Raw genomic sequence first — 58,132 nt, 5'->3', positions numbered from 1 at the left:
CATGCCCATCTCTCCCCACCTTTTCCTCTTAACTCCCTCTCCCCTCCCACCATGCTCCAAATTTGCTTGGGAGATCTTGTTCCCTTCCCCTTCTCCAGGAGACCATATGTGTCTCTCTTAGGGTCGTCCTTGTTTCCTAGCTTTTCTGGTGGTGTAGACTGGAGCCTGGTGGTCTTTTGCTCTTATATGAGTGACTCTCACTCAGGATGGTTTCTTCTAGTTCCATCAATTTGCCTGCAAATTTCAAGATTCCATTCTATTTTTTTTCCTGCTGAGTAGTACTCCATTGTGTAAATGTACAACACTCAACTTTATATGGAAAAACAAAAGACCAAGGATAGCCAAAACAACCCTGTACAATAAAGGAACTTCTGGAAGCATCACCATCCCTGACTTCAAACTCTATTTTAGAGCTATATTTCAGAAAACAGCTTGGTATTGGCACGAAATAGACAGACCAATGGAACTGAATTAAAAACATTGATATTAACCCACATACCTATGAACACCTGATTTTAAAAAAAGAAGCTAAAACTAAACAGAATGGAATAAAGAAAATATCTTCTTCAAGAAATGGTGCTGGCATACCTGGATGCTGACTTGTAGAAGACTACAGATAGATCCATATCTATTGCCATGCATAAAACTTAAGTCCAAATAGATCAAAGACCTTAACCTAGAGCCAGCCACATTAAACTTCTTAGAAGAGAAAGTGGGAGGTACCCTTGAACAAATTGGTACAGGAGACCATTTCCTGAACATAACACCAGTAGCACAGACACTGATATAGTCCATAAATGGGACCTCGTGAAACTGAGAAGCTTCTATAAGGCAAAGAACACAGTCGACAAGACAAAACAGCAGCCCATAGAATGGGAAAAGATCTTCACCAACCCACATCTGACAGAGGGCTAATTTCCAAAATATACAAAGTACTCAAGAAACTAGTCACTGAAACACCAAATAATCCAATTAAAAAGTGGGGGACAGAACTAAATAGAAAATGCTCAATAAAAGAACCTAAATTGGTTGAAAGACACTTAAGAAAGTGCTCAACATCCTTAGCTATCAGGGAAACACCAATGACAACTTATGCTGGAGAGGATGTGTAGAGGAGTTTGCTGGTAATGCAAACTCGTACAGCCACTGTAGAAATCAGTATGGCAGGTCCTCGGGAAAATGGGAAACAGTCTACCACAAGATCCAGTAATTCCACTCTTAGGCATATACCCAAATGACCCACATCCATGCAACAAAGACATGTGTTCAAGTATGTTTGTAGCAGCATTATTTGTAATAGCCAGAACCTGGAAGCAACCTAAATGCCCCTAACCTGGTAACTTTTTAAAAATTTGTGTTGCTGGAACATTAAAATTTCACATTCTTCATGATCATCTTAGTTCCATTTGCCTTTCCCTTTCATTCTTTTCTCCTGTTCCTTAGACTGCCATTATCATGTTTATTTGTGCATTCCATAAATGTCCAGCTCTCTCGGGCAGTTCTGCTCATCAACTGCTGACCCAGCCCAGCCCCTCCACTGTGGTGTTTTATGTGTTCAAGGGCAATACTTACTATCTTCTCTATTCCCTTACTGACCTAACTCTGCTTGTGCTTCCCATCCCTGTAAATGGCATCACCCTGTCCTAGTTACTTACTCTGGGTTGGAACCCAGAGTATGTGCTCAATCCAAATTTTACTTTATTACTCTCTGAAATTTATTTTTAAAAGCAAATTAAATCATATTACAGGGAATATGAGTCTTATAATATTCTCATTTGTCTCTTTGTGATTATTATGAGCCTGTAAAGAACATGAGTTTCAATCAGGTCCTCCTTAAAAGTAGTCAAGCTACATTTTTGTTGTTGGTAGGGTAGTGTAAGTTATTTATCAGTTCAGTCTTTTCCAGGAGTTGACAATCAGACACCATTTGTTGTGTACCAATATACCAGACAACAAACAGCCTGACCACTTCTGTGACTAAATACCTGTAACCTTTTAATTCTCTCTCACTGCTCAAATTTCCTGATAGAATGTAAGGAGTACAGTTTTTCCTCCCGCCACCTGGTCTTGTCCTGCACCAGCCCCAAATAACACCCAGAGACTCTGTATATGATATAATTCTGTTGGCCAGTTACTAGTTTCTTATTGGCTAGCTCTGTGTTGATTATTAACCCATTTCTATCTATTTCCATGTGGTCTTACCAGCGAGAGGTGGCTGGTGGTTCTAATCTCTCCAGACTCTCCATGTTGACCCCTCCTTTCTACTTCCTATTTCCTCCTTATCTCCTAGCCCCTCCTATCTTCCTTTCCTATTAGCCAACAGTGCTTTATTCATTAACCAGCATGAGAAATATTTATAGAATGACACCTCCCATCATCTCCTCTTTTCTGTCTAAATAAAAAGGGTTTTAACCTTAACATAGCAAAATATATAACACAACAGTTATCAAATAAGAATCACAGTTAATATTTAGTCCATTAACATAGTAAGATTTGAAGAAAATATTCCATCATCTCTCCTATATTTGTGTTTAAAGTCTAAGTAACTTATCTTTAATACTAAGGAAAACTATAACCATAACTATCTGTCTTCAACTCCCTCAAAGACCACCGAAGGATAGTATATAAACTCTAGAAATGACAGAGACAACTCACTGCCTGGTCACCCGAAGTTCTTTTGTAATCTTCCATCTTCAGCCCATAGGCCATAGTGTGTCTGGCAGACTCTTTAGCAAAGCAGGAAACTTTAAACTGTCTTCTTGTATTGGCAGTTTGTCAGTCACTTTCCTCTGTGTCCTGCAGACTGTCTGGCAGACTCTTCCATGAAGCAGGGACTCTATAGCAATGTCCATCTTGAATCAGCAGTCACGTTTCTATGGGTCCTGCATGTCCAGTTTATATAGCACAAAGTCAAACAGTCCAGACAAGAGCAGTATCTTGTCCAAATGGCTAGTCTTGCCATATTGGAAGTAAACACCATAACGAGTTTCTTCAATGTCCATCTTCCTTTCTGATGCAGGTGGTGTTGCCAGGAGCAATTATGTCTCACTGTCAAGAAAAACCCTAAGCCATTTTAAATGCCATATTCTGTAGGTCTTTGAAATGCCTATCTATCTCAAATACATCTCTGTGTATCTTGAAAAACCTAACTAACTTAACTCTAAGCTTTGACTATCATAGGTAATTATCTATAATCTGTACTAAGTTATACACTACATTTCTAACTGAGCTATATAAACACAATACCTAAACAAAAGGAGAAATATAAACATCACAAAATTGACCTTACATTGTATCAATATAAGAAAATCCATTCCAAAACAAAGTATTCATATCTATACCATAATCCCTTTTTTACCTTTAAAAAGATATTGGTTGTGATCATTAACCATTTATAACCAACCCCATATAAATGAAAACAAATATTTATAAACAATATTTGGGAATTTGGGCATTGTTCTTTGCAAACTACTCCCTTCTGGTAAAGGGAGCTGTCATGGGGGAATCCTAAGAAGATACAGAAATCTTGGCTGTAGTCTGCAAGGCTGCTTTGTTCAGCTGTTTTGAATGTAGGATCACCAGGAACTCTGTTTCAGGGGGTCTGGCGTGATCAAACCACATTAGTCTGGAAGGAATCCATAGCTTTTTTATTTTCTGTGGAAACAAAAATAGAAATCCTTTTCCCCAGTAACTTGTCCTTAGACTTAAATTTTGGAGTCAAAGCATTTTTAAAATATATAAATTGAATTAATGCAGCAGCATTTCCTTTATCAGTTGTTGTTATTTTCTCATCAGTCAAACAATGCAGAGACAATACAATAGCATACAGTAACCAGATTCTCTCTGAGCTTTTCATCTTTACATGGCTTTATTATTACTCTGTTTATTTTACTTTTATTTTTTCATTTTTTGAGACAGGGTTTCTCTGTGTAACTTTTATCGGTTCTGGAATTCACTATGCATACCAGGTTTACTTTAAAATCAGAGATCTGCTTGCCTCTGTCTCCCGGTGCTGGGATTAAAGGTGTGTGCCACCACATCCAGTTCCTGTCTTTTTTAAACCATTTTTTTTTTATTCTCTCCCAAGCCTATGTATTTTTTAAAACACACTGTAAAGTTTTAGCGCTTTTTCTTAATGTGAATCTGTCTTTACTGTAAATCTTTTTATAGCCACAAGCCTTTTATCAGGTAAACAACAACATTTCTAAAATGAAAGTCTTTATTTTTTCTGCCACGGTTTATAAAAGATGGCGGTGGCTATTTTACCGCCAGTACTGAAAGCTGTGCTCACTGCCTTGGTCTGCGCTGCCATCCAGCAAGCATGCTGCCGGCTTGGAGATGTGGTCGCTGCCATTGCCATCTCTCATACACACTAATAAATTGTTAGCAGTGCTTCTTAAAAGCCATGCGGTTTTTTGCCGCTTATGCTGAGTCAGTAACCTTCCCTTAAAGGAGCCGTGCGAATATCTGCTTGTCTCTCGCAAAGCAGAGTTCAACCGAGAAAAAAATTCTGTTAGTAAGAAGACTTGCTTGTTTCTGTTCTTTTGTTTGTAAAACCCTTTTTAAAGCTTTTGTTATATTTTAAGTGTAAGTTCTTATTAGCCACATGGGCACCATTTGTAAGGTTTTTCCTCCCGCCACCTGGTCTTGTCCCGCCGCCACGCCAGCCCCAAATAACACACAGAGATTCTGTATATGATATAATTCTGTTGGCCAGTTACTAGTTTCTTATCGGCTAGCTCTGTGTTAATTATTAACCCATTTCTATGTATTTCCATGTTGTCTTACCAGCGAGAGGTGGCTGGTGGTTCTAGTCTCTCCAGACTCTCCATATTAACCCCTCCTTTCTACTTCCTATTTCCTCCTTATCTCCTAGCCTCTCCTATCTTCCTTTCCTCTTGGCCAACAGTGCTTTATTCATTAACCAGCGTGAGAAACATTTACAGAATGACATCTACCATCACTAGAAGGCAGCCAGGGTAGGCAGAATGTCTTCAAGTTACAATAAATGTAACTGATTCTATCCTATCACTCCACTGCTTAAAACTCTGGGTGATTTCCCATGGGCTTGAGGATAAAAACCTCAGATTCAGTAACATGCCCCAAACTCTGCCATCTCACCTAGAGTCAGGCTCTTCAAGGCTCTGGAAAGAGCCAAGCTCCCATGAGTCTTTGCATACAATTGGCTATGGCCAGAGTACTGTAATCCCTTTCAGTTTCTTTTTCTTCAGTTCTTACACTTACCACGTTTTCATTAGACAAGCTTTTGTCTTTTTAAAACTCCTATTCCAAGTCGATGCTCCTTTTTTTAGCTTGCTATTAGCGCCTCAATTTCAGTTTCTTTATAGAAATGCCGGATTTCATTTCTTCCCGTTTTAAATAAAATGACCTGCTTATGTGTAGGTAATAAAGTCGCCCAGGGCGCCCTAAATCCAGTTGTGCTTGATTAAGACCCAACTACCAAAGGCGTACACATTTTCTCATTCTGGAAGATTTTTTTTTTTTTTTGTATTTGCTTATGTATTTTATCGTGGCTCACCGATGTGGTATGGGAAACAAAGGTTTAGACAGAAAATATAATATTTCTCAAGACATTTTATATATCTCAGCCTTTTCCTTCTATAGGAGCTACAGGCAGATTGTTCAGACCTTAGGATTGACTACTTGAGCTGGGCTTCCCTTCCCACGTGTAATCGGTATAAATCTGCAAACAGGAGTGACATACTGAACTTACATGATTGCAGTAGTCGTTTATTCAGTGAACTTCTAATGTGTGTATCTAGTTTTGTTTCTGGGGCTAGAAATGATATCGCTGATGTAAAACGCTTAGCGACTATCTCTGTTACAGATCTTCACTGCTACTTGTTCTGCCAAAGCTGTGCGTTGACGTTGGCATGTGTCATAGAAGTTATGCTGTCACTATCCCCTCTAGGTCCCTGCTTGGCCAGCATCCCTTCAGAAGTAGATGCGCTCCCAACACCTAGCAGTGTGCGGCGTGGCCGCTCTTCCAATCACAACCGATAGGGGGCGCGCGGCGGGGCCACCTACCGCCTCGACCACGACATCTACGCTTGCGCCCCATTGACACCGCTTCCGCATCTCTCCTTCCAACCACCTTTCGCCCCGCCCCGCGCCTCAACGCTCCGCCTCCGTTGCCCCTAGCGTCTGTTTGTTGACTTCCGGGAGCGCAGTAGTGGTCGATGCCAAGAGGGTCGCTATGGGGGCACCGGGGGCTAGGGCAGTACCTTAGGCCCAATCGAGTCGCCCCTGCTGTCTTTCCGAAGCAGGCACAGATTCCCTTCACGGTTTTCGGCATGGCGGAGCCTGAGTCGTTGGTGCCGGGTGAGTCGCGCCCGGTTCATTGTGGCTGGCCAGGAGGGAGGGTCCGCGGGCGGGCGGGAGGCCAGGCCCCGCCTCCAGGCCGGCCCTGTTGGGGTACAGGCCGCAATCTGAGCCACTTCAGTGAGAGCAACCCTAGCCTTGCATCTGCGAATAAATAGCTTTGTTGGGACTGGGAGGAAGGGACTCGGAACTAGAGGAAGAGGGACCCTCTGTGTGTTTTTTAGTAAGCATTCCTTGAGTTTTCTCGGAGGTTGTGGCAGCCATTATTCTCTCACTGAGCTTCCCAAGGTCTCTACTTAACACTTAAGTTTATGGCTTGTCCTCAGGACTCACTTAGATACTGAATTCAGTAACGAGTGGGAGGACATGAAGAATGGAAGAAACAAACTAGACAAAGGAAACCCTTTTAACGATTGACTGTCCATCCTTAAACGTTAGTTTGACGTATGTAAAAATTATGACCCAGTATGGCTTCCGTACCCGGTACACAGGTAGACATTTCCAGAAGCAAAATTTACTACAATCCTTTGGAACGTAGCTGTTTAATAATCTGACAAAATGATGGTCATAACCCACTGAATTGATTTTCACATGCACTATAATGAGTCACCACTAACACTTTGAAAAATAACTAGTAATATTGGAACAGAATTATACATTTAAATATGTATTGCACTTTCTGCCATGCTCTTGCCTCAAACAGGATTTGGTTTTATGTTTCCAGGAGTTCATACCTTAGTAAGGGTACAGAAAAATAAAGTGACAATAGGCTTGACATTAGAAGCCAGCCAAAGAATAGAACAGGGCCAACAAACTCTGGTTCTGGGTTGGGGGAGTGCCTGAAGAGGTTTTCTAGGGAGCCAGACTGAAACAGTTAAATTATTTCTTGTAAAGAATTCTTGAATCTTTCTAGGCCCTGGCCTCCCAAGGCTCAGTTATTAAATTGGAACTGGTTTGCCTCACATTTGTTCTCAAATGGCTTAGCCCCTTGCACATCCACTGTGGTTTCTCAGAAAATTTCCCAGAATCTGGGTCTGGATTTCAATTTGGGGTGTGTGTATGGAAGGATAACACTGGGGAGTGTTAATGGATTTTTGGTCTTTTGAAATGGTGCTGTGTGCGTTTGTATAGTAACTGGGAAGTGTTAATAGATTTTTAGTATTTTCAAAATGGTGCTGTGTGTGTAAATAGTTACTGGGAAGTGTTAATGGATTTGTGGTCTTTTGAAAATAGAGCTCTGTGTGTGTGTGTGAGTGTGTGTATGTGTGTGTGTGTATGTGTGTATAAATGCTGGAAACAGTTAATGGATTTTTAGTCTTTTGAAAATAGTGGTGTGTGTGTGTGTGTGTGTGTGTGTGTGTGTGTGTGTGTGTGTGAATAGTCACTGAGAAGGGTTAATGGAGTTTTAGTCTTTTGAAAATGGTGGTGGTGTGTATGTGTGTGTGTGTGTGTGTGTGTGTGTGTGTAAATAGTTGCTGAGAGCTGTTAATGGATTCTTGGTCATTTGAAAATGGTCTGTATGTGTGTGTAAATATGTCTTAGGAAGTGTTAATGAATTTTTTCTGTCTTTTAAAAATGATGCTCTGTGTGTGTGTGTGTGTGTGTGTGTGTGTGTGAATAGTCACTGGGAAGGTTTAATGGAGTTTTAGTCTTTGAAAATAGTGGTGGTGGTGGTGTGTGTGTGTGTTTGTGTGTGTGTGTGTGTAAATAGTTGCTGAGAACTGTTAATGGATTCTTGGTCATTTGAAAATGGTCTGTATGTGTGTGTAAATATGTCTTAGGAAGTGTTAATGAATTTTTTCTGTCTTTTGAAAATGATGCTCTGTGTGTTTGTGTGTGTGTGTGTGTGTGTGTGTGTGTGAATAAGGGTTAATGGAGTTTTAGTCTTTTGAAAATGTTGGTGTGTGTGTGTGTGAATAGTCACTGGGAAGGGTTAATGGAGTTTTAGTCTTGAAAATGTTGGTGTGTGTGTGTGTGTGTGTGTGTGTGTGTGTGTGAATAGTCGCTGGGAAGGGTTAATTTAATTTTAGTCTTTTGAAAATGGTGGTGGTGGTGGTGTGTGTGTGTGTGTGTGTGTATGTGTGTAAATAGTTGCTGAGAACTGTTAATGGATTCTTGGTCATTTGAAAATGGTCTGTATGTGTGTGTAAATATGTCTTAGGAAGTGTTAATGAATTTTTTCTGTCTTTTGAAAATGATGTTCTCTCTCTCTCTCTCTCTCTCTCTCTCTCTCTCTCTCTGTGTATGTAAATAGTTACTCAGAAGTGTTAATGGATTTTTAGTGTTTTAAAATGGTGCTGGTCCAAAAACAGTTGGTGAATAGTCCTCAGATCAAGTAATGACAATTTAAGAATGTTAAATCTCAACATCCATCTCCATGGCTTGATCCATTAATTGAAGTTTCATTTTTCCTCAGTGGGAATAGGAAAGGCTAAAGTGTTTCAATGTGTTAAAAGCCTGGGTGATATGCTGTCTTTCACACTAAAAGTATTGAAATCTGTGTTTAATTTTCTACCCGCCAATATAGTGACATGCAAACAGTCATGAATAGTGTAGAACAGAACTTTTCTGTGAGAAAATCAGAACAAACTTCAATGTAACTTTTTACTATAGGAACACCTAGGTATAAGTAGCAAGGAGAACTATATTATCAGTAATATAGTTGAGAAAATAAACACCCATCATTAAACGTTTTGGTAATGATTTGAGAGATTGCTGTGTAGTGCATAATTGACTTTTAAAGCCTTATATGGCTTGCCATAGTGGAAGTAAGACAGTATGTATATAATGTTTATTTCTGCTCTGCCCCTGGTTTTAATGGATAGTCACAGGCATTATCAGTAGAGTTTGGTATTTGTAGTAGCATTCCATCCTTGAATGCAAACACTGGAAGTTCCTTGGAAGAACTAAAGAAAATCCAAATTCACTTAAAGAGGTCCTCTACAAAAATTCCTGTAAAGCTAAGGAACAAACTGCAATGCTGCTTTGGTTCTGAGTGTGGAAAAAGGACCAGACTATGAGACCTTGGCCAGAGTGAGTAGTAGAAGGCACAGACTGCATCAGCTTATTCAGAACTGGCTGTCTATTTAGTGAAAGCAGAACAATTAGTGATGGATGACTGCTTTCTTTGCCATTGTATATATTTACTTGATGTCATAGATGAAACTAACATGAAGTACATGGAATAGGGCTGAATTAAGGTGCAAGAAGGAAGGCTTAAATAATGTTCAGGCAGAGCCAAAGCTATCATGGGAGGAAAAGAGTTTAGATGCATGTGATTTGAATGTGCTTTAATAACAGGCATTGTGGTTCAATTTGTGAAATGAAAACTGTTTTACATTTGCAGATACAGGTGCTGTGTTTACATTTGGCAAAACTAAATTTGCTGAAAATATTCCTAGCAAATTCTGGTTTAAGAATGACATACCTATATGTCTTTCGTGTGGTGATGAACATACTGCTATTGTTACAGGTTAGTATTACAATCCTAAATGAAGATAGAAATTCTTGAATAATCCTAAATATTGTCTGTCCTGTTTAATAAAAATTGTTGCTGCTTAATGTTAGAACTCTTTACACGTAATGGAATCAGCTCATCCATAGAAGGACAAGGTAACCTGCCTGAACACAGTAGGATGCAGTTTAAACATCTGTTTTTATTGCCTATAATATATTTGTTTTATGTCTAAAAATTGTCATTGATTTGGAACCCAAGAACCCCAAAAGGAGTGATGATATTATAGCATTGCATTTGACCATATTTTTACCTTAAAAAAAACTACTTAAATGTTTCTGATATTGTATATACATAAAGAACAGGGTTTCTCGTGTGTTAAACATATTGAAAGTGTATAGAAAGTGGTTTTGTATTTGTCAGAGGATCCTTTAAAAATTGTTTCAAGAGTCTTTTCAAACTTAACCTTAATATACTTAAATGGTTTTCTACATGTGAAACATTTTTGGAATCTATTTCATTGCAATAAAAAATGTTAATATGTAATCTTCAAAAAATACATTACACTTAATGTGTCCATACATGGACAGAGAAGGTAGCCACTCCTATTTCTTGTTCTTTAGTATTTTGAAAAATATATGTTTTTTGTTTCCTTGTGATTCTTTCATCTACTGTTATCTATGTGAAGATGGCTTTAATTTGTTGTTTCTCTTTCCCTCCCACTAGGAAATAATAAACTTTACATGTTTGGCAGTAACAACTGGGGTCAGTTAGGATTAGGATCAAAGTCAGCTATCAGCAAACCAACATGTATCAAAGGTTTGGGGCCTTTTCTTCTTTATATTATTTATATTCTTCTTGATATTTTCCAGATGACATTTAGTAGCTTTAATATTGATCCTTTGACTCTTTAATGTTTTTATTGTTTAAGATTTTCTTGAATATTATTAATACCTACTCTTATTCTTTATGGGAAACTCACAAATACTTTTATGGTGGAGTCAAAAAGTCTCTTTGACTCAAAACCCAAGAATCACAAAGGAAGTAATGATCCTCTAGTATTGAATTTGACTTCTAAACAATTGCTTGTTTGGAAAGGGGCTTAAATATTACTACTATTACGTATAAGGAAATCAGTCTTTATAATGAATTGTAATTTGGAGTTTTGTCTCATCATGGTTATACATAGTTACTGGTTATTAAAATACTACAGAATAATGAAATGACTAAACAAAGCATCAAGACTATGGGTTGATGAATAGCATATAAGAACAACAGAGCAAAGTATTTCACATCAGTATTGTCTCAAATACATGACTTTCTCACCATCATTTGTAAACTTCTGGGTGTAGCTTATGAACATAAATAAGTTTACAAGGTAGTAGATAGTCCTGGGGATGTGGTAAGAACAGTGTTCTCTAGCTTCAGGGCCCAAATATAAATTTCAGCTTAAAGTTTCTGTGTGATTTTATCATAGCCATGCTATCTATAGGCATTATTATGAAACTATTAATGTTATGATTAGAAAATATTTAATTGGACACAGACTACTAAACACTTAGTATTGCCAGTGACCATGACTTTACAAATACCTAATAAATGTTATCACAACCTATGAGATCCTGGAAGCAGAGACTCTTAGCCAGCTGTGCAGATGCTTTGCCAGTTAATTAGGAGATATTTGTATATGTTGAAAAATATGTAAATGAAGCCAGTGGTAGTGGTGCACTCCTTAATCCCAGCACTCAGTAGTCAGAGGCAGGTGGATCTCTGTGAGTTTGAGGCCAACCTGGTCTACAGAGCCAGTTCCAGGAAAACCAGGGCCACACAGAGAAATCCTGTCTTGGAAAATCATATGTATGTATTTATGTATGTATGTATATTTATATGTATGTATAGTTATGCATATATAAACACATAAATATATATGTGTATATATATGTATATATATATGTGTGTATATATATATGTGTGTGTGTATATATGCTCAGCTGAACTACTTCAACCCATGTGTATGCCCATGATTATTAGTTTTAGTGTTTTTATTGCGTGTCTCAGAAGTTTGTGGCAGGTTAGGTAATAAATAAAGTTTGGAAGAGGCAATATAATAGAATGCACTGGATCTTGATATATTAATTTCCCATAGTTATTTTTAATTAGATGCCTTGGCCCTACCTTTGAGCCAGGAACTCACTGTTTGCCACACTCCACTGATTTTTATGCTGCACTGTGCACTATGGATAAACATTTGGATTAGTAGTTACGACCACTGATTTGGAGTCACCAAGTTTATACTAGATTTTAGTTGCAGTTGTGGGGTTTCAGAGTACATGCAGAGCATGCTCCAAGTCCTGGATCCCATCCCCTGTAGTACAATAAAGAAACGCCAGTTGTACCAGTTAATTATCATTTGACCTAGATTATTTATCATATTCATGCCCAGAAAATCTTGTAATTGTCATATTCTCATGTCTAGCTCTTAAGCCTGAGAAAGTGAAGCTGGCTGCCTGTGGAAGGAACCACACCCTAGTTTCAACAGGTACAGTATACATTCTGTGTAGTTGCTATCTAGCCTTGAGAACTGGCTTCTGACTTCAGTAGTAGTTGTGGCTTTGTAAAATTACTAGGCACGATACTTTGGTGTCATTTAGAATAGAGTTTTAACAATGTAAGTGTTTAGAGCATGCACTTTGCCTTTGTGAGTCTACAAATAAATGCCGAGTAGCTAAGGATCAAGAGCTAGCATCTTTTTCTCTGGGGGCACACCTGGGGATGCTTCCTCCTGTTCCTTGCCCTTCCTTCTTTGCTACAGAATTTGAATGGAAGCCACAGGAAATGCTCTGGATAGGAGTCATCTCAGTTTCACTTAAAATCTACCTAGCAAGTCTAATGTGTCTAGAAGTTCATTAAGTGAATCTTAAATTTATATAGAAAAATCAAAGGAGACACACAATAGTCCAAACAATTTTTAAAAGGAATAAAGTTTGGAGCTAGCAATATTCTGATTCTAGTCCCTATCATAAAGTTACAATAATAGTGGCAATGTATATTGACAAAGAGTAGATGAAATTTAATGAAATAAAGCAGTGCAAGAAGCAGGCCAGCGCATGTATCCATGGCTGATTTCTGCTTTCATGTTTTCTCCTGCTGAACTATAGCCCCAGCAGCTGACTTCTAAGAGCTTTGAAGACAGTTCAGTGGAGGGAAGGATGGTTTTACCACATGCTGCTGAAGAGTTAACAGTGCCTGTTTACTGTCTTTCCCTAGCCCTGTTCTTCCCGATCACTGTTTCCTAGCCATTCTCTCTACCTTAGCTCTCTATACCGCACTCCCCTTTGCTCATACCCTTTTCACTGTTAATATAGGATGTATCTGCCGTTTACCAGAATGTCTCAGACGTTGGGTGACGACAGTATGTTAATGAACATTTTTTTTTTTATGTGTACAGATAGAGGCAGTGTATACGCAGCTGGGGGAAATAATGAAGGACAGTTGGGGCTTGGGGACACTGATGACAGAGACACTTTTCATCAAATATGCTTCTTTACACCTAAAGATACCATCAAACAGCTCTCTGCTGGTGCTAATACATCAGCTGCATTGACTGGTAAGACTCGTCTGTGCTTCTTTGTGGACACCTCTTTTCTTTTAAGGGTATATGAACTCAGTAAATGTGTGTTAGTATTAGCATTCTGTGGATCTTCAAAACTAGAACCTGAAATCTACATGTATATTTTGACCTGTATAGAAGGTGATTGATAAATATATTCTCAGCCCTGCTGGCCAGCTATTCTTTTAGCTCTTCTTTTGTTTTGGTTCTGGTTTTTGAGATTGGGTTTTACTGTGTTGTATAGCCATGGCTGTCCTAGCTCTCACTCTATAGACCAGGCTGGCCTGAAAATCACGGAAATCCTTCTGCCTCTGCCTCCTAAGTGCTAGGATTAAAAGTATGTGCCTCTGCCGCCCTAGCTAGATATTCTTAAATGTTGTCTTCATTGTATATTCTGATTGGTATGCTTGTGGCTTTAACTGAAGTCTCTATGAGAAATATAGATAGAAATCTGTTGGGATGTATGTTGTTTTAAAATTGTGTGTTATATTGGTCACTACATATCTCTGTCTTCCTTCTCAAAAGTAGATATGAGAACTTGGAGCCATGATCCATGTGTGACCTCACTGAAGCTGCAAGCTGCTGGCTTACAGCTTTCGTCCAAGCAGAAAGAGATAAAACAACATCTGGTGTTGTTTAACTATATAGTTTATTATTCAGTGTCACTCCTTCAGTTTTTACTTTCAGTTTTAATTTTGGCTTATTATTAAACTGTCTCAAAAATCAATTTTTTCATTCACTAAAAGAAGTTGATGGGTATTGTTGCACAGTTAATCTCTTTAACTTTACTGTCAGAGGCATGGTGGGCATGAGTTCATGGCTACACAGTTAAGATGCGGGTTTTTTTTTGTTTGTTTGTTTCTTTTGCTTTTTTTAAGTAGTAAATACCCTCCATTTAGCTTAACTATCCCCAACACTAAAACCTTATCAGAAAGGACATAACTGAATGTGATTTTAAGGTGATGAATGTTAATATGTCTCATTCTCTGAAGCTAGGCAGACTGTATTTTCAGGTATACGATAATAAAAAAAAGAGTGAAATTCAATGTGTGTTTTGTTTTGTTTTTCTTTCTCCTTTGAAGCATTTCCATGGTGTCTCCCGAGCAAGTTTTTATTTGGGACCTTGCTCTTTTCGTTTGGAGACATGTAGATGCTTTCTGTTGTCCCTCAGTTCAGTGGCAGGCACACTCCCTGGAGGGAGGGAACCCTTTCTGTGTGAAGACCTTAAAAGGATACAAAGTGACTGTAGAAAATGGCATCTTGTGTTTACTATTGAGATAAAAATATGAGCATAACTAAAGTGATTTACCATCCACTCATTCTATGCTCTTTATTCTTATACAGCATCCAACAATAGAAGTTGAACTTGCAGGTCACAATCTGATGTAAATGGCTTTTATGACTTTCCATTTTCAGTATTCAGAATATGTAAGGAGGGACATAATAATGTGTTGTGTATGACTTTTTTCTCTTTTTGTTTGTTTTGAGACAGTCTTACTTTGTAAACCTAGCCGGCCTGGTGTATATTATGTAGCTTAGAGACCGGCTGTATTCACAGCAAGCCCCCTGCCACTGCCCGCCCCCTGAGCTCTGGAATTAAAGGCATGAGCTTCCTTCCATACCTGGCTGAATTGTTGTTTTCAAAGTGACTGGCAGAGGATTTTGAGTTTTCTCAATTGAAGGAAAAGATAGATGTTTAAAATTCTAGATAAATCTCTCTGAGTTGATCATTATATTGTATATATGCATTTTGACATATCATGTTGCATTCCATAAATGCCTACAGTTATTATATATCAATAAAGAATAAAATAAGATTTAAAAATTGTAAGCCAGAAGACAAATGATAGCCTATAGGAAATGTCATAGCTTGAGAGCCCAGTTTGCCTTTTGAAGACCTTTATCCCCTCTTGCTTTCTTTACAGAGGATGGAAAACTCTTTATGTGGGGTGACAATTCTGAAGGGCAGATTGGTTTAAAAAATAAAAGCAATGTGTGTGTCCCTCATGAAGTGACCGTTGGGAAGCCAATCTCATGGATCTCTTGTGGATATTACCATTCAGCTTTTGTAACAAGTAAGATGAACACTTTACATTGTCTCATTTCTCAATCATTACTAATAATGATGAGTTACATTAACAGGTTGTTCAGCTACTGAAATAATGTATGTTTTATGAACTATAGAAATGATCACTGAAAGTATAGTCATTAATGTATGTTTTAATTCAAAACATTTCTCCATTTCTATATTGACAGTTTGTAATTTCAAATTTTCTCTGACATGCCAACTTTTTAGAAAGTAAATACTGGGTCTGTTATAAAAATGAGATTGCTATTTTAGAAATCTTTCTAAATTTTGGTTCTCAAACTTCTTAGCCTTTTTTGACATTAAAAACTACTCATGAGCCACTCTCCCCTGATTCGCCTGCTCTATTCTTTCTGTACTGGTATTTTTTTTTTTATTGTTTCAAATAAGTGTGTCATGGAGTATTCTTGGGAGAACCAGGGTGCAGATTAGATGCAGAAGGATGAGACCTTTGTCCTTTGGTAAAACTTTTCTCGGTATCTGCAGCCCATTAAAATATTAAAATATTGAACTGTTGGAGTCTACATGTATGTTGACATCTACATTTACAGCTCTCCTTCTAACTGACTGTTTCTTATAATCAGATGCTCAGATGAAGTAGTGTAGTGGATTCATTTAGAACAGCAGTTAATTCAGAAACCCATAAGTGGGCAGAGTGCTAGCCTAAGTGATTGCCAAGCACTCAGCCCTAAACAGGACATCTCTGTATCACCCCATCTCGAGCTTAGGGAATATCCCACAAATCAGCAGAGAGACAGTAAGATCTGGGAGATATGGAGAAAGCTGTCTTCTGAACATGATGTGATGGCTCTACACAGAATGTCACAGTGCTGTGGTTATTTACACAAGGGATAAAGGCTTTTGACTTTCTAGGCATTAATAGTTCCTATCAGTACATGGTTTTTCTACATCCATACACAGAAAGAGGAAGATGTAGCAGCAACTCGTAATGAATAGACACTGCCTATGTTTCCCGAGTACTTTTCTAGTCACTATTTTTGTTTGTTTGTGTGAAACAACAACCCATGATGTGGCATATTTCCTCCAGTTTCATAGTAACAGTGATTACTAGTGGATTCAGCAAGTAAGTCGCAGGGTTACAGATATGAATATAAAAGTCTGAGCTTTAAGAAGCTCACAGTCATAGTGTGATAACTAATACAGAGGAAAGGAGTGTTAGTGTGGACAAAGTGGAAATAGTTCATAGCGCCATCTAACCAAAACGTTTTCTTTACAGTTATTCAACTTAGGCATTTCATACATAAACAAGCTTTCCTGAGCAAGTGTCATAAAAAAAAAAATGAACTGTCTGGGCTTGGCTGCTCAGGCCTATAATTTTAGCTAGTCAGGAGGCTAAGTAGAAGTATTCTATGCTCAAGGCCTGCTACCAGAGTGGGTTCAAGGCTAGCCTGGGTAATGTAATGAAATGCAGTCTCAAAATGTGAAACTTATGAAGAACGCTGGTGCTTAAGCTCTTTGGTCAAGCTCTTGCCTAACATGTTCGAGGCCCCAGAGTTAATCCCTGGTACCACCAACACATATGCATGCCGTAAAGGTATAGAGATAGTCTTTGCTGTATTTTCTGGAGAAACTAAAATGATTTTCTAATTCTTTATAGTCATGAATTCTTTGTGAAGGGTAATAGATTAAAATAACTGAGATTAAAGTAACTGCAAGGTGAAAGATATCTTAAGAAAGATCAGAATAACTTCATTACTTCATTTATGGAGCATGAGAACAAGAGCCAAAGGATCAGCATTCTGTTTACATTTATGTCCCCATGAATCTTTCTACTTTTCTTCCGACAGTGGATGGGGAACTGTACACATTTGGAGAACCCGAAAATGGGAAGTTGGGCCTTCCTAATCAGCTGTTGATCAATCACAGATCACCCCAGCGTGTACTGGGGATTCCTGAGAAGGTGATTCAGGTAGCCTGTGGTGGAGGGCACACTGTGGTTCTCACAGGTATGTGCAGAGCCTGCTATGCTCCTCTCTGTGTTCAGTGGTAGCTAGTGACATTCTCATGATCCTCTTTATTGTGACAAGAGAAGCATACTTGGGGCCGGAGAGACGGCTCAGTGGTTAAGAGTGCTTGCTTTTCTATCACAAGGACCTGAGTTTGGATTCCAGCACATGAGTTGGCCAGCTCACAGATTTCTATGTAATTCCAGCTCCAAGGGACCCAACACCCTTTTCTGACCTTGGTAGGCACTTACACATACATACACACATACACACACATCACACTAAAAATAAGTTTAAAAAGAAGAATATTTAACATGAGCTGTAACTTCTAAAGAGATTTTAAAGTTTATACTGTAAGATTGTTACATTATATAAATATATATATATATATATATATATATATATATATATATATATGATGTTGTATTTTTAAAACCTTTTTAATCTAACTGAGTTATGTATCTGATCTGAAGTTCATCCTCTCCCTTGGCTCCTGAAAACCACCATTCTTGGTCTCTATGAGTTTGACTTCTATAGATCCTATAGGGAAGCAGGCCTTGCATCTCTTTGAATTATGAACCCTGCCTTTCATTTACATAGCTAAGACATATTTCTGGTTCTGGGAAGACTTTTTTAAGTAAGAAAAATTGAATCTTAATTGTTCTGCTAACATAATTGACAATTCCCCAGCCAACAGATGCTTAGTGGCAGCAAACTATATTCATATGTATATTTCGTACTCATCTAAAAATTAATGTTTTCCCTACAATACTTGCATTTGAAGAAGCTGCCTTCCTGCTATTTTCTGATTTTGATGTTTTATATTTATAATGTGTAAGTTTAAAGATTTCTTTGTGATTTTTATAATCTGTTATAATAATTCTTTAAAAATTGGTAAAGTTTTAGAAATCCTTCAAAATAATGTCTTTGGCTTATGAATTTCTTACTTTGTGAAATATACCATCTTATTTTTAGTTTTCTAGTCAGTATGTTGAAATATACTCACTATTTTGTAATATGAAAACCAAATAGAGGTCTCCAAATTTGTTCAGCATCAGATTTAATATAAATGAATATTGTAGTACTAATATATTTAGATAATGGGTTTTTAATTTTAAAACAAAAAAACTAGTAAGGGCTGGGGAGATGCCTCAGCAGTTGACCCACTAGCTGCTTTTACAGAGGACCTGAGTACAGTTCCCAGTACCCACACTGGGCATCTTGTAACTGCCTGTAGCTCTGATTCCAGAGGAGCCAATGCACTCTTCTGACCTCTGCAGACACTTGCATGCACATGGTGCACCCACATTCACTCAAGAACGCACAGAAATAAATATAAAAATTAAAAGAAAATTGTAAGCCCAGTCATTACTTAATCTGTAGCTCACACAATGTGTTTTGTAAAATAGTTTTATTAAATTACTTTTAAAAGGGGATATCTTTGTAGGATTTTTAAAATTCTGGCAGTGAAAGGAAATAGTTTAATAATATTTGAGATTTTTGTGAGCTGGTGCGGTAATTATAAATACATACCAGGCAGTTCTCTGAATTATACATCTTGTAACCCACCTGATGATACCCATCATTCCTTTTATGGTTATTCATAAAAGACAAAGTCAGACCCAGGTAGTTATTGTGTAACACTTCAGTTTTCTCTGCTTTCATCACTGAAAATTTGCACTCCATATCAGTATTTTTAGACATAGCTCTTTCATAGTCAATTAATGTCCCTTGTAAAAGTTTAAATGTCACAGTTATTTCAGATATGATGTACCTCCACGGAATTCTTTTCATTTTTGTGTCCATTCCCTCTCAGAGAAAGTTGTATATGCCTTTGGGCTGGGACAGTTTGGCCAGCTGGGCCTTGGCACTTTTCTTTTTGAAACATCAGAACCCAAAGTCATTGATCGTATTAAGGACCAGAAAATAAGTTATATTTCCTGTGGAGAAAATCATACAGCTTTGATGACAGGTATGAGATCATTTCTCTGTTTTCCGTTAATAGAATTGGATATAGCTCATTATAAAATGAATGTATAATTCATATGAAAGCAAATGTGGGGGCATGGTGTAGCTCACTGATAACACATGTTCTTAGCTTTATGGAGTTCAGTCCCTAGCACCCAAACAAAAATGACTTGCATTCCTGAATCCTAAAGTAGACCTTTGGTGAAGAGTAAGACAGTAAAGTCCTTTTGAAATTGTATCAATTGAAAGGCTCGTAACTGTTCTTGAAACTCTCATCAAGCCAGAAAGGGAAATCACACAAGCTACAGTGTAGAAGAATGACATTTTAGGATGCTATGTCCCCCAGGGGGCGTTTCATGACTTACTTTTTCTTTCCTTTTGCAAAGTAGTAGAAAGAGAAGGGCTCTGCGATGACCACCAGGGGGCGTTTCAGGATTGACTCTTTTCCTTTCCTTTGGAGAAGGATACTGCAAAACCCACCGAGCAAACACATCTCTCTTCGTTGTCTTCTGCTTTACTTAAGGAGATGTTCTGTTGGCGTTGGCCTGCTTACTTCCTAGTCTCATAAATCAGATGGTGTTGATATGTAGGACTCAATAAAATTCTCCCTTAAAATGACTTAACCATTCACCACAAGGAACTTATATATTTGAAAATTTAAGTGCTTTGTAACAAAAGAACCTATAATTCCTCTGTTTCTTCTAAAAACAATGTAAAATATGAAAAATGTCAGAAATAATTCTAGTATATTTGAATAACACAAACTGTCATATTCTTGTTTTCCTTCCTTTAGAGAAAGTAGGAATTAGAAAACACAAGCTGCTACCACAAATAGTTCCCTCTTTCCCACAGAACCCTTCAAGAAAAATGACCTGCCCATCGTCGTCTATTGATGCTCTCCTTTGCATAGCATGTAACAGCACTATGTAGAATCAAAAGCAAAAACATCCTTGCCCCATAGGAGCTGTTGATATATGTCCCTTACTGTGGTGCCCCAATAATAGCTTTTCTGTCCATGGTACCATTTTTCATCAACCCTAAATTGTCACTGATGATAAATATACTTTTTATGTATCATTTGTCTGACTATAGAGAGTTCAGTTAATTTTGCATAGTACTTTTTCTATCTGATGGAAAGAGTTATGGCACTAATAACTGAATATTAAGTTTGTTTAACTTTTTTTCATCTACCCTCCCCAGAAAACAAGCGTTACATATTATTCTTTAGTACATCTAATACAATTATATCTATTATATCTATTGATTTTCTTAAATTCTTGTTAGTTCCCTATCAATAGCTCATAATTTTTAAATGTTCTTTGAGCTTGGAAAAACAATCAAGCAAATAAGGATTTACTTTTTCAGGCAAGAGAAAAGCAGACATCAAAGGGATTTGCTTACTTTTGTAAATTAAAATAGTAACTTACCATCTTACTGAATTCTATTCTATCACTTCAAGTCAGTCTTCAGTTAGGTGTTACAGATTCTCTTAGTGTGCAACCACTTGGCCTTCTTCAGTCTGAAATCCCCAAATATGAGCTAATCATTTCCCAGCTTAAAGTCATTCTCTTAAAAAGCTTGCTACTCTTCAAATACAATAAAATATACGATCTAAACTAATGTCACCCCCCCCACACACACACACACCCCATAGGTTGTGCCTTACTGCTTTAGACTCCGATCTCTCAAAGTTTTGCTTGTTCAGCGTGCTGATTACCTTTCAGCCTGACCTGTTATTATGTAAGCTTTTCCCTTGTACTGTTGACTCTGCCTGGAGGATGCCTTATTTCCTTCTTATAGTTAAATTTCATATTTTGGGATTCACTTTGAAAGCCTCCTCTAATCCCTTACCTAGTAGAAAATTCCCCTCCCCAGTGTCCCAATTGGCCTCAGTTTCTGTGGCACTTAACACACACCATTTAAATTCCTTTAAAGGAGGGGCTTGCGAAGAAGTGCAAAAATTAAATGCAACTGCGTGTCAATGTGTGGTGGCATTAGAGAGAAGTTTCAGGATTGCTCATCATTGTGTGCTAATCAAGACAGCACTCAGATATTGAAACAGGGATTGATCAGAGTGCTTGGTTGACTCCAGGCATTGCTTAGGCAGTGTCCCACAGCCCAGGAGCCAAATTAAGAAGAGACAGCTGCATTCTACATGATATAGTTCTTTACCAGTGATAAATTTGCACCCCTTGGAGAGAAGGATGATATCTGGAGACATTTTTCAATTTCACTACTTCAGCATCAGTGATGCTGCTGAATATACTACAATGCATAGAACAGACACATAAGTCTTTGGCCACCAAGACATAGTGATCCATTCTCAGTTCCATTGCCTACTGTTCTGTGAAGAACCACAAACACTATGCCTTGCAGAAGTCAGTAGACCAGAGAGAATCATAACTCAGCATTCTTTCTTTGAAAAGATTATAATTGCAGTAGAAGTTGAGTATTTGTCTATAACTAGACCTGTACAAACAGAAATTGAGTAACTTCAATTTTGTTTGCTTTTTAGATATAGGCCTCATGTATACTTTTGGAGATGGCCGACATGGAAAATTAGGACTTGGAATGGAGAATTTTACCAACCAGTTCTTTCCTACATTGTGCTCTAATTTTTTGAGATTTACAGTTCAATTGGTAAGGGTTTCTTTCACATTCCCTTGTGCATATTTTCATATTTCTAGATAGGAAACTTGTTAATTACATATATTTATATGAACATTTCATAAATGTAGCTAATAACTATAAGTAGATTTATAAGAACCCAATGGTAGACATCATACTACTCTGAAATATTTTTTCCAGTTTTGTACCCTCATGAACATTTTTTGTACAGATACTGGCTTTTCTGCTTCATCTTCACTTCTCTTGAAAACCAGGACTATACCATGCCTGTAAGCTTTGTGTCTCATGTAGCAAATACCCAGTAGATGGCCTTGCTCACAAGGCCAAATGCAGTATGACTGGGGAAGGTTGGACACTCCCAAACCCTGCACATGAAGAGACATTGTAATCAGTGCACAGTGTTGCTAATGATCTTCTGGCTGAACACTCAAATAAGAACCTCTCTTTGAAGTGCCATGCCACCATCAGCCTTCCTGATTCATTATCTCTAGGCTTTTTGCCAGCTAAGAGCTGTAGACATGTAAGTGCTGCTTACTTGGTAGTGCTCATAATGCTTCTCCAAAGACACTGTGTCTCATACTATGGAATACTTCTCTTATTCATTTGATACCTGTGATAGTTTGAGTTGCCAACTCAACACAATCCAGAATTACCTGGGAAGGGGGCTTTAATCAGGGATTGTCTAGATTAAGTTGGCCTGTGGACATGCCTGTGGGAATTTTCTTAATTGTGTTCAGTAAAGTCTGAAAACCCATCCTGAGTGTCGGCAGTCGCATTTCATATTCTGGGCCTTCCTTGTACTTCATAAAATGGAGAGAGCAAGCTGAGCACTAAATATCATGCATGCATTGCCCTCTGCTCCTGCCTGTGGAACTGATGGATTTAGTCGCTCGAGCTCTGCCACTGAGACTCTCTTGTTATGATGGGATTCACCCTGCACCCAAGAGCTGAACTGAACCCCTAAGTTGCTTTTATCACAGGGAGAAGAAGAGCAGCTAATCACCATTTAATGAAAGCTCACTATATAAAAGACCTATATATTAGGAATACAAATTATCCAGTGATGGACAAGATACCCACTGCTTACTTTTGGGAGAGGATACTTTTAAATAGATGTAATTTTAATCAAAGTCAGGTGCAGAGTATGCACTCTTCTAATATCACCAGGAAGAGCACTGCAAATGGCTAGAAGCTAAGTCTGAAAAACAGTATAGGCTCTTTTTTCATTAGCTTTTATTGATGACTTAAGACCTTTTATATTTAGGATTATTATTGAGATAGATTTGCTAATTTCTATAATTAAAATATAATTTTATCCCTTCTCCCCATCCTTCCCATGGCCCTGTCATCCAAATTTGCATCCTCTCCTTTATCCATTTTTACACATACATATAAACAAATAAGTACATAAGTATAACCTCCTTAAGTACATAAGTATAACCTCCTGAGTTGTTCATTGTTGCCTACATGGACATATTTGAGGGCTGGCCAATGGTATTGGATAAACAGTGAGGGCTCATTTCTGGAGAAGACTAATTCTCTCTCTCACTGTAGTCTTTAGTATAGGGTTTTTGTTAATATTTTTGTGAAAAGCATTTACTACTTAAAACTCATTAGCAGGTTTATCTTTCATTATTTTTTTTTTTTTTTGGCCTGCTTGTATTTTCTTCTAAAGACTTGTAAGACTTTAATTTAGAAAGTGTTCTTTGGGAGGCTTGGAGACATAATATCTTTTATTTTTGACAATATTATGATTGTATTCATCTCCTTAGTCTCTCATATCCTTTTCCCTCTCCCTCTCAATGCTTTCTTTTTTTCAACTAGCACATCTCTTACTCTCATGCCTTTTCTCAGTTCACTGAATTTAGGGTTGCAGGCATGAAAAGAAGCGTATGTATATGTATACTCATACATACATACATATTTTACATATGGGGAGTGATAGAACAGAGAAAATCCATGAGCCAGACAATCTTAGGAGCTTACCTCTAAGTTAACATCTTGTAGCTGATCTGACAACTTTTAGCCCATTTGTGTTTGATGTTAACATTAATTAATTAATTTTTCTGTGAATTTATGCTTGCAGATTGCCTGTGGTGGGTGTCACATGTTAGTTTTTGCCACCCCACGTCTTAGTGCACTGGAGGAATCTGAATTTGAAGAAGTGTATGAGCCTTTCCTAAGTACGGGTTCTATGCCCATTGGTGAACTCGCTCCAGGAACTCCACTGAATAGATCTTTATCAGCACGTCTGCGGCGAAGAGAGCGGGTACAGTTGTGGTCTAGTCTGTATGATAGTACTATCTACCACCACAAAGAAAACAGGAATGACTTTTCTTTTAAGTCAAAGGAGGGTCTTTTAAGATGAAAATGGTCAGAGATAAAGGCTTTTAAACTTTTGTAGTAAGTTCAGAGTTGATGTTAAAGAACACAAATTGGAAAATTCAAATTACCTTGAATAACCTTTGCTTATAATCATCAACAATTCCACACGTTTGTATAGATCTCCCTTACCTCAAAGTGAGTGGTCCCTTGATCTTTTCTTAAGCTGTATGTGGATTGAATATTTGTTACATGTTTTTTTAATACTATGGTAAGAACATTGCTGTCCATGGAACAGCTTTAAGAATGTACAAACAGTGTTAGTATAAGAGATACTGTTCTATTGTACAGCAGATGTGGGACATTCAATCGTTAGCATTATACGGCCTTCTGTTAGTTAAGCCTCCTAAGCAGTGGGAAGTTATAGATCATAATCAATGAGACGCGGGAAACAGAGAAATTGGTCCTTCACTTAAATAGAGAAAGTTTGCTACCAACTACATTTAGAGACTCTCTGTGCTTCAACATTGCTATATAAGTTACATGTCTTTGAAAACTATTTAAATACTGGAAAGCTTTGAAAATTATTTTAGGTTCTAAAATGTATTCCTTTTGAAGTAAAAGGTATATGTGAAATATTGAAGACTATCCCTGTCTTATGAGCAATATTTTGCCTCTCAGAGTAGATGATGAAATACAAACACACTCCCTAACACATGACAAATAGACTTTGCTAGTGACAGTTTAGGGTACCCAAGATACAAAGACCAAAATCCAGAAGGCTTTTGAGTCCTTGGGAATACTTATGTTCAAGTTGTGGACCATTGCCAGACTCTTAAGACTTTTGTCTTAAATATTTTTAATGACTATAGGAAAATGTGTGCAGATATTATATGTAACAATATTTGACAGTTTGTTTAACCTTCTTTTAAAGGAGAGACCCCCATGTTCCCCTTCAGTGGTGGGAACACTGCCTCCATTAGAGGGCACTTCTGCTTCTACTTCAGCTGCCTATTTTTCCCCCAGTTCAATCCCTTTCCGCTTGTCTATGGATAACTACCCAGAGAAAAGCCTCTCTGAATCCGTGGAGCCACTGGACTCAGGTAATGTTGGCCTGCTTTCAAAGGAAGTGGAACTTGCACTCCTGCCATTTTCATGCTTATCTCCAGATGTTTTGTCCTGGGCCAGGGACATAGGTCAGTGGTATAATTATAGCGCTTGCTTGATTTGGGTAAGTCCCTGAGAATCATTCTAAGAACTGGAAATAAATGAAACACCTATTTTTTTTCCAGTTTGTTATATTATCCTCCCCCTAGTTAGAGTGTGACATTTCTAATTGCAGCTGAAATCTGTGTACACCATACAACACGCACCACAGAAGCAACTCTGTGGAGCAATGGGTAATACACATAGAATCATTCTAGGCCTGCAAATTCCAAAACTTAGGTGGGAATATTGTCTTTATTTTGTGGCTAAGAAAAGCAAGGCTCAGAGAGACAAGGTGACTTTCCTACTGTCATTCAGCTGATGAATGTAGTAGCCAGGGTATAACTGGAAGTTCTGTACTGCCGCTGTAATTATCCACAGTTCATATGTGCTCCGGCATGGAGTTATGCACTTCAATCTAAATTGCATGGTAGGCCAGGTACTTCTAAACTATGGGACCATCTTAATTTCTCAAAGCCTTGGTTCCTTTATTTTTGAAATGGGTTTGATAATACTCAAAGTTCTGGCAAAATCACACAAAAGACAAAGGCCCTTGCTATGTATGACTGACAACCTAAGTTTGATCTCTGGAACCCACATAAAGGTTAAAAGAGAACTGGCCAATTGCATAGTTGTCTGACATGGCACATATGTACATATACATCATGTGTACACAATAAGAATAATTCAGAAAAGTTTTAAAATGCATAATTGAATAGATGTGAGGATTAAGTGAGATCTAGCATGTAAAATACCTGGTAATACATTCAATATCTCTATAAGCCCCGTTCTAAATATACCTAAGATCATTAATACCTCTACCTCATTACATATTACCTATAGATTTCATATTTTAAATTACAGTCCCAATTCATTTACTATACTCTGCTTTTTCTTCAGTCTTCAGATCATATATGTGTGTGTGTGTACATACATATGCGCGCGCACACACACACACACACACACACACACACATATATTTCACCTTTAACTATTCTGTACCTCTTCTACATAATTGTACTTGGAGATGTTACTGTATCTTAGGAGAATTTGTCTATTACTACAGATGTATACTTGAATGTAGCCTCACGAGCAAGAGATCAGAGAAACTGTAGTTTGGGAAATGGAAGCAGGTGAGATGGCTCAGAGGTTAAACACATTTGATGTGAAGGCCTGGTGCCTGAAGTTTACTCCTGCTTTCCACATAAAGGTGAAAAGAGAGAACTGACACCACAAACTTGTCTTCTGACCCTCACACACATACCATATCATGCAGGCACCCATATACACAGAACACATACACGCACACACGCACGCGCACACACACACACACACACACACACACACACACACACACACAGGCACATGCACACCAATAGTTTTAAAATGAAACCTAAGAGTTGAAGATGAAGCATGGTGGAAATGACTTTTTGTATCTTTGAGGAACCTAGGCAAATGACTGAATTAATAAAATTAATAAAGGGGGCCAGGGACCCTGAGCAGACATAGAATAGTCACAATAAGCAGGACATCGATAACGAGTTACTTACGTGCACCTCTCTCATGGGGTTCACTTTGAACATAAGCATCAACGTCAGATGGTGCTTTTTAAACTGTAAACATAAAAATATGAAGTCGGGAGGGAGCATGGCAAGAATTAGAGGGAAATGTGTGGAATAGAGATGATCATAGTTCATTGTATACATGTTTGACATTCTTAAAAAGAGAAATTTCAAAAACATTTAAAAATGTTGAAAGTAATAACAGATTGTACCAAGCAGTGTGCTCAGAGAAAGATGAGTTTATAAGTGTAGGAAAATTATTTCACACTTCAGGAACTTCTGACATATATCTTCAACATAAGCTGCTTCCTTCTATCTCTCTACTTCTTTGTTCTGTTAGTATTGGGCTTCCCTTTCTTCCCCTTCCACCTGTACCTCCACCTGTATCTCAGAATTCTATGCATCCTTCCATGTGCCATGAAAGTGAAATCTTTCCTGACTCCCAAGATCCATATTAAGGATTAACAGTTACTATTTCTGAATGAACACACACACACAAAAAAAAAAAAAACACACACACACACACACACAAAAAAAAAAAAACACACACACACACACACCATCTGTCACATACCTTAAATATATAGATCATTTAAGAACAGAAATAATTGGCAATTAAATTTTCTCTGGAACTAAGGTATAATGAACAATTTACATTTATTTACATTAATTACAATCAAATGAAAGGATTTAAAAAGAGAAATGAGTGATTACTGACATTTTTAATGGAGATTTCATCAGGGAGTACCCATAGATATCCAGGTGACCAGAAAGGACATAGTGGCAAATGGACAAAATATAAGTTAAATAGAGGTAATTGATTTAGAATTTTCTCCTTTGTGATATTACCAGTTTTTGAATTCCAAGTGCTTATACTAATTTTTCATTGCTACATTTTAAAATGCCCAAAATTTAAAAAGTCAAAATCATAGATATTTATTATTTGATACAACGTCTGAGAGTCAAGAATCCAGGAGCAGCTTTGCTGAACATTTTATGTTCAGGCTCTTTTATGGACTTGCATGTTAGATTGGATGGTAGTATCTGGAAGCTTGACTTCTAGATCATTCATCTGACCATTAGCAGGGCACTTCACATCCTTGACATATAGACTTCTCCAGAGGGATGTTCATAATGTAGCTTGTCCTAGAGCAATGAGTCCAAAGAGAGAAATAAGGCACACATGTGACTAAAAAGCTACAGACATGTCACAGTTAAGTCTACTTCATTTGATTGATCATGCACATAGAGCTCAACCCCATATCATATGCGTGGGGAGCTGTATTGAGATGAGAATACCAGGGGAGTGTGCATCACTGGGACTGTCTTAAGGCTAGCTGGCAGTACTTGATACATACAGCTCAACTGAAAAGTACTTATTCCAAAGGAGTAATGTTTTCAAGTCCTTGTAAATGAAATTGTTGCTACAAGTTGGCAACAAAGTAGTTAAACTTTCAATATGAGATTCGAAAATATGCTGCTACTATGAGTGACTGCTATTCATCTTCAACCACAAGGTTAAAGGGCCTTGCATGCAGTTACACCCATGATATATTGTAGAGTGAGTTTTTGTTCACTTGCTTTTCTCATTTGTGTTAGATCTGAGCCTGACATTTTGCTTTTATTAATTCAGATTATTTTGAGGATAAAATGAACAAAGAAACAGAGACAGAAAATTCTTCAGCAGTGGATTCAGAAAACCTTGGTGAAACTACTGATATCTTAAATATGGTAATTATTTCCTGTCTATTTATATCAAAGTTATGTGACTTTTAGTTCCTCGTGAACTTGTGTGTATATACCTTCTATATTCTTTTATGTGTAAAAAGCTGGTTTTGGTTACTATTTAATAGTGTATACTAATATTACTGGGTTTCACTGTACCATTTCCATACCTCCATAATCCAAGCTTTGATCATGTGTATTCACTCTTTAACCCTCTCTTACCCTACACTTACTCCCCTCTACCAATCTCCTCCCTTTTCCTTAACAGCCCACTTTCTGCTTTTGGGTTATCTTTCCTTTTATTTTCTGTTCATGAGAGAAAACAGGTCATATTTTTCTATGCTAGATTTATTTTGCTTAACATATGTCCTATAGTTACATTCATTCTCCTGAAAATGACATGAGTTAATTATTCTTTATAGCTTTTGTGTGTGTGTGAGAGAGAGAGAGAGAGAGAGAGAGAGAGAGAGAGAGAGAGAGAGGAGAGAGAATTGTCTTTATCCATTCATCTGTTGACAGAATCTCTAACATAGCTAATGACTTACTGTGATAAACATGGATATACAGGTCTCTCTTTTGTGTTCTCACTTCATTTCTTTCACATATGAACCTCAGACTAGTAGAATTAGATTATTTTGTTATTACATAATAGTTTTAATAATAGTAATACTTAATAATTGGTAATTTAATAATAGTTCAGTTCTTTTTAAATAACTAATAGTTCTATCTTTAGGTTTTTGAGGAACCTTTGTACTGTTTTTCACCATGGCTATCTTACTTTACATTCCTTTTTCTCTCTTATTTTATATATTTGGATTTTTTTTCTCTTTGGTTAGTTTAGTTAAGGTGTTGTCCATTTTGTTTATGCTTCAGTCACGTCATTGATCATTCAGTCATTGATCTTTTCTGCTGTTTGTTTAGTCTCCATTTCATTCATTTCTGCTCTGATCTTTATTGTGTATTATTTCTTTCCTTCTACTGACTGGATTTTGCTCTTCTTATTTTTCTGAGGCATTGAGATACATTGTTAATTTTTGTGATCTCTTTGGCTATTTTGTTTGTTTGTTTTCCTTCAGCACTCACTGCTATAACCTGTGGTAAACTAATTCCCATTTTCCTGAGGAACCACCATACTGATCTCCAAAATGGCTGTATGAGTTTGCACTCCCACCAGCAGTGGAGGAGTGTTCCCCTTTCTCCACATCCTCTCCAACATAAGTCATCATTGTGTTTCTAATGTTAGCCATTCTGGCAGGGGTCAGATGGTATCTCAAAGTTGTTTTCATTTGCATTTCCCTGATAGCTAAGGATGTGGAGCATTTTCTTAAGTGTCTTTCAGCCTTTTTGATTTCCTGTATTGGGAATTCTTCAGTTCTGTACACCATTTTTTAATAGGGTTATTTGGTGTTTTGTTGACTAGTTTCTTGAGTTCTTTGTATATTTTGGAGATCAGCCCTTTGTCGGATATAGGATTGGTGAAAATCTTACCAGTCTGTGGGCTGCCGTTTGGTCTTGTCCACTGTGTCCTTTGCTGTGTCCTTTGCCTTACAGAAGCTTCTAAGTTTTAAGAGGTCCCATTTATTAATTGTTTCTCTCAGTGTCTGTGCCCCTGGAGTTATGTTCAGGAAGCGTTCTCCTATACCAATTTGTTCAAGGGTACCTCCTACTTTCTCTTCTAAGAGGTTCAATGTGGCTGGATTGATGTTGAGGTCTTTGATCCATTTGGACTTGAGTTTTGTGCATGGCGACAGACATGGGTCTATCTTCAGTCTTCTACACACCCTCATCCAATTGTGTCAGCACCATTTGTTGAAGATGCTGTCCTCGCCCCATTGTATAATTTTAGTTTTTTTTCGAAAATCAGGTGATCATAGGTGCGTGGGTTAATATCAGGATTGTCAATTCGATTCTATTGGTCTACCTGTCTATTTTTATGCCAATACCAGGCTGTTTTCAGAACTATACCTATGTAGTAGGGCTTAAAGTCAGGAATGGTGATGCCTCCTGAAGTTTTTTTTTAATTGAATAGGGTTGTTTTGGCTATCCTGAGTCTTTTAATTTTTCCATATAAAGTTGATTATTATCCTTTCAAGGTCGGTGAAGAATTGCGGTGGGATTTTAATGGAGATTGCATTGAATCTGTAGATTGCTTTTGGCAAGATTGCCATTTTTACAGTGTTTATCCTACCTATCCAAGAGCATAGGAGATCTTTCCATTTTCTGGTATCTTCTTTAATTTCTTTCTTTAGAGCCACAAAGTTCTTATTATATAGGTCTTTTACTTGTTTGGCAAGTGTTACACCAAGATCCTGTATGTTGCTTGTGGCTATTGTAAAGGGTGATGTTTCTCTGATTTCTTTCTCCTCTGAAAAAAGTAGGGCTACTGATTTTCTTGAGGTTATCTTGTATCCTGCTAGTTTGCTGAAGGTGTTTATCAGCTGTAGGAGTTCCCTGGTAGAGTTTATTGGGTCGCTTATGTAAACTTCATATCATCTGCAAATAGAAACAGTTTGACTTCTTCCTTTCCAATTAGGATCCCCTTGATCTCCTTTTGTTGTCTTATAGCATTAGCTAGAACTTCTGGTAAGATATTGAAGAGATATGGAGAGAGAGGGCAGCCTTGTCTTGTTCCTGACTTTAGAGGAATCGGCTTAAGTTTCTCTCCATTCAGTTTGATGTTGGCAGTTGGTTTGCTGTATATTGCTCTTATTATGTTTAGGTATGTTCCTGTTATCCCTGACCTCTCTAATACCTTTATCATGAAAGGGTGTTGAATTATGTCGAAGGCTTTTTCTGCATCTAGGGAGATAGTCATATGGTTTTTCTTTTTCTGTTTGTTTATATGGTGGATCACGTTGATAGATTTCGTATGTTAAACCATCCCTGCATTCCAGGTATGAAGCCTACTTGGTCATGGTGGATGATTTCTCTGATGTGTTCTTGAATTCGTTTTGCCAGTATTTTATTGACTATTTTTGCATCAGGGTTCATCAGGGATATTGGTCTGTAGTTTTCTTTCTTAGTTGTGTCTTTGTGAGGCTTGGGTACCAAAGTTATTGTGGCTTCATAAAAAGAGTTTGGCAATGAACCTTCTGTTTCTATCTTGTGGAACAGTTTGAGGAGTAGTGGTATTAGTTCTTCCTTGAATATGTGGTAGAATTCTGCGCTGAATTCATCTGGCCCTGGACTTTTTTTGGTTGGGAGGCTTTCGATGATTGCTTCTATTTTATTGCCGGTTATAGGTCTATTTAAGTTGTTTTTGTTCTTGATTTAATTTTGGTAAGTGATAGTTATCCAGAAATTTGCCCATTTCCTTTGAATTTTCAATTTTTGTGGGATACAGATTTTCAAAGTATGACCTGAAAATTGTCTGGATTTCCTCTGTGTCTGTTGTTATGTTCCCCTTTTGTTTCTGATTTTGTTAATTTTCATGTTCTGTCTCTGCTTTTTTGTTAATTTGGATAAAGGTTTGTCTATCTTGTCAATTTTCTCAAAAAAACCAACTCTTCGTTGCATTGATTTTTTGTATTGTTTTCCTGGTTTCTATTTTGTTGATTTCAGCCCTCAAGTTGATTATTTCCTGGCGTCTACTCCTGCGGGGTGAATTCGGTTCTCTGTGTTCTAAGGCTTTAAGTTGCTCTGTTAATTCTCTTATGTGACTATCCTCTGTTTTCTTCATATGGGCACTTAGTGCAATGAACTTCCCTCGTAGCACTGCTTTCAAGGTGTCCCATAAGTTCAGGTATGTTGTATCCTCATTCTCAATGAATATTAGAAAGTCCTTAATTTCTTTCTTTATTTCTTCTTTGACCCAGGAGTGGTGCAAATGCACATTGTTCCTTTTCCATGAGTTTGGAGGTTTTCTGCTATTTGTGTTGTTGTTGAATTCCAATTTTAAAGCATGGTGGTCCGATGAGATACAGGGGACTATTCCTATTCTCTTGTATCTGTTGAGGTTTGTTATGTCACCTAGTATGTGGTCGATTTTAGAGAAGGTTCCATGTGGAGCAGAGAAGAAGGTATATTCCTTTGTCTTTGGATGGAATATTCTATAGATGTCTGTTAACCCCAGTTGAGACATAAATTCTGTTAATTCTTTTCTTTGTTGAGTTTCTGATTTGTGGTCCTGTCTAGTGTTGAGAATGGTGTATTGAAGTCTCCCACTATAAGTGTGTGAGGTTTTATATGAGCTTTGAGTTTAAGTAGTGTTTCTTTTACGAATGTGGGTGAGTTTGATTAGGGGCATAGATGCTCAGAACTGAGACTTTGTGTTGATGGATTTCTCCCGCGATGAATATGAAATGACCATCTTCATCTCTTTTGACTAATTTTGTTTTGAAGTCTAACTTGTTAGATATTAGGATAGCTATGCCTGCTTGCTTCTTATTTCCATTTGATTGGAAAATCTTTTCCCAACCCTTTACCCTGAGGTAATGTCTATTTTTGAAGCTTAGATGTGTTTCTTGTATGCAGCAGAAGGATGGATTCTGTCTTCGTATCTATTCTGTTAGCCTGTGTCTTTTTATAGGTGAGTTAAGACCATTAATGTTGAGGGTGAGTAAGGACCATTGATTGTTGATGCTTGTTTGATTTAGGTTTGTTGTTGGCAGTGGTGTTGTGAATATATTAGTTCTGTTTTACCCTTGGTTTCTGGTGTAGTTGGATTATCTGTTGCCTACATTTTTGTGGGCGTAGTTACCTTCCTTGGGTTGGAGTTTTCCTTCCAATACTTTCTGTAGGGCTGGATTTGTAGATACGTATTGGGAAAACCTGGTTTTGTCATTAAGTATCTTGTTCTCTCCATCTATAGTGATTGAGAGTTTTGCTGGATATAGTAGCCTAGGCTGGCAATCGTGTTCTCTTAATACTTTTAGAACATCTATCCAGGACCTTCTGGCCTTGAGGGTTTCCATGGAGAAGTCAGGTGTAATTTTGATAGGTCTGCCTTTATATGTTACCTGTCCCTTTTCCTTCGCTGCTCTTAATATTCTTTCTTTATTTTGTATGCTAGGTGTTTTGATTATTATATGTCGAGGGGTCCTTTTTCTTTGGTCCAGCCTATTTGGGGTTCGGTATGCTTCTTGTACTTTCATAGGCATGTTCTTCTTCAGATTTGGAAAGTTTTCCTCGATTTTGTTGAATATGTTTTTGGCACCTTTGAGCTGGGCTTCCTCACCTTCCTCTATGTCTATTATTCTTAGGATTTGTTGGATTTATGATTTTCTTTGGTCGATGAATCTATTTCTTCTAGTTTATCTTCTGCCCCTGAGATTCTCTCTTCCATCTCTTGAATTCTGTTGGTTATGCTTGTGTCCGTAGTTGCCGATTTTTTGCCCAGCTTTTCAATTTCCATCCTTCCTTCCGTTTGTGTTGCCTTTATTTTCTCAATTTCAGTTTTCAAGTCTTGAACCGTTTCCTTCGCCTGGTTAATTGTTTTTTCTTGGCTTTCTGTACTTTCCTTAAGGAATTTGTTCATTTCTTCCACTTTTTTGTTTGTTTTTTTTCCTCCATTTCTTTATGGGATTTTCTCACATATTCTTTGAGGGCCTCTATCATTTTTATGATGGTAATTTTTAAGTCGTTCCCTTCTGCTTCCTCTGCTTTGTTGTTGTGTTCCATTCTAGTTGGTGTAGATTCCCTAGATTCTGGTGGTGTTATGCTTGTCTTTTGTTGTTAGGTGTTTTCTTGTATTGCCTTCTTCCCACAGCTTCTTCCAGTAGGTGTTGGTGGGGTCTCGCCCTCTCTCTATGGTACTTGCCCGGTGGGCTTATGTGGGTCTGAGATTCAATATCTGTAACTCTGTGTGGTCCAAGCTCTCTAGGAGGTTTCTCCGCAGACAGGGACCCAGGGATGGGGTCAAGGGTGAGGATCCAGTAGAAGATGCCAGCTGGTAGTCACAGTGGTCCAGCAGAGATAGGCAGATCTCTGGGAGGGGCCCCGGACTCCAGCAGAGGACTGGAGGTGGGGTCAGAGACCAAGCAGGTGGAAATTACTGGTGGTCCCTCGTGGATAGTCAGGTCTCCTTTGTTCTCCGAGAAGTCTTGGAAGTAGGGTGTTGGCTCCACCCTCTGTCCCAGTGCTCAACCAGGGCAGCAGGACCGTGGGTAGGGTAGGGGGGTAGGCTCGCGGTGGGGATGGGTGGGGTTGTATAAGAGCTGCAAGGGTGCTCTCGATGGGGACAGGAGACAGGAGCAGCAGGATCAGGGGCACGCTGATAAATCTCTTATTCTAAATTATTTGCCTTTAAATGTAATCAGGTGTTTCCTCTCATAACTTGTTTGTTTGTTGTTGATTGCTTTTTTAGATGTGATCTCATTCTGTAGCTATTCTGTCTTAGAATTCACTCTGAAGTTCCATCTGGCCTTGAAATTACAATGGTGTAAAGGCCACAACCTTCATAGTATATTTCTATGTTGAGATTTGCACATTTGTTGGAATGGATGTGGGTTACACTATTATGTCAACCCGCCTCAGTTAGTACCCCTTTCCTTCTATGTCTTGAGGTATCAGTTTGTTCTGTAGTATTGAGTTTAGTTGCAATTAGACTTCCTGCTGTGAAGTTTATGTGGAATATTTAGCAGTGATCAATAAGTTTTGACATGATGTGTACAATGTATGTGAGTCTGTGCACATAACTGGTTATCATGAAGAACCTTATACAACTCCTTGGTTCTCAAGTTTCTGAAAGTTGGATTCCTGAGGCTCCTATTTTTAAGGAAAGCACCTTCCTTTCCACTCAGCATTGCATTCTAATTTCCCACTGCACATAATTCTCAGAGGGATTGTGTCAGAATCTCTTCCCCCAGACCAACCTGACTCTAGGCTGCTGCCTACCAAACTAATACAATATTGCCTGGAAACTGTTTCGTATCTTTTGCTTGTGAGACATAACCAAACATGCACCCATTCCACACATGGAACTTACAACAGACCAAATATACAATACCACCAAATTCCAACTTGATAAACCGATGGTTTATTGTGGGCTACTTGCAGGAATGTGTGTGATGGGTTTGCAAATGCATAGATGACTCCAAGGTCATCTATGAAAATCACTGAAAGTCCCATCCTAGTACATGTGATGCTGCCCAAAAATTACCTCCTTGTAACCCCCTGTATTGTTTGAAGGCAACTCAACAGGTCAGAGAGCCTCCTCTCACCAGTAGTCTTTACTGCTTATATCACCTGGAAGGGGGGAGTATGTAATCTTGCATGTTTCAGTGACTTCTTGAGACTTGTGATTTGTTTAATTCCCAAGTCTTAGTGACCTTCCCTTCAAGATGGAATGCTTCAATTGGAAATCGCTACACAACATGGTTGCAAAGATAGGAAAATATAGGAACCTTCATTTCTCAGAGCAGTTAAGCATAGACAGTAAAACCCATCACAAGATGACTGCCCAATTACAACACTCTGAGAATAATCTTGGAAATACAGATAAATTCTCCAGAACGAGCTTACTGTACTGATTTTAACTCTCTTGGCTATCTAGACTGTCTTCCCCAGCCCCACAGTGTAATTTCTTATAGTTCTAATGCTAATTGCTGAGTGGTAATTAGTGCCACAGCTCAGAGGAAACCAAATATAAGTCAGAAAGACAGCACATTTTGACTCTCATGTATGCAACCTTGACTAAAAAGAAAAAAGAAAAAACTCTGCCATGAAAGAGGAAGGAGAACTGTGTCGGGGGACAGGGACAATGGGGATGAGAAAGAGTGGCAGAAGGACAAGTGTGGCTGAAGTATACACTGTGCATGTACGAGAATGTCATTAGGCATAGTATTTTCTTGAAATTATAAATGATTTTACCTTTTTAAATCTAGGCCTACAGAGGCTAACTTTAGAAGTCTGTTAGCTCATGCCAGGACTTCCATATACCCTGAGTACAAAAGTCTGCACTAGTGGTGCTCACTGAGGCATTTTTGTCTTTCACTCTTATCTCTTGGTGCACCTGCCAACTGCATGGCAGTTGGTCTTGAGACACCTCTTTTCTTAGAATTCTATCTCCAAACCCCAGCCATCTCTAAGACTCGGTCACTCTAGTATCACATTCTGCCACTGTCCTTTACTCATCCATCTACATAAGCAGGCAGGGTTCCTGTTTTGCTGCTAATATGAAGAAGCTGAAAGGCGCTAGGTTGCTTTAAGCTGTATCTTGAGTATCAGGTCTATTTGTAGAGTCCTCAGCAGCTTTCCTATGCTGACATCATTAGTATGGCAGTTATAAATAGATTGTAATAATGTCTGAGTATCTTTGCATTCATTACATTCATTATTTATATATAGTTTTTCCATTTTATCTAGAACATATATTTTTTATTTATTTCAGACACATGTGATGAACCTGAGTTCCAATGAGACATCATTACAATTTTCACCAATTCAAAAACAACAGGTATAACACATAGAGTTATTAGTGTAATTATGGTGGGTAAGAACAGTTTTAATTATCTTTCTTTGAAATTTTTTGGAAAGAAGTTAAAAAGGTAAACATTCAGTTGTATTAAAAATTAAAAGACAGGAATATCATTTGGTTGCTTTTATTGGTATATATTTTCTCATCGAATTTTATGGCTAGAACTTGCTCATCCACTTATTTACCTAAGTACACTGACCCATTTCTGTCAAGCAATAAATAGATAGTCATCATAGCTCTTATTTGGGAAAGAAGCTACTGTTTATCAGAATGTTAGTATATGACTTTGCTGAAGTCACTATGCAGACTTTACTGGATAATACATCTTGCTAGCTCTATAATTTTGTGGATCATTGTAGTGTAAATTGTTTGATAATTATTTACAAGATTTTGATTGGATTTTATTTATCAAGGAGGGATTAGCATAAAGCGGGATTTAAATGAAAATTAGGAAATAGTAAGCAGTTGTAGATAGGCTAGAGAGAGAGACTTTAGTTAGTAACAATGTCAGAAGCAAAAATCAGTCTGTGGCTTATACAACCCTAGACAAATGAAGACCTACTCTTCATTGTTTTATTTGTCCTGACTTTAGGGGCCAATGAAATAAAAATAAGAGGTATTTGAAAATTACTAAAATAAAGCAATTTATTTGATTTTGTTTTATTTTTTAAAGTTTTGACTTTGGAAATCATTTAATTTCTATTTTCTACTGCCTTCACTACATTGTTAGGTTAAAAATTCTTAAATGCAGATCCTATAAAATGCAGGGGGATCTTTCTGAGTTATAAAATCATATAGGCCACCCACTAAAATGAGGGGCACAGCAAGTGACAGCCCATCTTTGAACATGGGAGAGCTATTCTCTTGACGTGGCTGGCTAAACTCATGTGAGCTCACTACCACCATGGTTTACTGTGCCTCAAGTCCTTTGTCTTTCCTTCCCACTGTCTTAGATGCTAGGCTTGAATTTTTCTGGGTTGCTGCGAAAAGAAAGAGACATACAGTAAGAAATAAGTTCTGGCAGTTGGGCCTGGCTCCCTTAGAATTCAAATTTCAAATCTTTTTAAAGAACAGACCTAGAAACAGTAGAAATGGGAACCCCTTCTTTGTAAACAAATATGTAGTCCATATTTCACATACTGCTTTTATGTTTGCTCTGTAAGGCCTACTTTAGTGAGTAAAAATGGTTGTATTTGTTATGCTATTTCTGTATATTAGCCTGTTAATTTGTAATCATGTTGTAATAATTTATTTGGCAAACCAATGAACCCCCAAGCCTAGCATCTATCATAGTTTATAAAGTTTAACTTAGTGAGCCTTCACCACCAGTTAGCTTATAGATGCAAAATGTATTATCTTTATAGTGGTTTATATAACTGTGACACCTTTGTCTACTAATAATAGTATGATGGTTACTTCAAACACTTTACAGAATCAAGACACAGTTGAGAAAGTGATGGAAAGTGAACCTGGTACTGAAATTGATGATAGTTATGAATATGAAGAGATGTCAAAAATACAAGAAGGGACAGTATACAAACAATATTTAGCAAAAGGGATCTTCATGATACGACCACCTGAGATTATGGGAGCATTTTCAGATGATGAAGTAGATAATGACCTAGACCTGGCAGATCCTCAGGTCAACACTGATGAAAATGATTTCCAAAAAGAGGAACTAGAACAGGAAAGTATTGAAGAAATGGTCCCTGAGAAGAAAATGGAAGTGATGGAAATGACAGATGTGAAAGATATTAGTGAAAGGGAAGACAATGCAAAGTCAGATCCATTTTTTGATGACTTACAAGATAAAGACATGACTACTGAGAGTGAAGAGAATACAGATATTGTGCAGGAAAGGGAAGGCAGTGAGCAGAACTTGATCTTTGATAGTGAAACAGAAGTGTTAGAAGAACCAGACAGTTACATGGAATATGAAAGGCCAAGTCAGCTAGACAGAGCTGAGGAGTTGGAGCAGCCCAAGTCAGTAGAACCTAGTAGTGATGAGAAAGATGACGATGAAGTGGAAACTGAGCACTGCTTATGGTACAGCAGGAAATGTGCTGAACAAGAAAGTGAGAGTGAACCCAAAGCAACCAGATTTGTTGCAAAATATGATCTTAAGCATGACCACTTGTCAGGGATACCAGAGGAGCAGGAAGGACCAGAAGACACAGAAGGAAATGCAATAGTGGAGCAAGAGATTGATATACAAGAGGAAATTGTGGAATTGGAAGGAGAAAGAAATGAGGCAATATCAGAAACCCTGTCAGATGTCAGTACAGAAAAAGAGGTGAGTGGAAGTGAGGGAGAATCACAGGGAGAAGTGGAGGATGGATCTGAGGGTGAAAGGGATCAAATCTGTGAAAAGGGTAGTTTGAGAGCAGAACAGCGGCAAAGGGTGCGGGGAAAACAAGAGAGTAGGAGTAAAGGAGAAAGACATATCTTGTTTATGGAAGAGAAAGACTTAGAAGAGGTGGAAGGATGGGAGAAGGAGGGTGAGAGGGGAGAGAAAATGGAGAATCATGAAGGCAGCCAAGAGGAAAGAAACCAGGAGATACAAGCAAGAGAAGCAGGGGGTGCAGGAAATGGAGAAGAGGAAGGTGAGGATGAAGGGGAAGAATCAGAGGGGGGGAGGGAAGAGGAAGAGGAAGAAAGAGAAAAAGAGGGAGGAGAAGACACATCAGAGGAGAAGAGTGGGCGGGAGGAAGGGGAGGGAAAGAACAAGGAAGGAGATAAGAAAGAGAAAAAAAGAGAAAGGGAAATAAAGAGAGGTGAAGAAGGTGAGGGAGAAGGGTTGAAGGAAGGAGAAGAGGGAGGGCAAGGAGAAGAAGGGGAAGGAGAGGACAAGGAGGAAAGAAACAAAGCAAAAGGAGAGGAAGAGGGAGGAGAGGAAGAGGAAGGAATGGAGGAAGGGGAAGGAGATGAAGAGAGGGAAGGAGAGGAGGAGGGGGAAGGAGATGAAGAGAGGGAAGGAGAGGAGGAGGGGGAAGGAGAGGAAGAGGGGGAAGGAGAGGAAGAGGGGGAAGGAGAGGAAGAGGGGGAAGGAGAGGAAGAGGGGGAAGGAGAGGAAGAGGGGGAAGGAGAGGAAGAGGGGGAAGAAGAAGGAGAGGAGGGGGAAAGAGAGGAGGAGGAAGGAGATGAAGAGGGAGGAGAGGAGAAGGGAGAAGGAGAGGAAGAGGGGGAAAGAGATGAAGAGGGGGAAAGAGAGGAGGAGGGAGAAGGAGAAGAAGAGGGGGAAGGGGAGGAGGAGGGAGAAGGAGAAGAAGAGGGGGAAGGAGAGGAGGAGGGGGAAGGAGAAGAAGAGGGGGAAGGAGAGGAGGAGGGGGAAGGAGAAGAAGAGGGGGAAGGAGAGGAGGAGGGGGAAGGAGAGGAAGAGGGGGAAGGAGAGGAGGAGGGGGAAGGGGAGGAGGAGGGGGAAGGAGAGGAACTAGAAGAGGAGGAAGGAGAAGATGCAGAGGAAGGAGATGAGGAAGAGGGACAAGAAGGAGGAGAGGAAGAGGGAGAAAGAGGAGAAGAGAATGGAAGGTGTGATGATGACAATGAGGAGGAGGAAGCATATAGTGGGGAAGAAGGGGAATATGAGGAGATAGGTGGAAGAGAAGATGACAATGAAAGTCGGGAAGATAGAGATCAGTCCCAAAAAGTGAGTAAAAGAAAAGGTTCTATGAAACATGGCCGATATGGGGCATATTCAGAAAAGCCCATTATTAAACCAGGGAGAAGGGGGAAAGAACAGAGGTCTAAAATGCCAGTGGGGTCAAAACAACTTTCAGATAAAGGACACCCAGGTTCCAAAAAATTCTGGAATAATGTTTTACCACTTTATTTGGAATTGAAGTAACAGAATAAATTTGACCTGATTGTGGACAACATAGCCATTTGTATGCCTGATGTATAATAGGTATACTCACTCCAAATTACTAAACTGATCTGTTACTATGGTACTTTTATACATGGTTAAAAAAACAACTGATGTCAGTTGTACTAAGGAATCAAAGGCAACAGGAGGCAATGTTAAGTCTTGACTCCTCCTAAACTCATATCAGTTCCCCCCAAGTTACTAAACTATAACTAGAAAATATTAAAAGGCTATTTGTTATACTTAATAATGTATATTCATCATGAATGACAGATCTCTATACTAAAAGCATACTATAAGTACTATGTATATAAACATCTTTTTAAAAGAGTACAGATTCTTAAGGGCTCTCAAAACTTCTGATTTTTAATAAGTATTTAAGTACCCCTTTTAAGTCTCTGCAACCTAGAATAGCTTTATAATAATTGATGATAATTGAAGATAATGGATGATATTTGGTGATAACTGAGGTGAGATTTCCTATTTTAAAGGATTGATATTTCCCTTTACTTTTGTGTCCATTTTCATAAAAATCTAAGGCCTGTTTATCAGGCCTTAGAAGCTAATGATGTTATCTTTTGCAGTTGCTGCCTAGGCATTTGACAGCATAACTCATGAAATGGCAGTCAACTTAAACACATAATATAGGGCCTCATATGAGTTTAAATGTTTCAAGGAAGAAAATTATACATTAAAATTATTTTTCTGCTCTTAAAAGTTATAATAACTTTAATGTCTCTTGTGTTTTGTAATTGTAAATTTCTGAATTCAAGTAATTTCTGTTTTAAATCCACCATCAGAGTGTTCATTCTCCATGTGTGTTATGTGTCCTCAGTGTGTTTTTATTGACTTTTTAAATTGTTTTTCTGTTTCCTATCAGAATGTTTCAAGTAAAATAAAAATTAAATGTATATACTCAGTATTGTTTGTGGAAAGAAAAACTGTCTAACATTAGATACTGAATTTATGAAAAGCCAGGCTCCACTAGATTTATATAATGTAGCTAGTTTGATTGTATAACCTTACCCTCTTTTTTTAATTGATTTCCTTTCTCATCCCGTTCTACACCTTGGGCATGAGTGATTTCTTATACATTTTTCAAGGAAGACTTTTACGGTAATGTTTGTGGATTTTATATAGTTGAACTCCATATATTTGATTCTCTGTAAGAACGAACATGAGGTAAACGACAAGAATCACATGATGTAGCATTTCCTTAGAGAAATCAGTAAATTATAAGTTGCTGCAAAGATAGTTCGTAGCATCCCTGGAGTAATGGACTACATTGTTTTGACACTGCAGCCCTTGACCCAAATCTACCATATTGGTTGTTTGTAGAGTAGAACTAATAGTATGGTAAAGTATGGGTACCAAAGGTGATTATTTTAAAATTTCAAAAGAATAAATAAGAGGGATGGCAGACATGATGTTCATGAAGGAAATTCATAAGAGAATATCAGGGAGATGAGAATCTAAACTTTCAGTTATTTATGGCAAAGCATGATCTTCCAAGAAGAGAATCAGCTGGCAGTACTGAAGTCATGTTCTTGACCACACCCATTTAATCATTTGAACTGATATAGCCACTTTTGAGGAGCATGTCTTACCAATGTCTTTGCGTTTCCCTGCCCAAAAACTTGGTGCAAACTTTAGAAGTAGTACTTCCTACAAGTTATGGTCAAGAGCACTTAAATAATCATTTTGAGTTCAAGGCCCTACTGGCATGTGCTTTCAAGCTGTATAAAGTCACCTCTGTCTTCTTTGCCTCTGTAAGGGTCTGTTTTTTTGGTTTTGGTTTTGGTTTTGGTTTTTCTAGAAACATACAGAACAAGAATGGGAGACCTAAGTAATATAAGCAGCTTTATTAGAGCTTTGTCACACCAAAATTTCTACTATCCTTGTTCCTCAATTTTAAAATAAGGCTTGTTTAGTCCCCCAAATCATTTAGTCTTCAAGCAAATGAAAAGTTATATGAAGTGAACAATAGCCCTAAACGAAGCATGCTGACTTTCTCTGCCCAGTGTTCAGCTGCCACTTACTAAACTATACATGTGGCAGGCCTAATACCCTCTAAAGTTGATGGATAGGAATTTGGTGGTGGTTAGTGATGCATTGAGACAGGGTTTAAAAGAACATAAGCTTTCATAAGAAATTATTCCATATTCATGAATCTCATCATTAGAGAAAAAGAAAAATGAGGAATAAGACTGCTTAATCCCTTTAGACTTGCCAGCTGGTTACATAGAATTCAATAGCTTGTTCTTTCTTATTTATTTTGTTTTTGAGACAGGGTCTCTCATCGCCCAGGCCTGCTTAGTACGTTGTTCACTAAGTAGCCAAGGGCAGCCTTGAACTTCTGATCCTTCAGTCTCTACCCCTCCAGTGCTGGGATTACAAGCATGGTAAATCTGCTAATTGTTCAAGTGTTTGCTATAGTTTTCTAATCACTGCTGTGGGGAATGTGAGATACTGTATATGTAGACTCCCTTGAGTTACAGTTTCCTAATGTGGACTCTGGCAGAAAGAGACTTTCAGGTAAGCTTCAGAGAATTTCTGTAGAGCATCTGTGGCTGATCAACATCAGCCATCAAGGTGAGTGACCCTGAAGTATGTTTTGATTGGTAATGATTCACTGTAAAGATCAGCTTACATGGCGTGTGCTCTCTCCCCCTAATGCAATAGTGAAGGAAGGTGCTGTAATCTTTTCTTTCATTCTTTTCATTGTGAAAATTCAGTGTCATATGGCATGATTAGTTCCTATGAGATAATTTAATGTTTGGTACATATTATTGGATCAAGTATTTATGTATCTGTCACCAAAAAATTGAGTGGTCTTACTCAAGTCAGATAGACCTCAAAATGTGAGGGCAGGTTACAATACCGCCTATGGCCCTCTTCCCCCACCCCCCATCATAACTGCAGTAAGACTAAAGATGCAGTTTTCCAAAGAACACTTGGAAACACCAATGCCATGATCTTTTTCATTTTTATCATGTTTTTTCTTAATTATAATTCATGACTATTTCTTAAAAGTGCTATTTGTTTTTCATAAACAGAAATCCTTTTCCCTAGTAACTTGTTCTTGAACTTAAATTTTGGAGTCAAAGCATTTTTTTAATTTATTATTTTACATGTCGATCCCAATTCCCTCTTCCTCCTTAGCTCCCTTCCTCCCTCCTTCCCTCCCTCCTTCCCTCCCTCCTTCCCTCCTTCCCTCACTTTTACCCTCTCTGCCCTCTCACATGCACTCTATCCACCCTCCCCTCCCACCCCCCCCCCGCCCAAATTCCATATGTAGGGGAATGCCCTACTTCTGTGTCCTCAGCCAAAGTCACCTTACGATGAAAATTTACCTCTAAAATGCATGCATAACTTGCATTTTTTCAAATGGAGTAATTAAAGAGAAGTTTTGTGTCTTGGCTGTGTAAGACATGAGATATAGCCCCTGACTTCAACAGGAAAATTCATTAGTACAAGCAGAGTCACTTGAGCTCCCATGTGAAAGGGTTGTGAAGGAACTTGTCAGGAGTGGATTCGGAAACTTTGAAATGAGTCATGTTAATTAGAATTTAGCAATCAAAGGGTCTTACATACTCATACAAGATGTTACAGGAAAAAGAATAAGGTAACCACACTTGAGGTTTTATACGGTTATTCTTATGGCAATATGAAAATGATTTGAAGCAGACAGAACTACATGGATGGATGCTAGGAGCCAGTTATGGTAGACCAGGTAAAGAATGAAATAGATGTGGTATAGGACAGTGGGGATGAAGGATGTGGGGATATGTATTAGGCAGCTGGAGGGCATAGAACAAAGATGTATCTAGGAGGGAAAGGGAAGGTAAAACCTCTCTTTTTTTCTGGCATAGCGAACTGAGTGGAAAGAGTGCTGTTTACTATGACTGCAAATAAGTGAGTAGGAACAGTCCAGGAAGACAGTTGTGCATGTGCTAGCTTTTGATGGTCTCCAGCAGATGTTCATTGTGTAGGTCACCATATGTGTCTGGAGCTCAATAGAAGTTGCTGGGGATCACTAGCTTAGTCATATAATTAACTGAATCTAGTGCAAGTAACCCTTTTGTGAATATAGCACTTCAGACAGGATGCAGGGAAAATATCAATTGGTGGTTAGACACAGTGGTTCTCAACCTGTGGGTCATGACCTATTTGGGGATCACATATCAGCTGTCCTGCATATCAGATACTTATATTACAATTCATAACAGTAGCAAAATTACAGTATGACTGAGAGTCACTGCAGTATGAGGAAGATTGAGAAAAAGAAAAGTAAAAGAACAGTAATTAAGTTGAGAACAAAACTTAGAGAAAAGATGTGGGGTATATTCTAGGAAAGTAAAATGCTACCCAAGCTAAGAATGGGTTTCAAAGAAGAATTGATAGCAGCAAAAGAGTATTGTGGCCTGATGGAGGGGCAGAGCAAACACTAACAGGAGAAAAAAAAAAAAGCAAAAGAAGTCCAGGAAGTCTGCCTTGCAGAAAAACAGAATCCAAACTAACTACACTTTACATTCTGAAATTGATCTGCCAGAGCTGTTTGTATGGTTCTCAGATCAGGATGGGAGATATGCAATGCAGAGACTTGGATACTATGGATAAGACTTCTTAACTTTTAGTTTGCAGTTTATACAAACAGTGAAACATGAGATAGGGTGTTGGAAACTTAGGAAATAAAATAATCTGCAATGTTTAAAACATCAGTGAGTGGAGAGAACATGGCTCTTATGATCTTCAAATTATTTGGACAGAGTTAGGGGAAGAATAGAGACTCTGCAGTCCTGAATTGTGAACTCAAGCCCAGCCCTCCACTGATTATCTTGTAGCCACTGAGAAAGAGTTTTAACTTTTAGTGCCTGAAGCACAGAGAAGTTGATCTCACTCATGTGGTTACCATAAAATGTATGGCTACAAAAGGAAGTAAATTGTCTAAGGAAAAAATAATGAGAATGACATATAAATATAAATATGAGAATAAAAATGCCTATCACTGCAATGTACACTACTCTGAACATTACATTCACTTTTGTAGACTTGCTTCTCCATCAAACTGCAATGTGTACAGTAGTTGCAGTAAAAGTTTGGGAATGAAATAAGGAATTGTGTGTAGAAAAAAACAAGACTGCTTTTATGTATAAAGTTATGTCATAGGAAGAATACAGAGATCAAACTGGCAGCTTGTAGGTATACTCTGGCTTGTAGACTTTATTTTTGCTTCCTGTACAAGTGATTTCTTCTAATTCAAATTGTTTGCCAGTATTGAAATAAAGCAGATTTTATATATATATATATATATATATATATATATACATATATATATATATATATATAATCATGTAATTTGAGAACAAAGCATAAATATTTAGATGTCAAGTAAAAGAAATGTTTGTTTGACTTAGCTCACCATCTAATACACTGTTTACAGCAACAATGGAATGTTACTGATCCTTGTTAGTTTCAATTTCCTATAGCAAAAAAGCATCATGCTTAATGCTAGCACGGGTGAAAAGCTATAGGATCTTTGATTTTTTTCATTAAAATACAGGATTTAATATGAACAATTAGATACTTCTCTGCAAGATGTCATTTGTTACCTTAAGCATCAAGTCACAATGATCAGTTAAAAAGAAAAAAAAAACTTGAACCTATAATAACTTCATTAAAAAAAAACTAAATATTCCATAGTTATATGCCAAAAAGTCTACAGTGTGTGACAGCATGTTAAAAAGCTTTAAAAGAAACTCCATAACTTTGCCCAAACTGTTATAAAATTTTGATTACAGAATCACGTTTTTGAGATTTTAATATAATCAAAACATTTTTCCCTTCTCCTTCTTCCAAAACTTCTCATATATCACTTCTTGCTCTCTTTCAATGTCATGGATTCTTTTGTCATTAATTGTTAGTATATGCATATATGTATATACATATGTATTCCTAAATATAACCTGTCAAGTCTGTATAATCATACTCATATGTGAGTAATCAAATGTATATTTTCAGGGCTGACCATTTGGTATTAGATAACCTATTGGAGTGCACTTTCCTTGGGGAGACTAATTCTACTCTGAAGATTTCTCAGTTGCCTCTAGTTCTTTGTGTAGGGTTGAGGCTTGTGGACTTTTCTTTGTTCACATTAGCATGTCTTTTGGTGCCTTTGTCCAGCTCATGTTTAAGCTGTCATGTTGTTAAGACTTTGTGGGTGTCTCTTCTCGCATTACTAAAAGACATAGTCTCAAAGCAACCTTTCTGATCCTCTGGCTCTTTTGGTTTTTCTGTCTCCTCTTCTAAAATGTTCCTGGGCATTAGGGGTGGAAGTTTATATAAATATACCTGTTGGGACTGGGCTCGCCAATAGTGGATTTTGATTAGTTGTGGTTTTCTGTAATGATCTCTCCATCTGTTTCAAAAAGAAGTTCCCTTGATGAATGGTAAGCACTACACTTATCTGTGGGTATAAAGACAAATGTCTATATTGCTATTAGTGATAGTTAGCTTAACAAAGTAGTGGTTAGTGGTTAAAGGTTGTCCTTTAGTATCCATGACTTCACTAGCACTGAGTAGTTGCCTAGGTTTCCAGTATCAGACATGGTTTCCCTCCTTTTGAGCAGGTCTTAAGTCCTATTAGAGAACTGTTGGTTATTGCCAAGGTATGTGTGCCCCTACAGCACCCTTCAGGTTGTGGAGCTATGCCCATCATTGTTCTGGTTCATAGGCATCATAGCTTTCTAAGAATGTTGGTTGCTTCCCTCCTTTGGAAACTTGCCTGGTGTCTTCTAGTACTATGAAAGCTAGTGTTTTCAAGTCAGTTTTAGCCCTGAAGCCTCTAAGGCCCTGAATTCCATTGCTTGGAGGCAAGCAGGGAAAGTAGCAACAGCTTATATGTTTTGGGAGTCTCTTGGGCAGCCCTGGCAAACAGCTCAAAGGAAGGCTTCTCATGTCTGCTGCTGGGATATTTGTTAGTTGATCATTGACTCTGAGAAAGAGCATTGTCCGCCCAAATGAGAAATTTTCTTTTAATCTATATATGTATATTTATACACAGTTACATGTATTATAGATTCTTTTAGATAATTAATAGTATCATTCTTTTGATGTTTTCATACATTAATATTGTTAGTTTACCCTCCTTTTTCCTTGTGTGTTTACCTCCTTTCCCTTCTCCCTAAAGATTCCTCTTTTGGAGGGCTTTAGCTTCATTGATCACTAAATTTTAAGGCTCCTATGGCCTAAAACTTTATCCCATGGTAACCTATCTTCATTGGTCACTGTGGTCCCATGGCTGTTTCTGGTAAGCACAGAACATCCTTCTCCATGCCTGTCTTAGCAACCAAGGTATTAATCTAGATTAAGGATTTTGGAGATGAAGGGAGAAAATGTGGGTAGGTAACTGACCCATTTTATATTGATAAGATCTAGGACATTGTACCAAATGGAAATATCACAAGGAACATTAACTTTTTTGATATCCTTCACAAGTAATACAAAGAATATTGCCATGAGACAAACCAAAGACCAGTGTAATCAATGAAGTTATGGTTCAGTTGTATTTGTCTGACCTATTGATGTCTTCACTGTGGTCCTAAGACAAGACATTTACTTGACCATTCCATACTCTCTTTTTAAGAATGTATTTAAACTTTAACTTTTCTGTTTATAAAATGACAGTATTCTGCCAGTCTCTCCTAAGTTATCTTATTTTAAAGGTAAGTATTTTCTGTGGTTTATAGTAGTTATCCAGGTATCTTTAAATTTTTAAATGTGCTTAACAAGTTCAAAGTGCTCCAATCTGCGTGACTTTTAGTGAAAAATGCCATGTTTAACAGCATTTAAATGTGTTCATTATCTTTTTTTCTGGGTCATAAGTAGCTGTGCTTAACTCATTCATGAAAAATGAATTATAAATTTGGGGTGAGAGGAACTCTAATTCCCTGTTTTGGAAAACAAACATAATACATAGATATGTTGTAGTAAGGAAAAAGCTTTTTAATTTCTCTCAAGCTTAAGATCATTCTTTGGAAAAAGCTAAGAAAATACATTTTTTCCATGTTGGCCTTACTATAGTTGCTAACAGATTTTCAGGAACACTAGGCATTGTCATACATCAGCAGACATACCCGGAGCAATAGCCATGAAATCATTAATGATGCAGTATCTTGATGCTCAGTGTGGATTCTACAATATTCCATACCTTTGGCTTCTAAATGTCATTTGATAGTGTACACATTCATTGAGATTATCATATAGGTTTCAAGAGCATTATCTTATATCTATTCATTTAAAAAAGGAAATTGTATAATCAATTTTGTCACAGGATCAGCAAATTTTAGAAACTGTGAAATCAGAACCAGGAGACATGGATGAGCAAATTAGTGCCCCAAATGTAGAAGACATTGTGGAAGAAGAAGAAGAAGAAAAAGAAGAAGAAGGAGAAGGAGAAGAAGAAGAAGGAGAAGGAGAAGGAGAAGGAGGAGGAGAAGGAGGAGGAGGAGGAGGAAGAGGGAAGGAAGAAGAGAAGGAAACTGTAGAAGAAAACTTCCCTGAAGTTGGCCTTCCTGAAACAGAAGGCATAGAAACTATTGATGCCATCGATGCCAACCCAGATGAAATCCTGAAAGAGGTATAATGACAAGGGTTTCTGTCCTGAATTAGCACCTAAGGGAAAGGAGAGGATAGGTTGCTGTTTCCTATGGTAGCAGAAGTATATTTATGTGTCACTTCATTCATAAACTGAAAAAGTAGGTTTATCTAGACTAGGAATTAAGCAAACCTTGTCTCTAGCACACTTGCCACACTGCTAGGTAGTATTTTATTCCTACATGAGTAGAAATGGTTACAGGTGGTATATATGCTCTTGGGAAGTGAACTAGAAAGTTGGATATCTGTCTTTGAAATGCTTATGATAAAGTTGAGAACCTAGGTGCTGGTCACAGAAATTATATGTGTCATGTGCATATATTCATACATACACACATGCAAATGCAGAATGCTACAACAGTATTTGAGTTCATAACCAGTTTGTCATGGATGCAGTCTGCTGACAGTACTCAGATTAATTTCAGAGGTGTGGAATGCTGAAACCCAAATGAAATGGCATTGTGTTCATTTTCACCTTCATGACTGCTTTCAGAAAAAACTGAGTTAGTTATGATAAAATACTCTCATTCCTGCTCCATCAAACTCTTAAAAAAAAAACTCATTCTCTTTCTAACAGAAACAACTACCAAAATATATTTAACATGCTATTTTAATGTGTACTTTTAAAGTACATATTGTATATTGTGTTCCTATTTTTTTTTTAAATTTTCAATAGTGTCTCATAGCTCAGGCTGGCATCAACCTCACTATGTAGCTGATGATGGCCTTGAACTCTTGACCCCCCCATGTCTCCACCTCCCAAGTGCTGGCATTAAAGATATGCTAAATTATGTGCCTGCCATTTTTAATTTAAAAGGTACTATTGTCATGTAAAAGTCATGTTTCTTTGTTTCTATATTTCTTAAGGCTCTTTCACTGAGAAAACATTTGTTCAGTTTTCTTACAGAAAGAAAAAATTATCCTGCTTGTGGGAACTTTTGTTAACTCAGATTTTGGTGATCAGTAAAAAAAAATAACACTAAGCACTCATTTATTATTACAAAATTTTGACAAAAATTGTGTGCCATTTAGCATTCTTTAGTCATAGATGATGAAATCATATAGTTTTCTTAAATCCATAACTATTTTTTAAAGATGAGGTCTCGCTTTATAGCCCTAGCCATCCTCAAACTTGCTATGTAGACCAGACTGACCTTGAGCTGTGCAAACTACCTGCTTTTGCTCTCTGAAAATTATAGACATGTGCCACTGTATGTGGTTTAGAGTCACTGAGGGCATTAGCACTCACTGAGCATCTGAGGATTCCTATTTCATAGGATCCCAGCAAAGTGAAGCATTTATCACATACCTGTGGTGTTAATTAGAGGCAGGATATAGAAATGTGCTTTTAAACCAATACTAGGTTTTCTAACAGAGCACAAATATGGGAGGAAAGTTCTTTTGTTTGTTTGGTCATACTGTTTCTTTATTGTTTTTAGGAAGGCAATGTCAGCCTACTGAAACGGACTCTTCGTGAATACAATGAAAATCCAAAAGGTATGAGCACATTTGACTTGAAAATGGTATTTAAAATTAATCTTATTTTTAATTACATGTTTATGTATATGTGTTTGTGTGGAAATCCTTGAAACCCAGAGTTTCAAATGGGTTGGAAGTTGTCTGATGTGGCTGCAGAGAACTGAATCTGTAGCTGCTGACCCATCTCTCCAGCCCCTCAACCACTTAATATCATTTTTATCATCAATGAAATACACAATGTGGACAAAAAATGCTGTTCCAATATTACATCTGTTTCCCATATTTCTCTAAAACCTTGAAATTGGGAGATTACTGAGCTAATTCTATGAAAGGGAATGGAGGGAAACAGTGGTCCATGTCTTTCTAGTGTTAGAAGTACAAATGATAGTCTTGCTTGACCAGGACATTTGAGTGAACATGTAGAAAGAAATTTCCACTTTCCTAAGTAAGCTGTGATGGACATAGACTCGCAGAGGTCAGAAGTAAACCATAGATAATAGTTTTAAGGAGATAAGATTCTTACTGTGTTTATTTTCACATGACCCTTTAAATAGATTTACCCATTTTTACTTTTACTTTTTCGGCTTCTTTAGATGCACCACTCTACATTTATTACCCATGGGTGCTTATGTGAACTGCACAAGGATTTAGAATTAAATCAACCTCTTCTTCCCTCTGCTCAACCAGTATTAAGTTAAACCCTTTGCCTCAAAACCCAATTTAATCTCTGTCAAATACTAAGGACTTCTTGGCACAAGTTAATATGAGTAGGCTATTCTGCAGCCCAGTTACTTCCCCCAGGACCTGTACCTATGTCTAATGTCACCATAGGCCCTGAGGAAATATCTGAAGTTTGTCAGTGTGGCAGCAGGTGCACATAAGGCAGGAGACTGATTATACTCTGTGTCTGTGCTGTAAGTCTTGTCTGCTAACGTTTTTACATCACCACTTTGCAAAAAGGAGTTCTTCATTGGTCTAACTAATAAACCCTGGTACTTTACAGTGTGCATTCTACTGTGTTCTCATTAGAAAGAACTCTTCATGGGCTTGGGGTGTAGCTCTGTGGTAGAACCAAGACCCTGGGTTTGATCCCCAGTACCTCAGAAATAAATAACTATTCATGGTACTGATTATCTGATATGAGCTAAAGAGGAAAAACTAGTTTCCTCTATTGTTTTGTTCTTATGATTTCTAAACAACAGCATAGTAACTTTTAGATTAGTTTTAGTAAAATGCTAAAATATTACCATCTTTAAGGATTCTTAGAAGTTGGAGAAGAACCTAAATATAAGCTTCAAATAGTTAAGCATATCAAACCAGATAATATAATGCTTCATGAGTTCTCTTAAAGATTATTGTTTAGCTATATTAGCTATATTCTTCAGCCATATTGTCCAGCTGGATTAGCTTGGAACATCAAAAGTAACATGTTCATTTAAGTGCAAAGAATCAAAATAAAATGGTTAATAAAATCAGTAATGTTGAGGCCGAAAAAGTAGCCTGGTCATTAAAACCCTGGCTGTGTAATCATGAAGACCTGAATTGGTAGTTCCATCTCCCACATTAAAGTTAGCTATACTGACATACTCCAGTATTCCTAGTGCTGGGAAGAGACACAAGAGGGTCTCACAAACCTGCTAGCTAGTGTTGCCCAGTGAGTGAATTTCGGGTTCAGTGAGAAAACCTGTCTCAAAACCTAAGGTGGAGAGCATAAAGGAAGACATCAACCATTGTACTCTGGCCTACACACGCACACACACACACAGATGCCCCCCGCCACAGACTTTTTAAAACAGTTCATATTTTCATGTTTTCTTCTAGTACATATTTCACATCTCTAGCATTTCCTAATAACTCTTCATAGTAGGAAATATTTGGATACTCATAATCCAAATGTTTTTGTGTTGGTTAAGTTATTCTGGACATCTAACCATAACTGACTGCAGTTTTCAGGAGCTGTGGTGTGACATTGCCCACTTCTCCAGTGGTGAGCTCTTTTTGTATTATCTCACAACTTAGAGTTGATAGAGTTTTCCTGAAAACATCATGACTTTTCTTTCTCTTTAGTTAGAATGATTTTTTACATGTATCCAATTGTAGGACACATGTATGATCGTATAAAGAGCAGTTCTTCAGAAGTTCTGGGAGGTATTGAACCAACAAGTAAAGACATAAAAAAATCTAAAAAGGTAAGTGAAATGAATGTTTGCATTTTGGTGGTAAGACTGAAGTATTGGACCAGGCATTGGTGGTGCATGCCTTTAATCCCAGAACTTGGGAGGCAGAGGCAGGCGGATCTCTGTGAGTTCCAGGACAGCCTAGACTACAGAGTGAGTGTCAGGATAGGCTCCAAAGCTATGCGGAGAAACCCTGTCAGCAAAAAAAAAAAGAAAAAGAAAAAAAGAAAAAAAAAAGAAAGAAAGAAAGAAGAAAGAAAAAAAAGAAAAAAGAAAAAAGACTGAAGTATTGAATTTACATTCTACTTTTCCTATGATAATCTACATACTATGAGTTCCTTAATTAGTTTTATAACCCTAATATATACAAAGGGTTTAAAGTGGTGATTTATCTGTTTAGTCAGTTAACTTTCTTTTGTTATCATTTGCCTGGTAGAAATATTTTACCCTTACTTTTTACTTGTATTTTAGATGGGGTCATTGTAAGTAGCCTAAACAGCTAAATTTTTGCTTTGAATATTTTTTATGCACACCTAATGTCTGGATTAAACAATATTCTTCTCTTTTTCTCAGATAATAGCAGAATCTTAAAATAGTCTTCGGCCTTGCCATCCCTACTTTCCTATTTTGCAAATTACTGTACCCACGGTGTTTTAATTTTATTAATGTCACAAACCATGTTGTTACCTGCTTTTGATACCATATGCTTTGTTCATCATTACTTTTTACTTCTCAGATGTCCTTTCTGAGTTCCTTATTTTCCCTGAAGAAATCCTGTGCAAGTTCTTTTCATAGATATCTTTTGGTAGATCACACTTTGCATTTTCTGTTAGCTTGAGTATATTTCTATTTAATCATAGTTCTTGAATGATAAATAGTATGGCTAGTTGGCTAGTCTTGTATCTGTTTTAATTGTTGCTATTAAGAACTTTACTGTAGAAGTAGATTAGAGGTATAGCTCAGGTAGCCCAGTTGCCTAGTGTGCTTGAGACCCTGTATTCCTTCCCCAGCGCTGCAAAACAAATATTATTTTAGCATAATTGTAGAGAGCTTGGTATATAACCTGTAATTTTATCTGTGCTTCTTTTTGAGATTGTCTTTGTCCATTGTAGTATGCATATATGTATTTTTTTTAATTTTAACTTAGTTGAAATTTATTATAACCTGTAAACCTGAGAAGTCATTGAATTTATATTTTTAACCTTTGTTTTTGAACATTTGCATTTGAACAATTAGACATCTGTTTCAGAATATGGCATAATCATTTTCTTTCTTTTGTTTGTGTTTTTTTAATCTCAATTTAATAGTTTTGGCTTTGGATATTTGGGGCAATTTCCTTGTTTCTATTGATTTTATATTTTCTCTTTTGATGAAACTGTTCTGCTTTTTTTGAATACCTTTTGGTTACTAATTTCAATGGGTTTTTCTCATTTAAAAAAGATTTATTTTTATTTTCTGACTATGAATATTTTACCTGCATACATCATATGCATACAGTGCACATAGAGGCTAGAAGAGGGCACCAGAGTCCCAGAAACTCGAGCTAACAGAGGATTTTGAGCCAACACATGGGTGCTGGGAATTGAACCCAGGTCCTCTAAAGGAACAACATGACTTGACTGTTGAGCCATCTCTCCAGTCCCATTTCTTTTAAAGGTTTATTTACATGTTTTGCCTGCATGCATGTCTGAGCATCACTTGTGTACAATGCCCTCAGAAGCCAGAACATGGATGGCATCACATGCCCTGGAACTGGGGTTATAGCCTGTTAGCTGCCATGTGAGTTCTGGGACCCAAAGTTGGGCCCTTCCTAAGAGCAACAAATACTCCTACACTACCTCTCCAGCCTTTTCCCCATTGCATTTTAAGTGAACTTGTGTTTATTCTATTTTACAAGTGTTATGATATGTTCTGCTTTAAATAAATTAAGTAAACTCATTTTCTATTTTTTACTTCTCAGTTTTAATGTCAGCCACCTTCCAATGTCAAAAATCTGTGTATCGCTTTGGCTCACTTACTACTAATAGTGATTTGTTTCTGTATATGTTTAGAAATTTGGATTAAATGCATGTTCAACTGGAGCAATTGCATGTAAATCCACTCAAGCCCAGCTAAGCGTCAGTCACCCATAGAGAAGACTTTGTCTGCCTGTTAGATGTGAAATGGCTTTAGGTTAGTGTCTCTTTTAAGGGTTGCCTGCCCACATTGGTCATGTGCTTCAAATTTACTTCAGCAAAATATGTTTCTTTGTCATTCAGAAACCAAGTAACATGTGCTGTTTCATTTTCTCCTGCTGTTTCTATGTGGACTCACATAGAGTCAACAGTCCTGTGAGGAATCCCACATTGTATAAGGGTTGGCTCACTCCAGTTCCCTACATTTTGTGAATTCAGAGTTCTTAAAATCCCAGGACCTAGGTTACAAGGTTTACAAATGCTGTTTCAATGCTCACCCCAATGCTTGCTTCTTCCTAGTTTTAGGGCCCATGTAGATAATTCCCTAATTTTTAAGGGAATTACCTACATATTAGAAAGTTGCACTTTCCTAACTTAGTGAGATTTTCTTGATGTTTTGTGGTAGAAGTTTTTCAGGATGGGTATCCCGCAGTATAGCAAGTAAAGCCCTTTTCCTAGACGCCTTTATACTGGAATTTTACTCTTGTTACCACAATCTTAACGTTAAAGGTGCATTATTATTATTATTTTCGTTATAATTAGCTCCATGTTGATTTCTGAAAGAGCTGCACACATCCTCATGAAGTTTTTATTTCTTGTGTTTTCCTCATTTTGACATCTCATCAAAGGAATTTTTTTATGATAGCTCTTTGAAGGATACTAAATTCATCCTGGATAAATCTTCAAACATCCTAAATCAGATGAGACCTTTGTCCTCAGATGACAGTCTTCCCGCTGTCTCCTGCACATGGCCCCATAGGCTTACCCTTCTTATTATATTTTCCTTCCCTGACTTCCAAGCTGCTTTAGTTTTCTAATTTTTACCCTACAAATCTCAGTCCTCAACGACAACTGGCCACATCTACCTGCCTGCCTCTCAATCATTGTTCCCCATCAACCTTTCTTAGAGTCTCTCCTGTGTCTGCCAAGGATCCCTGCTATTTTAATGTTATCTATATTCTGCATGTCCGAGTACTGACCCCAAAGAGCAGCCCCTCCATCTCTCCCATTGACGTCTCACACCCAACAAGCATCATATGATCTTCATCTGACAACTCTAACAGTTTTTTTAGAACATCTGGTGTCAGGAATATGGAAGTATGTCCTCCTTTACTAGAATATCACAGCAGAAATGATCTATAGTTAAGATATGCCAGTGATACCAGAAAAGTCTCCAAATAACCCAGTCTTCTCACATTTAAATGTTAACAGTGAGTGATTTCACCCTTGAAGAAACATAGTGACATACTCTGAAGATATTTTTCATGTTGAAACTTATATTCTGAAAAGTCTTACTTTAGTCATTCTGGTAAAAGGGAAAACATCTTTTTCAATACTAAGGACTATATATATATATATATATATATATATATATATATATTGTGTGTGTGTATGTTTATGCACATTTAATGTGACTAATTTATGCTCATACCTGTTAAAAATTATATTCCTGTGTACTTTTTGAATATTTCACTTACTGAAATGAAATCTTTTTGTTTGTGTGTTTTTGCTAGATTTCCTTCTTTAATCGGATGTCATTGACAGGTCAGAAAATGATGCAGAATACTAGCGATCCACTTCCAGAAATAAAGCCGATAGGAGATCAAATAGCCTTACAAAATGATAAGAAAGATGCCAACCAGAATCACATGGGTCAAAATCTTCAGGATGCTGCAACACCAAATATGGAGGGAAAGTCCAAATCCTGTACAATACTATAAATGTATGTTTATGTTTCCGTGGTCACCGAGCACATTTGTTCTTCATACTTGAAAAATGTTATGACTTCTGAAGGAAATTTCCTGATAACACTGTTTTAAAAAAATGATAAAAATTAATGTTTGGCTTGGTTTGAGCAGTATGAACAGTTTTAATATTTATTTATGTTAATGTTCTCAGTAAGTAGTTTCCAAAATACTTGTACCTCCAACTCTCCTTGAAGTGTTTGGCCTTAACTGTTCAGTGTTGCATAAAACAATATATTTTTATATTTGAAAGCTGAATGAAGATATTTCATAGTTTTGCTAGCACAGTTATCATTCTTTGTAATTTCCTAAGCCAATGTTTATGATCTTACAACACTGGAACAGTTTTGAATATATTTACAACATTTAAAAACAGGCAAAATTGTGATGAGCTTAATTTAATAAATTATAACTGGTTGGGTTTGCTGTTAAAATGGATAAGGTACTTGGACTTATCAATAATGGGCAAAAAAATCTAATTTTGAATATCAGAGGAGGAGGATTGAGAGATGGGGCACTGGATGTGCTTACATAGGACTTGAATTTAGTTCCCAACCCCTATGTGGGGCTTACAACTGTCCATAACTCCAGTTCTAGGGGATCTGTGCTAGTAAGGCACATGGTTCACAGACATACATGTAGGCAAAACAATCTAAAGAAAATCTAAATTTTTAATCAAAGTGCACAAAATATCTTTAATCCTTAACAAAGATATGGATAATCTGTAAAATTTGACCTGCTACCAGTTGCCACC

At 37.6% G+C, this 58,132-nt stretch overlaps 1 protein-coding gene across 1 annotated transcript; it reads left to right on the top strand.

Moving 5' to 3' along the window:
* The first annotated feature begins 6,052 nt into the window (after nt 1-6,052).
* On the top strand, nt 6,053-57,810 carry Rpgr (retinitis pigmentosa GTPase regulator). Its single transcript, XM_051177932.1, has 19 exons — nt 6,053-6,342; nt 9,689-9,814; nt 10,523-10,615; nt 12,273-12,335; nt 13,245-13,403; nt 15,332-15,481; nt 17,301-17,459; nt 19,276-19,431; nt 21,943-22,067; nt 24,142-24,324; nt 25,312-25,480; nt 28,779-28,876; nt 37,200-37,265; nt 38,719-39,579; nt 49,481-49,575; nt 49,669-49,786; nt 51,243-51,300; nt 53,383-53,471; nt 57,148-57,810. Exons 1-19 carry the CDS (start codon nt 6,201-6,203, stop codon nt 57,352-57,354), a joined length of 3,117 nt encoding a protein of 1,038 aa, XP_051033889.1. The 5' UTR covers nt 6,053-6,200; the 3' UTR covers nt 57,355-57,810.
* Nucleotides 57,811-58,132: the final 322 nt, after the last annotated feature.

This window comes from Phodopus roborovskii, unplaced genomic scaffold, assembly GCF_943737965.1.
Source record: "Phodopus roborovskii unplaced genomic scaffold, PHOROB, whole genome shotgun sequence".
NCBI classification, from domain to species: domain Eukaryota; kingdom Metazoa; phylum Chordata; class Mammalia; order Rodentia; family Cricetidae; genus Phodopus; species Phodopus roborovskii.
The sequence above is the reverse complement of the archived record's forward strand: the minus strand, read 5'-3'. Positions and strand labels throughout refer to the sequence as shown.

Bases quoted from the DNA above. Each gene is read 5' to 3' on its own strand.
- Rpgr (XM_051177932.1), top strand. From the start codon at position 6,201: ATGCCAAGAGGGTCGCTATGGGGGCACCGGGGGCTAGGGCAGTACCTT. The intron at 17,460-19,275 runs GTATGTGCAGAG...ATTCCCTCTCAG, and splicing joins GCACACTGTGGTTCTCACAG to AGAAAGTTGTATATGCCTTT. The intron at 49,787-51,242 runs GTATAATGACAA...TATTGTTTTTAG, and splicing joins CAGATGAAATCCTGAAAGAG to GAAGGCAATGTCAGCCTACT.